This window comes from Cyclopterus lumpus, chromosome 8, assembly GCF_009769545.1.
Source record: "Cyclopterus lumpus isolate fCycLum1 chromosome 8, fCycLum1.pri, whole genome shotgun sequence".
Classification (NCBI taxonomy): Eukaryota; Metazoa; Chordata; class Actinopteri; order Perciformes; family Cyclopteridae; genus Cyclopterus; species Cyclopterus lumpus.
The window spans coordinates 723,893-795,981 of record NC_046973.1 but is presented as its reverse complement, the minus strand read 5'-3'; the positions used below and the strand labels follow the sequence as shown (position 1 = coordinate 795,981).

The window sequence follows — 72,089 nt, the reverse complement described above, 5'->3', positions numbered from 1 at the left end:
TTAATCTGATTTCTGAGGTGAAATAATCCTCAATAATCCGGATGAAGGGCTAGTTCACATACAGATTTGAATCAGACAGTAGCCAATCAGAACGCGTGCTGCCCGCTTGTTCCTCCAGATAGAGTAAACAAACCGGATAAAGTAAACAAACCGGGGGGGGCTTATTATTTACGGCTCAGGGGGGTTTTACACCCAACAAGCCCGGGTTAAACCCGGGTCAGCAGCTTCGTTACTCACAAACTCTACATCTACATTTGTGCATCGCCTTATTGCTGCTCATGAGAGCCGGACACATGCGGGCCGGTCCGGCTGACCTTGGCCCGTTTCTTCTCCTCTCCTCCGGCTTCAGGTTCCGGGCAAAGCGGAGCGTCTCCTCCGGGAGGCCGACATTTGCTTCGGCCCCGAGTGGGAACGAACCAGAGAGGGGGCGAGGGGGGCTGCCCGACCCCACGGGGGGTTGACCGGTAGCATCACGTAAATAACCCGTTGTTTATTTCCGTAGTGCTCCCGGTGCAGCGGGGGACCCCCCCTCCCGTGGTACCTCCGGCTCCTCTCGGAGCCCCGTCTCCTCTGAAAATGGCTTTCGAGCAGCAGAGAGCCATTTTCCCCCGATGCTAACGGCTAGCTGCTCCCTTCAGCCCAGCGGGCTGTTATTAACAGTTAATAACAACTATGAACGCGTATTAACACGTATTACTAACAGGAGTGGCGATTCACCGACAGTAGTAATGATTTATATAGAATAAACACGTTTAATAAAACATAAAGAGTGCAGACACACACAAGCTAACGTTAGCATCAACCCCCCCCCCCCCCACGCGAGGAGAGAAAGGGGGTAAAACGGAAGTACGAAAAACCACAAAACGGTAAACAAAAACAACAAACAACTCCACGCACAACAGGGCGCGCGCCCCAAAGACCCCCACTGAGTACAATAAAGCGCAAATTATAGCACAAGGGGGGGGGCAGCTAGCTAGCCCAGTTAGCACGGCTAGCCCGCAGCTACACAAAGATCTCGGCCCCATTGATGGAAACACGGCGCTGCTCGTCACTCACCCCTCGATCGGCCTCTGTGCCCGCGCGGGAGATCGATGCACCGCGTGGAGGTGTGGAAGATGCACGTTTCACGGATTAAGCATAATTTATTTTTCTCCTCCTCCGGTAGAAACACCGACTTTTTTGGCTCCTGGCTTTCGGCTCTTCCCCCCCTCTCTCTCTCTCTCTCTTTCTCTCTCTCTCTCGCTCTACCGCCGCTTCGACAACACACTTCCTGCCGCTGCGCGCCGCGCGCAAACGGAGCGCGAGCGGCTGCTGCTGCGCGCGCGGCGGCGGCTCCGCGTCATCATGCGCAGAATGGAAAAACACGGGAAACGTTCCAGCTTGTTGTTTTTACCGTCAGTTGGAGGTTCCTGAAGGTTCTTCGTGTGGTTCTACTGTGGGCCCGATAGAGCCCCCTGAGAGGCCAGGTAGAGGCCCCTGAGAGGCCCGGTAGAGCCCCCTGAGAGGCCAGGTAGAGGCCCCTGAGAGGCCCGGTAGAGCCCCCTGAGAGGCCCGGTAGAGCCCCCTGAGAGGCCAGGTAGAGCCCCCTGAGAGGCCAGGTAGAGGCCCCTGAGAGGCCCGGTAGAGCCCCCTGAGAGGCCCGGTAGAGCCCCCTGAGAGGCCAGGTAGAGCCCCCTGAGAGGCCCGGTAGAGCCCCCTGAGAGGCCAGGTAGAGCCCCCTGAGAGGCCAGGTAGAGCCCCCTGAGAGGCCAGGTAGAGGCCCCTGAGAGGCCAGGTAGAGCCCCCTGAGAGGCCCGGTAGAGGCCCCTGAGAGGCCCGGTGTTATATGTTATGTGTTATATGTTATGTGTTATATGTTATAGGTTATGTGTTATAGGTTATAGGTTATGTGTTATATGTTATAGGTTATGTGTTATGTGTTATGTGTTATATGTTATAGGTTATGTGTTATATGTTATAGGTTATGTGTTATATGTTATGTGTTATAGGTTGTGTGTTATAGGTTATGTGTTATGTGTTATAGGTTATGTGTTATATGTTATAGGTTATATGTTATAGGTTATAGGTTATGTGTTATATGTTATAGGTTATGTGTTATATGTTATAGGTTATATGTTATAGGTTATAGGTTATGTGTTATATGTTATAGGTTATAGGTTATGTGTTTTATGTTATATGTTATAGGTTATGTGTTATATGTTATATGTTATATGTTATAGGTTATGTGTTATATGTTATAGGTTATGTGTTATAAGTTATGTGTTATATGTTATGTGTTATATGTTATAGGTTATGTGTTATATGTTATATATTATAGGTTATGTGTTATATGTTATAGGTTATGTGTTGTATGTTATAGGTTATGTGTTATAGGTTGTGTGTTATAGGTTATGTGTTATATGTTATAGGTTATGTGTTATATGTTATATATTTTAGGTTATGTGTTATATGTTATAGGTTATGTGTTATATGTTATAGGTTATGTGTTATATGTTATAGGTTATGTGTTATATGTTATAGGTTATGTGTTATAGGTTATGTGTTATATGTTGTGTGTTATAGGTTATGTGTTATAGGTTATATGTTATGTGTTACATGTTATAGGTTATGTGTTATAAGTTATGTGTTATATGTTATGTGTTATATGTTATAGGTTATGTGTTATATGTTATATATTATAGGTTATGTGTTATATGTTATAGGTTATGTGTTGTATGTTATAGGTTATATGTTATAGGTTGTGTGTTATAGGTTATGTGTTATATGTTATAGGTTATGTGTTATATGTTATATATTATAGGTTATGTGTTATATGTTATAGGTTATGTGTTATATGTTATGTGTTATAGGTTATGTGTTATATGTTATAGGTTATGTGTTATATGTTATGTGTTATATGTTATAGGTTATATGTTATAGGTTATGTGTTATAGGTTATGTGTTATATGTTATAGGTTATGTGTTTTATGTTATAGGTTATATGTTATAGATTATGTGTTATATGTTATAGGTTATGTGTTATATGTTATAGGTTATGTGTTATAGGTTGTGTGTTATATGTTATAGGTTATGTGTTATATGTTATGTGTTATAGGTTATGTGTTATATGTTATAGGTTATGTGTTATATGTTATAGGTTATATGTTATAGATTATGTGTTATATGTTATAGGTTATGTGTTATATGTTATAGGTTATATGTTATAGGTTATGTGTTATAGGGTATGTGTTATATGTTATAGGTTATGTGTTATATGTTATAGGTTATGTGTTATATGTTATAGGTTATGTGTTATAGGTTATGTGTTATATGTTATAGGTTATATGTTATGTGTTATATGTTATAGGTTATGTGTTATATGTTATAGGTTATGTGTTATATGTTATAGGTTATATGTTATAGGTTATGTATTATATGTTATAGGTTATGTGTTATAGGTTATCAGTTATATGTTATATGTTATATGTTATGTGTTATAGGTTATGTGTTATATGTTAGAGGTTATATGTTATAGGTTATATGTTATAGGTTATGTGTTATATGTTATAAGTTATGTGTTATAGGTTATGTGTTATATGTTATAGGTTATATGTTATAGGTTATGTGTTATATGTTATAGGTTATGTGTTATAGGTTATGTGTTATATGTTATAGGTTATATGTTATAGGTTATGTGTTATAGGTTATGTGTTATATGTTATAGGTTATGTGTTATAGGTTATGTGTTATATGTTATAGGTTATATGTTATAGGTTATATGTTATGTGTTATGTGTTATAGGTTATGTGTTATATGTTATAGGTTATGTGTTTTATGTTATAGGTTATATGTTATAGATTATGTGTTATATGTTATAGGTTATGTGTTATATGTTATAGGTTATGTGTTATAGGTTGTGTGTTATATGTTATAGGTTATGTGTTATATGTTATGTGTTATAGGTTATGTGTTATATGTTATAGGTTATGTGTTATATGTTATAGGTTATGTGTTATAGATTATGTGTTATATGTTATAGGTTATGTGTTATATGTTATAGGTTATGTGTTATAGGTTATGTGTTATATGTTATAGGTTATGTGTTATAGGTTATGTGTTATATGTTATAGGTTATATGTTATAGGTTATGTGTTATATGTTATAGGTTATGTGTTATATGTTATAGGTTATGTGTTATATGTTATAGGTTATGTGTTATAGGTTATGTGTTATATGTTATAGGTTATAGGTTATGTGTTATATGTTATAGGTTATGTGTTATATGTTATAGGTTATGTGTTATATGTTATAGGTTATATGTTATAGGTTATGTATTATATGTTATAGGTTATGTGTTATAGGTTATGTGTTATATGTTATATGTTATAGGTTATGTGTTATATGTTATAGGTTATGTGTTATATGTTATAGGTTATGTGTTATAAGTTATAGGTTATGTGTTATATGTTATAGGTTATGTGTTATAGGTTATGTGTTATATGTTATAGGTTATATGTTATGTGTTATATGTTATAGGTTATGTGTTATATGTTATAGGTTATGTGTTATATGTTATATGTTATAGGTTATATGTTATAGGTTATGTATTATATGTTATAGGTTATGTGTTATAGGTTATGTGTTATATGTTATATGTTATAGGTTATGTGTTATAGGTTATGTGTTATATGTTATAGGTTATATGTTATAGGTTATGTGTTATATGTTATAAGTTATGTGTTATAGTTTATTCGTTATATGTTATAGGTTATATGTTATAGGTTATGTGTTATATGTTATAGGTTATGTGTTATAGGTTATGTGTTATATGTTATAGGTTATATGTTATAGGTTATGTGTTATAGGTTATGTGTTATATGTTATAGGTTATGTGTTATAGGTTATGTGTTATATGTTATAGGTTATATGTTATGTGTTATATGTTATAGGTTATGTGTTATATGTTATAGGTTATGTGTTATATGTTATATGTTATAGGTTATATGTTATAGGTTATGTATTATATGTTATAGGTTATGTGTTATAGGTTATGTGTTATATGTTATATGTTATAGGTTATGTGTTATAGGTTATGTGTTATATGTTATAGGTTATATGTTATAGGTTATGTGTTATATGTTATAAGTTATGTGTTATAGGTTATGTGTTATATGTTATAGGTTATATGTTATAGGTTATGTGTTATATGTTATAGGTTATGTGTTATAGGTTATGTGTTATATGTTATAGGTTATATGTTATAGGTTATGTGTTATAGGTTATGTGTTATATGTTATAGGTTATGTGTTATATGTTATAGGTTATGTGTTATAGGTTATGTGTTATATGTTATAGGTTATATGTTATAGGTTATGTGTTATAGGTTATGTGTTATATGTTATAGGTTATGTGTTATAGGTTATGTGTTATATGTTATAGGTTATATGTTATGTGTTATATGTTATAGGTTATGTGTTATATGTTATAGGTTATGTGTTATATGTTATATGTTATAGGTTATATGTTATAGGTTATGTATTATATGTTATAGGTTATGTGTTATAGGTTATGTGTTATATGTTATATGTTATAGGTTATGTGTTATAGGTTATGTGTTATATGTTATAGGTTATATGTTATAGGTTATGTGTTATATGTTATAAGTTATGTGTTATAGGTTATGTGTTATATGTTATAGGTTATATGTTATAGGTTATGTGTTATATGTTATAGGTTATGTGTTATAGGTTATGTGTTATATGTTATAGGTTATATGTTATAGGTTATGTGTTATAGGTTATGTGTTATATGTTATAGGTTATGTGTTATAGGTTATATGTTATGTGTTATATGTTATAGGTTATGTGTTATAGGTTATGTGTTATATGTTATAGGTTATATGTTATAGGTTATATGTTATGTGTTATGTGTTATGTGTTATATGTTATGTGTTATAGGTTATGTGTTATATGTTATAGGTTATGTGTTATAGGTTATGTGTTATATGTTATAGGTTATATGTTATGTGTTATATGTTATAGGTTATGTGTTATATGTTATAGGTTATGTGTTATATGTTATAGGTTATGTGTTATAGGTTGTGTGTTATATGTTATAGGTTATGTGTTATATGTTATGTGTTATAGGTTATGTGTTATATGTTATAGGTTATGTGTTATATGTTATAGGTTATATGTTATAGATTATGTGTTATATGTTATAGGTTATGTGTTATATGTTATAGGTTATATGTTATAGGTTATGTGTTATATGTTATAGGTTATGTGTTATAGGTTATGTGTTATATGTTATAGGTTATATGTTATAGGTTATGTGTTATATGTTATAGGTTATGTGTTATATGTTATAGGTTATGTGTTATAGGTTATGTGTTATATGTTATAGGTTATATGTTATGTGTTATATGTTATAGGTTATGTGTTATATGTTATAGGTTATGTGTTATATGTTATAGGTTATATGTTATAGGTTATGTATTATATGTAATAGGTTATGTGTTATAGGTTATGTGTTATATGTTATATGTTATAGGTTATGTGTTATAGGTTATGTGTTATATGTTATAGGTTATGTGTTATAAGTTATGTGTTATATGTTATAGGTTATGTGTCATAGGTTATGTGTTATATGTTATAGGTTATGTGTTATATGTTATAGGTTATGTGTTATAGGTTATGTGTTATATGTTATAGGTTATATGTTATGTGTTATATGTTATAGGTTATGTGTTATATGTTATAGGTTATGTGTTATATGTTATAGGTTATATGTTATAGGTTATGTATTATATGTTATAGGTTATGTGTTATAGGTTATGTGTTATATGTTATATGTTATAGGTTATGTGTTATAGGTTATGTGTTATATGTTATAGGTTATGTGTTATAAGTTATGTGTTATATGTTATAGGTTATGTGTCATAGGTTATGTGTTATATGTTATAGGTTATGTGTTATATGTTATGTGTTATATGTTATAGGTTATATGTTATAGGTTATGTGTTATATGTTATAGGTTATGTGTTATATGTTATGTGTTATATGTTATAGGTTATATGTTATAGGTTATGTGTTATATGTTATAGGTTATGTGTTATATGTTATGTGTTATATGCTATAGGTTATATGTTATAGGTTATGTGTTATATGTTATAGGTTATGTGTTATAGGTTATAGATTATGTCTTATATGTTATAGGTTATGTTTTATATGTTATAGGTTATATGTTATAGGTTATGTGTTATATGTTATAGGTTATGTGTTATATGTTATAGGTTATATGTTATATGTTATAGGTTATATGTTATATGTTATGTGTTATATGGTATAGATTATGTGTTATAGGTTATGTATTATATGTTATAGGTTATGTGTTATAGGTTATGTGTTATATGTTATAGGTTATGTGTTATATGTTATAGGTTATGTGTTATAGGTTATGTGTTATATGTTATAGGTTATGTGTTATATGTTATGTGTTATATGTTATAGGTTATGTGTTATAGGTTATGTATTATATGTTATAGGTTATGTGTTATAGGTTATGTGTTATATTTTATAGGTTATGTGTTATATGTTATAGGTTATGTGTTATAGGTTATGTGTTATATGTTATAGGTTATGTGTTATAGGTTATGTGTTATAGGTTATGTGTTATATGTTATAGGTTATGTGTTATATGTTATAGGTTATGTGTTATAGGTTATGTGTTATATGTTATAGGTTATATGTTATGTGTTATATGTTATAGGTTATGTGTTATATGTTATAGGTTATGTGTTATATGTTATAGGTTATATGTTATAGGTTATGTATTATATGTTATAGGTTATGTGTTATAGGTTATGTGTTATATGTTATAGGTTATGTGTTATAGGTTATGTGTTATATTTTATAGGTTATGTGTTATAGGTTATGTGTTATATGTTATGGGTTATGTGTTATAGGTTATGTGTTATATGTTATAGGTTATGTGTTATATGTTATAGGTTATGTGTTATAGGTTATGTGTTATATGTTATAGGTTATGTGTCATAGGTTATGTGTTATATGTTATAGGTTACGTGTTATATGTTATGTGTTATATGTTATAGGTCATATGTTATATGTTATATGTTATAGGTTATGTGTTATATGTTATAGGTTATGTGTTATATGTTATGTGTTATATGTTATAGGTTATATGTTATAGGTTATGTGTTATATGTTATAGGTTATGTGTTATATGTTATAGATTATGTGTTATATGTTATAGGTTATGTGTTATATGTTATAGTTTATATGTTATAGGTTATGTATTATATGTTATAGGTTATGTGTTATAGGTTATGTGTTATATGTTATAGGTTATGTGTTATATGTTATAAGTTATGTGTTATAGTTTATTCGTTATATGTTATAGGTTATATGTTATAGGTTATGTGTTATATGTTATAGGTTATGTGTTATAGGTTATGTGTTATATGTTATAGGTTATATGTTATAGGTTATGTGTTATAGGTTATGTGTTATATGTTATAGGTTATGTGTTATAGGTTATGTGTTATATGTTATAGGTTATATGTTATGTGTTATATGTTATAGGTTATGTGTTATATGTTATAGGTTATGTGTTATATGTTATATGTTATAGGTTATATGTTATAGGTTATGTATTATATGTTATAGGTTATGTGTTATAGGTTATGTGTTATATGTTATATGTTATAGGTTATGTGTTATAGGTTATGTGTTATATGTTATAGGTTATATGTTATAGGTTATGTGTTATATGTTATAAGTTATGTGTTATAGGTTATGTGTTATATGTTATAGGTTATATGTTATAGGTTATGTGTTATATGTTATAGGTTATGTGTTATAGGTTATGTGTTATATGTTATAGGTTATATGTTATAGGTTATGTGTTATATGTTATAGGTTATGTGTTATAGGTTATATGTTATGTGTTATATGTTATAGGTTATGTGTTATAGGTTATGTGTTATATGTTATAGGTTATATGTTATAGGTTATATGTTATGTGTTATGTGTTATGTGTTATATGTTATGTGTTATAGGTTATGTGTTATATGTTATAGGTTATGTGTTATAGGTTATGTGTTATATGTTATAGGTTATATGTTATGTGTTATATGTTATAGGTTATGTGTTATATGTTATAGGTTATGTGTTATATGTTATAGGTTATGTGTTATAGGTTGTGTGTTATATGTTATAGGTTATGTGTTATATGTTATGTGTTATAGGTTATGTGTTATATGTTATAGGTTATGTGTTATATGTTATAGGTTATATGTTATAGATTATGTGTTATATGTTATAGGTTATGTGTTATATGTTATAGGTTATATGTTATAGGTTATGTGTTATATGTTATAGGTTATGTGTTATAGGTTATGTGTTATATGTTATAGGTTATATGTTATAGGTTATGTGTTATATGTTATAGGTTATGTGTTCTATGTTATAGGTTATGTGTTATAGGTTATGTGTTATATGTTATAGGTTATATGTTATGTGTTATATGTTATAGGTTATGTGTTATATGTTATAGGTTATGTGTTATATGTTATAGGTTATATGTTATAGGTTATGTATTATATGTAATAGGTTATGTGTTATAGGTTATGTGTTATATGTTATATGTTATAGGTTATGTGTTATAGGTTATGTGTTATATGTTATAGGTTATGTGTTATAAGTTATGTGTTATATGTTATAGGTTATGTGTCATAGGTTATGTGTTATATGTTATAGGTTATGTGTTATATGTTATAGGTTATGTGTTATAGGTTATGTGTTATATGTTATAGGTTATATGTTATGTGTTATATGTTATAGGTTATGTGTTATATGTTATAGGTTATGTGTTATATGTTATAGGTTATATGTTATAGGTTATGTGTTATATGTTATAGGTTATGTGTTATATGTTATGTGTTATATGTTATATGTTATAGGTTATGTGTTATAGGTTATGTGTTATATGTTATAGGTTATGTGTTATAAGTTATGTGTTATATGTTATAGGTTATGTGTCATAGGTTATGTGTTATATGTTATAGGTTATGTGTTATATGTTATGTGTTATATGTTATAGGTTATATGTTATAGGTTATGTGTTATATGTTATAGGTTATGTGTTATATGTTATGTGTTATATGTTATAGGTTATATGTTATAGGTTATGTGTTATATGTTATAGGTTATGTGTTATATGTTATGTGTTATATGCTATAGGTTATATGTTATAGGTTATGTGTTATATGTTATAGGTTATGTGTTATAGGTTATAGATTATGTCTTATATGTTATAGGTTATGTTTTATATGTTATAGGTTATATGTTATAGGTTATGTGTTATATGTTATAGGTTATGTGTTATATGTTATAGGTTATATGTTATATTTTATAGGTTATATGTTATATGTTATGTGTTATATGGTATAGATTATGTGTTATAGGTTATGTATTATATGTTATAGGTTATGTGTTATAGGTTATGTGTTATATGTTATAGGTTATGTGTTATATGTTATAGGTTATGTGTTATAGGTTATGTGTTATATGTTATAGGTTATGTGTTATATGTTATGTGTTATATGTTATAGGTTATGTGTTATAGGTTATGTATTATATGTTATAGGTTATGTGTTATAGGTTATGTGTTATATGTTATAGGTTATGTGTTATATGTTATAGGTTATGTGTTATAGGTTATGTGTTATATGTTATAGGTTATGTGTTATAGGTTATGTGTTATAGGTTATGTGTTATATGTTATAGGTTATGTGTTATATGTTATAGGTTATGTGTTATAGGTTATGTGTTATATGTTATAGGTTATATGTTATGTGTTATATGTTATAGGTTATGTGTTATATGTTATAGGTTATGTGTTATATGTTATAGGTTATATGTTATAGGTTATGTATTATATGTTATAGGTTATGTGTTATAGGTTATGTGTTATATGTTATAGGTTATGTGTTATAGGTTATGTGTTATATTTTATAGGTTATGTGTTATATGTTATAGGTTATGTGTTATAAGTTATGTGTTATATGTTATAGGTTATGTGTCATAGGTTATGTGTTATATGTTATAGGTTATGTGTTATATGTTATGTGTTATATGTTATAGGTTATATGTTATAGGTTATATGTTATAGGTTATGTGTTATATGTTATAGGTTATGTGTTATATGTTATGTGTTATATGCTATAGGTTATATGTTATAGGTTATGTGTTATATGTTATAGGTTATGTGTTATAGGTTATAGATTATGTGTTATATGTTATAGGTTATGTGTTATATGTTATAGGTTATATGTTATAGGTTATGTGTTATATGTTATAGGTTATATGTTATATGTTATAGGTTATATGTTATATGTTATAGGTTATATGTTATATGTTATGTGTTATATGTTATAGATTATGTGTTATATGTTATAGGTTATGTGTTATATGTTATAGGTTTTATGTTATAGGTTATGTGTTATAGGTTGTGTGTTATATGTTATAGGTTATGTGTTATATGTTATGTGTTATAGGTTATGTGTTATATGTTATAGGTTATGTGTTATATGTTATAGGTTATATGTTATAGATTATGTGTTATATGTTATAGGTTATGTGTTATATGTTATAGGTTATATGTTATAGGTTATGTGTTATATGTTATAGGTTATGTGTTATAGGTTATGTGTTATATGTTATAGGTTATATGTTATAGGTTATGTGTTATATGTTATAGGTTATGTGTTATATGTTATAGGTTATGTGTTATAGGTTATGTGTTATATGTTATAGGTTATATGTTATGTGTTATATGTTATAGGTTATGTGTTATATGTTATAGGTTATGTGTTATATGTTATAGGTTATATGTTATAGGTTATGTATTATATGTTATAGGTTATGTGTTATAGGTTATGTGTTATATGTTATATGTTATAGGTTATGTGTTATAGGTTATGTGTTATATGTTATAGGTTATGTGTTATATGTTATAGGTTATGTGTTATAAGTTATGTATTATATGTTATAAGTTATGTGTTATAGGTTATGTGTTATATGTTATGGGTTATGTGTTATAGGTTATGTGTTATATGTTATAGGTTATGTGTTATATGTTATAGGTTATGTGTTATAGGTTATGTGTTATATGTTATAGGTTATGTGTCATAGGTTATGTGTTATATGTTATAGGTTACGTGTTATATGTTATGTGTTATATGTTATAGGTCATATGTTATATGTTATATGTTATAGGTTATGTGTTATATGTTATAGGTTATGTGTTATATGTTATGTGTTATATGTTATAGGTTATATGTTATAGGTTATGTGTTATATGTTATAGGTTATGTGTTATATGTTATAGATTATGTGTTATATGTTATAGGTTATGTGTTATATGTTATAGGTTATATGTTATAGGTTATGTGTTATATGTTATAGGTTATATGTTATATGTTATAGGTTATATGTTATATGTTATAGGTTATATGTTATATGTTATGTGTTATATGTTATAGATTATGTGTTATATGTTATAGGTTATGTGTTATATGTTATAGGTTTTATGTTATAGGTTATGTGTTATAGGTTGTGTGTTATATGTTATAGGTTATGTGTTATATGTTATGTGTTATAGGTTATGTGTTATATGTTATAGGTTATGTGTTATATGTTATAGGTTATATGTTATAGATTATGTGTTATATGTTATAGGTTATGTGTTATATGTTATATGTTATAGGTTATATGTTATAGGTTATGTGTTATATGTTATAGGTTATGTGTTATAGGTTATAGATTATGTGTTATATGTTATAGGTTATGTGTTATATGTTATAGGTTATATGTTATAGGTTATGTGTTATATGTTATAGGTTATATGTTATATGTTATAGGTTATATGTTATATGTTATAGGTTATATGTTATATGTTATGTGTTATATGTTATAGATTATGTGTTATATGTTATAGGTTATGTGTTATATGTTATAGGTTTTATGTTATAGGTTATGTGTTATAGGTTGTGTGTTATATGTTATAGGTTATGTGTTATATGTTATGTGTTATAGGTTATGTGTTATATGTTATAGGTTATGTGTTATATGTTATAGGTTATATGTTATAGATTATGTGTTATATGTTATAGGTTATGTGTTATATGTTATAGGTTATATGTTATAGGTTATGTGTTATATGTTATAGGTTATGTGTTATAGGTTATGTGTTATATGTTATAGGTTATATGTTATAGGTTATGTGTTATATGTTATAGGTTATGTGTTATATGTTATAGGTTATGTGTTATAGGTTATGTGTTATATGTTATAGGTTATATGTTATGTGTTATATGTTATAGGTTACGTGTTATATGTTATAGGTTATGTGTTATATGTTATAGGTTATATGTTATAGGTTATGTATTATATGTTATAGGTTATGTGTTATAGGTTATGTGTTATATGTTATATGTTATAGGTTATGTGTTATAGGTTATGTGTTATATGTTATAGGTTATGTGTTATATGTTATAGGTTATGTGTTATAAGTTATGTATTATATGTTATAAGTTATGTGTTATAGGTTATGTGTTATATGTTATGGGTTATGTGTTATAGGTTATGTGTTATATGTTATAGGTTATGTGTTATATGTTATAGGTTATGTGTTATAGGTTATGTGTTATATGTTATAGGTTATGTGTCATAGGTTATGTGTTATATGTTATAGGTTACGTGTTATATGTTATGTGTTATATGTTATAGGTCATATGTTATATGTTATATGTTATAGGTTATGTGTTATATGTTATAGGTTATGTGTTATATGTTATGTGTTATATGTTATAGGTTATATGTTATAGGTTATGTGTTATATGTTATAGGTTATGTGTTATATGTTATAGATTATGTGTTATATGTTATAGGTTATGTGTTATATGTTATAGGTTATATGTTATAGGTTATGTGTTATATGTTATAGGTTATATGTTATATGTTATAGGTTATATGTTATATGTTATAGGTTATATGTTATATGTTATGTGTTATATGTTATAGATTATGTGTTATATGTTATAGGTTATGTGTTATATGTTATAGGTTTTATGTTATAGGTTATGTGTTATAGGTTGTGTGTTATATGTTATAGGTTATGTGTTATATGTTATGTGTTATAGGTTATGTGTTATATGTTATAGGTTATGTGTTATATGTTATAGGTTATATGTTATAGATTATGTGTTATATGTTATAGGTTATGTGTTATATGTTATAGGTTATATGTTATAGGTTATGTGTTATATGTTATAGGTTATGTGTTATAGGTTATGTGTTATATGTTATAGGTTATATGTTATAGGTTATGTGTTATATGTTATAGGTTATGTGTTATATGTTATAGGTTATGTGTTATAGGTTATGTGTTATATGTTATAGGTTATATGTTATGTGTTATATGTTATAGGTTATGTGTTATATGTTATAGGTTATGTGTTATATGTTATAGGTTATATGTTATAGGTTATGTATTATATGTTATAGGTTATGTGTTATAGGTTATGTGTTATATGTTATATGTTATAGGTTATGTGTTATAGGTTATGTGTTATATGTTATAGGTTATGTGTTATATGTTATAGGTTATGTGTTATAAGTTATGTATTATATGTTATAAGTTATGTGTTATAGGTTATGTGTTATATGTTATGGGTTATGTGTTATAGGTTATGTGTTATATGTTATAGGTTATGTGTTATATGTTATAGGTTATGTGTTATAGGTTATGTGTTATATGTTATAGGTTATGTGTCATAGGTTATGTGTTATATGTTATAGGTTACGTGTTATATGTTATGTGTTATATGTTATAGGTCATATGTTATATGTTATATGTTATAGGTTATGTGTTATATGTTATAGGTTATGTGTTATATGTTATGTGTTATATGTTATAGGTTATATGTTATAGGTTATGTGTTATATGTTATAGGTTATGTGTTATATGTTATAGATTATGTGTTATATGTTATAGGTTATGTGTTATATGTTATAGTTTATATGTTATAGGTTATGTATTATATGTTATAGGTTATGTGTTATAGGTTATGTGTTATATGTTATAGGTTATGTGTTATATGTTATAGGTTATGTGTTATATGTTATAGGTTATGTGTTATATCTTATGTGTTATATGTTATATGTTATATGTTATAGGTTATATGTTATAGGTTATGTGTTATATGTTATAGGTTATGTGTTATAGGTTATGTGTTATATGTTATAGGTTATATGTTATAGGTTATGTGTTATATGTTATAGGTTATGTGTTATAGGTTATGTGTTATATGTTATAGGTTATATGTTATAGGTTATGTGTTATAGGTTATGTGTTATATGTTATAGGTTATGTGTTATAGGTTATGTGTTATATGTTATAGGTTATATGTTATAGGTTATATGTTATAGGTTATGTGTTATAGGTTATGTGTTATATGTTATAGGTTATGTGTTATAAGTTATGTGTTATATGTTATAGGTTATGTGTTATATGTTATAGGTTATGTGTTATATGTTATGTGTTATAGGTTATGTGTTATATGTTATAGGTTATGTGTTATATGTTATAGGTTGTGTGTTATAGGTTATGTGTTATATGTTATAGGTTATGTGTTATATGTTATATGTTATAGGTTAAGTGTTATAGGTTATGTGTTATATGTTATAGGTTATGTGTTATATGTTATATGTTATAGGTTATGTGTTATAGGTTATGTGTTATATGTTATATGTTATAGGTTATGTGTTATAGGTTATGTGTTATATGTTATAGGTTATGTGTTATATGTTATATGTTATAGGTTATGTGTTATAGGTTATGTGTTATATGTTATAGGTTATGTGTTATATGTTATAGGTTATGTGTTATAGGTTATGTGTTATATGTTATAGGTTGTGTGTTATAGGTTATGTGTTATATGTTATAGGTTATGTGTTATATGTTATAGGTTATGTGTTATATGTTATATGTTATAGGTTATGTGTTATAGGTTATGTGTTATATGTTATAGGTTATGTGTTATATGTTATAGGTTATGTGTTATATGTTATAGGTTGTGTGTTATAGGTTATGTGTTATATGTTATAGGTTATGTGTTATATGTTATAGGTTATGTGTTATATGTTATATGTTATAGGTTATGTGTTATAGGTTATGTGTTATATGTTATAGGTTATGTGTTATATGTTATAGGTTATATGTTATAGGTTATGTGTTATATGTTATAGGTTATGTGTTATATGTTATAGGTTATATGTTATAGGTTATATGTTATATGTTATAGGTTATATGTTATAGGTTATATGTTATATGTTATAGGTTATATGTTATAGGTTATATGTTATATGTTATAGGTTATGTGTTATATGTTATAGGTTATGTGTTATAGGTTATGTGTTATATGTTGTGTTATGTTATGTGTTATAGGTTATGTGTTATATGTTATAGGTTATATGTTATAGGTTATATGTTATATGTTGTAGGTTATGTGTTATATGTTATAGGTTATGTGTTATATGTTATAGGTTATATGTTATAGGTTATGTGTTATATGTTATAGGTTATGTGTTATATGTTATAGGTTATGTGTTATAGGTTATATGTTATAGGTTATGTGTTATATGTTATAGGTTATGTGTTATAGGTTATGTGTTATATGTTATAGGTTATATGTTATAGGTTATGTGTTATAGGTTATGTGTTATATGTTGTGTTATGTTATGTGTTATAGGTTATGTGTTATATGTTATAGGTTATATGTTATAGGTTATAGGTTATATGTTATAGGTTATATGTTATATGTTATAGGTTATGTGTTATATGTTATAGGTTATGTGTTATATGTTATAGGTTATATGTTATAGGTTATAGGTTATATGTTATAGGTTATATTTTATATGTTATAGGTTATGTGTTATAGGTTATGTGTTATATGTTATAGGTTATGTGTTATAGGTTATGTGTTATATGTTGTGTTATGTTATGTGTTATAGGTTGTACATTATGTATTTACATTATTAATACTATTAGAACAAAAATCTCTATATTTGTATTCAAGTATTGAGCAGATTCTATAAACGAAATGTTTATTACGGTGCGTCATTTAAAGTCTCCATATCTTAGTTTGTAATATTTTAAAGTTATTAAATAAATGCAGTACTGAGATGAAGAGAAGGGGAAAGTATCAGAAGATAGAAAGTACTGTGTTAAAGTACAGGTAGCAGTACTTCAACAGGACCTGAGTACTTTTTTTGTGGTTTGTTTTTCTTTCATCATTCAAACGTCACAGAAATAATCATTCATAACTTCCATCATAACCTATATATGTATGTATAGTATATATAACCTTCAATAACGTGTTTCAGTTTGAAGAAAACTGATTAACTTTAAAGAGTGTAGTTTGTTTGAATGATTTATTAAATGATAAATATTGAAGTATTAACATTTTAGGTTTTTTTAATGATTAATTCTCACTATGCATTCGTGATTCATACATTAGAATGTCACTTTCCTCCAAATTAAATGCAATACAAATAAGTCCATCTTGACTATGAACTACGTGTCCCAGAATGCTTCTCGTCAGTACTGACGTCATATTCCCTCGCCTGCGTTCCGCTCGTTTCCTCCTCGCGTCGCTCGGGATTGTTCTGCTCTTCTTACCGACTTTTCTCTCCGGTAGCTCCCGTTCCACAGCCGCGCGGTGTCCGTGAGACCAGCATGGGTCCCGTAGAGGTGAGTTCCGGTTGTTCCGGTGTTTAGTGACCGGTAGAGTCTTTGTTTATTAGCGGAGTGAGTTCTAAACAATAACTCACTCCTGTGTTCATGAAGCTCTTTGTTTGAGGAAAAGAGATTTTAGGCCGAGCTGCGTTCATAATGCTGATGAATGAGTTTCATTATGATTATTAAACTGAATGCGCAGCAGCTTCAACGTGTTGGATATGAAACAACAAGTAAACAAACTCAAAACAACAAGTAAACAAACTCAGACACGTTGTGTGTGGATATGAAAGTAAATAAGATCAAAATAACAAGTATGTTTATTATATTATGTTTATATATAATAAACAACAAGTGTGTTTATTATATATATCATATTTATTATGTTTATTATATATATTATGTTTATTATATATTATGTTTATTATATATTTTATTTTGTTTATGTATATATTTTATATATTATATAAATATTCTATCATATATATATATATATATATATATATATATATATATATATATATATATATATCAGCAAGAGGGCCGCGGGTTCGATTCCCGGTCGGAGCGGTCCTTCTGTGTGGAGTTTGCATGTTCTCCCCGTGGCAGCGTGGGTTCTCTCCGGGCTCTCCGGCTTCCTCCCACAGTCCAAAGACATGCTGCAGGTTAATTGATCTCTAAATGTCCCATAGGTGTGAATGTGAGAGTGAATGGTTGTATGTCCCTACATGTGCCCTCGATGGACTGGCGGCCTGTCCAGGGTGTCCCCTGCCTTCGCCCTATGTCAGCTGGGATAGGCTCCAGCGCCCCGCGACCCTAATGAGGATAAGTGGTATTGAAAATGGATGGATGGATGGATGTTACATATATTCTATGTATATTATATCTTACATATATTCTTATATATAACATATTATATTATGTTTATTATATATTATATATATATAATAAACAACAATTATGTTTATTATATATATTATGTTTATTATAAATATTATTATATATATATATAACAAACAATTATTTTTTATTATATGTATTATATTATGTTTATTATATATATTATATGTTTATTATATATATTATATGTATTATAATATATGTTTATTATATATATTACGTTTATTATATATATTATATAATATAATATGTCCTCCTCTCTTCTCACTCCCTCCATCTCCTGTTGTTGTTGTTGTTGTTGTTGTTGTTGTGCAGCTCCTCCACATGTCGGTCTTCTCCCAGAGCTTTTCCCCCTGCGGTCGGTTCCTAGCAGCTGGAAACAACTACGGAGAGATCGCCGTGTTCAGGTTGGAGACCCTCACAAAGCTCTGCTAGAACAACAACAACAACAACAACAACATCAACAACACTAATAATGATATTCATTGTGTTGCAGTCTGTCTGCAGCCCTGAGCCCAGACGCCACAGCGCTGAGTCAGAAACCGGTTCTCAGGTTCCCAGGTGAGTAACCCAGTCTCTTGTGGCCCTGGTCTCTGCAGCTCATGAGGGCCCCTGGTCTCTAACAGTCTCTTGTGCCCCTGGTCTCTGCAGCTCATGAGGGCCCCTGGTCTCTAACAGTCTCTTGTGCCCCTGGTCTCTGCAGCTCATGAGGGCCCCTGGTCTCTAACAGTCTCTTGTGCCCCTGGTCTCTGCAGCTCATGAGGGCCCCTGGTCTCTAACAGTCTCTTGTGCCCCTGGTCTCTGCAGCTCATGAGGGCCCCTGGTCTCTAACAGTCTCTTGTGGCCCTGGTCTCTGCAGCTCATGAGGGCCCCTGGTCTCTAACAGTCTCTTGTGCCCCTGGTCTCTGCAGCTCATGAGGGCCCCTGGTCTCTAACAGTCTCTTGTGCCCCTGGTCTCTGCAGCTCATGAGGGCCCCTGGTCTCTAACAGTCTCTTGTGGCCCTGGTCTCTGCAGCTCATGAGGGCCCCTGGTCTCTAACAGTCTCTTGTGCCCCTGGTCTCTGCAGCTCATGAGGGCCCCTGGTCTCTAACAGTCTCTTGTGCCCCTGGTCTCTGCAGCTCATGAGGGCCCCTGGTCTCTAACAGTCTCTTGTGGCCCTGGTCTCTGCAGCTCATGAGGGCCCCTGGTCTCTAACAGTCTCTTGTGGCCCTGGTCTCTGCAGCTCATGAGGGCCCCTGGTCTCTAACAGTCTCTTGTGCCCCTGGTCTCTGCAGCTCATGAGGGCCCCTGGTCTCTAACAGTCTCTTGTGCCCCTGGTCTCTGCAGCTCATGAGGGCCCCGTGTACTCGCTGCTCTCCACTGACTGCCAGCTGCTCAGCTCTGGGAACGGAGAGATCAGCTGCTGGAGCTGGAGCGAGCTCATCAAGAAGGTGACGTCTCTTTAAATCTCAGATTATCATGTTTCATTAATGAAAACTTCATGTTTTCATTAATGAAACATGAATTCATGTTTTCATTATTACTTTTTGTTCCCTCAGAACGTGAAATCTTTGTGGACAAAAAGACCAAAGTACAAGTGAGAGACTTCTGTTTTCTATATATTTTCTATATTCTTATATATATATTCTAGTACCGTATTTTCCGCACTATTGGGCGCACTGTCAATGAATGGTCTATTTTCTTTTTTCATATATAACACACCCGACTATAAGGCGCATTAAGCAAAACAAAACAGTCAGTCAAACTTTATTAAACGTGTTCACAATAACTCAACCTTGTTCAGTTGTAACACGTAAAACATTCTGATACCTCTAAATCAGACGTTAGCGTAACTCTGTGGTCTTCTTTCCTTTACAGGTCATCTTCTTGCTTCCTCCACTTCGTACCTTTGATTCATTAATGTTGAATTCTCTGTCAGCGGCTCTATTCTCATGTTCTGCTGCGTGAGCCTTGAGTTTGAAGTCCGCGTCGTAAGCGTGTCTCTTGACAGGAGCCATCGTGGGGTCCTTATACACACACACTGTAATATTATGGCGAAGCACAGTATGAATTACTCCGCGACGCTCCTGACGACGGTAGCTTTAAAGGGGCGTTCACGCCAAACGCGTCTGGATCCCATGAAGTCAACGCAGACGCGTTCGGTTGAAATTCGCCGGACGCGGAATTTGCGATAGACGCGTTTCGCCAGAGTTGAAATATTTCAATTTCCAACGCGAGTTGCAAAACTTTCGCAACTCGCGTTGCCAGCCAATCAGCGTTGAGATGCTCCGCCCGTTGGGCTGCCGCTGCTCTGGTAGCAGCCAATCAGCGTTGAGATGCTCCGCCCGTTGGGCTGCTGCTGCTCTGGTAGCAGCCAATCAGCGTTGAGATGCTCCGCCCGTTGGGCTGCTCTGGTAGCAGCCAATCAGCGTTGAGATGCTCCGCCCGTTGGGCTGCCGCTGCTCTGGTAGCAGCCAATCAGCGTTGAGATGCTCCGCCCGTTGGGCTGCTGCTGCTCTGGTAGCAGCCAATCAGCGTTGAGATGCTCCGCCCGTTGGGCTGCTCTGGTAGCAGCCAATCAGCGTTGAGATGCTCCGCCCGTTGGGCTGCTGCTGCTCTGGTAGCAGCCAATCAGCGTTGAGATGCTCCGCCCGTTGGGCTGCTCTGGTAGCAGCCAATCAGCGTTGAGATGCTCCGCCCTTTGGGCTGCCGCTGCTCTGGTAGCAGCTAATCAGCGTTGAGAAGCTCCGCCCGTTGGGCTGCTGCTGCTCTGGTAGCAGCCAATCAGCGTTGAGATGCTCCGCCCGTTGGGCTGCTCTGGTAGCAGCCAATCAGCGTTGAGATGCTCCGCCCTTTGGGCTGCTGCTGCTCTGGTAGCAGCCAATCAGCGTTGAGATGCTCCGCCCGTTGGGCTGCTCTGGTAGCAGCCAATCAGCGTTGAGATGCTCCGCCCTTTGGGCTGCTGCTGCTCTGGTAGCAGCCAATCAGCGTTGAGATGCTCCGCCCTTTGGGCTGCTGCTGCTCTGGTAGCAGCCAATCAGCGTTGAGATGCTCCGCCCGTTGGGCTGCTCTGGTAGCAGCCAATCAGCGTTGAGATGCTCCGCCCTTTGGGCTGCTGCTGCTCTGGTAGCAGCCAATCAGCGTTGAGATGCTCCGCCCTTTGGGCTGCTGCTGCTCTGGTAGCAGCCAATCAGCGTTGAGATGCTCCGCCCGTTGGGCTGCCGCTGCTCTGGTAGCAGCCAATCAGCGTTGAGATGCTCCGCCCGTTGGGCTGCTGCTGCTCTCGTTGCGCAGGAAGTGGAAGGTATCGAGGCGGAGTCGGTGAAACTCCCCGAGCTGTGTGAGCCTACGGGTGATGTTATGAACCCAGACACCAGGGCGTTAGATGTTCCCACGTTTATGGGATGTCCACAACAAGTATAAAGCAGAACTAGTGGTTATTTCGACCGTGGTGGATGGAGGACTTTATAACTGTTTTTACGGAGACGAGGCACGGAGATAAGCCACGCCCCCTTTTCGCAACTGGTTGCGAAAGACACAAATGAACACAACTTGACTGGTAAACTGACGCGAGTTATAAAGCCGTTTGGTGTGAACGCACCATAATGCTGCATGCGGTGCGGCTTTGTAGTTTACCAAAGTCGTACTAAAACATCTTGACACACAAAACCGCTTCCAGGTCAGTAAACACAGCCAGAATGAATCCATGTGTAAAGCGCTCCGGATTATAAGGCACTGTTGTTTTTTTTGAAAATTAAAGGCTTTTAAGTGCGCCTTATAGTGTGGAAAATACGGTATATATTACATATATTCTTATATATATTATATTACATATGATGCTGCCCTCATGTGCCGTGATACACCAAGTTAGACAAACTCCTTCCTGACATCAGTTGTCTGTTGTCCAGGTTTATTGACGTAAGAGTCAAACTAAAACACACAAAGGGCATAATGAATACAAACAAAATGCTTTCTTGTTAACCTTACACATACACACAATGTAAATATACTGATTCTTCAATGAAATAACTTGCTTTATTTTTAACCGCTACTTTTATGTATTTACTACTGATTTACACATATGTTCCTATAAACTGTATTTTAACATAACTCTTTATTCATATTTATTCTGTCATATGAACAACATTCATAGCGGAGTAGTCATTAACTATGACTCGATGGACTTTGTGCATAAAACTTCTCAAACTAAACATTGTCACAAAAATAATGATCTGCGATCATAAGTAACAATAAAACAAATCAATACCAACGATGCCATCAAGAGGAAAAGATGACTCAACTGAGGCTCTTCCTTCACTTCCTGATTACAAGTTACAAGACATTTCCTGTTTCAAAATAAAACGTAACTTACTGATTTGACAATTGTAACAAAACACATATATTCTTATATATATTATATTATATATTACATATATTCTTATATATATTATATATTCTATGTATATTCTACTCCATCCTCAGGTCCAGTCTGGAGATCCCTGAGATCAACTCCATGTCCATGAACTTCAGAGTGAGACCTTCATGTTTTTATACGTGAATGACACCGAGTACTCCAACAAGTACTCTGTACAGAGTACTGCTACCTGTACAGAGTACTGCTACCTGTACAGGTACAGAGTACTGCTACCTGTACAGAGTACTGCTACCTGTACAGGTACAGAGTACTGCTACCTGTACAGGTACAGAGTACTGCTACCTGTACAGAGTACTGCTACCTGTACAGAGTACTGCTACCTGTACAGGTACAGAGTACTGCTACCTGTACCTGTACAGAGTACTGCTACCTGTACCTGTACAGAGTACTGCTACCTGTACAGGTACAGAGTACTGCTACCTGTACAGGTACAGAGTACTGCTACCTGTACAGAGTACTGCTACCTGTACAGGTACAGAGTACTGCTACCTGTACAGAGTACTGCTACCTGTACAGGTACAGAGTACTGCTACCTGTACAGGTACAGAGTACTGCTACCTGTACAGAGTACTGCTACCTGTACAGGTACAGAGTACTGCTACCTGTACAGAGTACTGCTACCTGTACCTGTACAGAGTACTGCTACCTGTACCTGTACAGAGTACTGCTACCTGTACAGGTACAGAGTACTGCTACCTGTACAGGTACAGAGTACTGCTACCTGTACAGAGTACTGCTACCTGTACAGGTACAGAGTACTGCTACCTGTACAGAGTACTGCTACCTGTACAGAGTACTGCTACCTGTACAGGTACAGAGTACTGCTACCTGTACAGAGTACTGCTACCTGTACAGAGTACTGCTACCTGTACAGGTACAGAGTACTGCTACCTGTACAGAGTACTGCTACCTGTACAGAGTACTGCTACCTGTACCTGTACAGAGTACTGCTACCTGTACAGGTACAGAGTACTGCTACCTGTACAGTGTACTGCTACCTGTACAGTGTACTGCTACCTGTACGATGAAGACAATCTCTTCTTCCTCTCTCAGGACAACAGTCTGGTCTTCGGCGGAGGAGACAACAACGTCCATATCCTGGACCTGGAGCACGGAGTCTTCAAGGTGAGTCAGGTTCACCTGCAAGCCCTGCACCAGGAGACCTGGACCTGAATCTGTGTCTCTGTCCCCAGTCCGTCCTGCAGGGCCACACGGACTACGTCCACTGTGTGAGCGTGAGGGACCGCGAGGCCGAGATCCTGTCGGGGGGCGAGGACGGAGCCGTAAGGATGTGGGGTGAGTGAGGACCGGCGGCCATGTTGGTCTCAGTCTGTGGTTCTATTATAATGTAGTTCTATTATAATGTAGTTCTATAATAATGTAGTTCTATTATAATGTAGTTCTATAATAATGTAGTTCTATAATAATGTAGTTCTATTATAATGTAGTTCTATTATAATGTAGTTCTATTATAATGTAGTTCTATAATAATGTAGTTCTATTATAATGTAGTTCTATAATAATGTAGTTCTATAATAATGTAGTTCTATTATAATGTAGTTCTATTATAATGTAGTTCTATAATGTAGTTCTATTATAATGTAGTTCTATAATGTAGTTCTATTATAATGTAGTTCTATTATAATGTAGTTCTATTATAATGTAGTTCTATAATGTAGTTCTATTATAATGTAGTTCTATAATGTAGTTCTATTATAATGTAGTTCTATAATGTAGTTCTATAATGTAGTTCTATTATAATGTAGTTCTATTATAATGTAGTTCTATTATAATGTAGTTCTATTATAATGTAGTTCTATAATGTAGTTCTATTATAATGTAGTTCTATTATAATGTAGTTCTATAATGTAGTTCTATTATAATGTAGTTCTATAATGTAGTTCTATTATAATGTAGTTCTATAATGTAGTTCTATTATAATGTAGTTCTATAATGTAGTTCTATTATAATGTAGTTCTATAATGTAGTTCTATTATAATGTAGTTCTATAATGTAGTTCTATAATGTAGTTCTATTATAATGTAGTTCTATAATGTAGTTCTATAATGTAGTTCTAACTCTGTGTGCAGACAGCAGGACCGGTCAGTCTGTTCACTGCATCGAGGTCCACAAGTACGAGGTAGAGACTATGATTCCTTCTTACCTTTATTCCTCTTCCACCTCTCCTCCTCTCTTCTCCTTCTTCTCCTCTCCTCCTCCTCTGTTCTTCTCCTCCCCATCTCTCTTCTCCTCTCCCTCCCTCCTCTTCCTCCTCTTCCTCCTCCCCCTCCCTCCTCTCCCTCTTCCTCCTCCTCTCCCTCCCTCCTCTCCCTCCCCCCCCTCCTCCTCCTCTCCCTCCCTCCTCTTCCTCCACCCCCTCCCTCCTCTCCCTCCCTCCCCTCCTCTCCTCCTCTTCCTCCCCCCTTCTCTCCTCCCCCTCCTCTCCTCCTCCCCCTCCTCCTCCTCTTCCTCCTCCCTCTCCTCCTCTTCCTCCCCCCTCCTCTCCTCCTCCTCTTCCTCCTCCTCCTCTCCCCTCCTCCTCTCTCCTCCTCTTCCTCCTCCCTCCCCTCCTCCTCCTCCCTCCTCTCCCCTCCTCCTCCTCTCTCCTCCTCTTCCTCCTCCCTCCCCTCCTCCTCCTCTCCCTCCCTCCTCTTCCTCCTCCCCCTCCTCCTCTTCCTCCCCCCTCCTCTCCTCCTCCTCTTCCTCCTCCTCCTCTCCCCTCCTCCTCTCTCCTCCTCTTCCTCCTCCCTCCCCTCCTCCTCCTCCCTCCTCTCCTCTCCCCTCCTCTCTCCTCCTCTTCCTCCTCCCTCCCCTCCTCCTCCCTCCCCTCCTCCTCTCCCCTCCTCTTCCTCCTCCTCCTCCCTCCCCTCCTCCTCTCCTCCTCCTCTCCCCTCCTCTCTCCTCCTCTTCCTCCTCCTCCTCCCTCCCCTCCTCCTCTCCTCCTCCACTCCTCCCCCTCCTCTCCTCCTCCCCCTCCTCCTCCTCTTCCTCCTCCCCCTCCTCCCTCTCCTCCTCTTCCTCCCCCCTCCTCTCCTCCTCCTCTTCCTCCTCCTCCTCTCCCCTCCTCCTCTCTCCTCCTCTTCCTCCTCCCTCCCCTCCTCCTCCTCCCTCCTCTCCTCTCTCCTCCTCTTCCTCCTCCCTCCCCTCCTCCTCTCCCCTCCTCTTCCTCCTCCTCCTCCCTCCCCTCCTCCTCTCCTCTCCTCTCCCCTCCTCTCTCCTCCTCTTCCTCCTCCCTCCCCTCCTCCTCCTCTCCTCCTCCCTCCCCTCCTCCTCTCCTCCTCTTCCTCCTCTCCTCCCTCCTCCTCCTCTCCTCCTCTCCTCCTCTCCTCCTCCTCTCCTCCCTCCTCTCCTCAAGTCTCCATTGTGTGTTTCAGAGTTGTGCTCGTCCTCAGTTTGGTAAATGGATCAGCTGTTTGACCACCGACTCTGACTGGATGGTAAGAAGTAAACTTATTCATCACATTGATTATGTATTGATCACATATTGATAATGTATGGACCACTTATTGATCACATATTGATAATGTATGGACCACTTATTGATCACATATTGATAATGTATGGACCACTTATTGATCACATATTGATAATGTATGGACCACTTATTGATCACATATTGATAATGTATGGACCACTTATTGATCACATATTGATTATGTATGGACCACTTATTGATCACATATTGATAATGTATGGACCACTTATTGATCACATATTGATAATGTATGGACCACTTATTGATTATGTATTGATTATATATTGATAATGTATGGACCACTTATTGATTATGTATTGATCACATATTGATAATGTATGGACCACATATTGATTATGTATTGATCACATATTGATTATATATTGATCACATATTGATTATATATTGATCACATATTGATTATATATTGATCACATATTGATAATGTATGGACCACATATTGATTATGTATTGATCACTTATTGATTATATATTGATCACATATTGATAATGTATGGACCACATATTGATTATGTATTGATCACATATTGGTAATGTATGGACCACTTATTGATCACATATTGATCATGTATGGACCACTTATTGATCATATATTGATCACATATTGATAATGTATGGACCACTTATTGATTATGTATTGATCACATATTGATCATATATTGATCACATATTGATCATGTATGGACCACATATTGATTATGTATTGATCACATATTGATTATGTATGGACCACTTATTGAATATATATTGATCACATATTGATTATGTATGGACCACATTGATTATGTATTGATCACATATTGATCATGTATGGACCACATATTGATTATGTATTGATCACATATTGATTATGTATGGACCACTTATTGAATATATATTGATCACATATTGATTATGTATGGACCACTTATTGAATATATATTGATCACATATTGATTATGTATGGACCACTTATTGATAATATATTGATCACATATTGGTAATATATTGACCACTTATTGATTATATATTGATCACATATTGGTAATATATTGACCACTTATTGATTATGTATTGATCACATATTGATTATGTATGGACCACTTATTGATTATGTATTGATCACATATTGATTATGTATGGACCACTTATTGATTATATATTGATCATGTATGGACCACTTATTGATTATATATTGATCACATATTGATTATGTATGGACCACTTATTGAATATATATTGATCACATATTGGTAATGTATGGACCACTTATTGATTATGTATTGATCACATATTGATCATATATTGATCACATATTGATCATGTATGGACCACATATTGATTATGTATTGATCACATATTGATTATGTATGGACCACTTATTGATTATATATTGATCACATATTGATTATGTATGGACCACATTGATTATGTATTGATCACATATTGATCATGTATGGACCACATATTGATTATGTATTGATCACATATTGATTATGTATGGACCACTTATTGAATATATATTGATCACATATTGATTATGTATGGACCACTTATTGATAATATATTGATCACATATTGGTAATATATTGACCACTTATTGATTATATATTGATCACATATTGGTAATATATTGACCACTTATTGATTATGTATTGATCACATATTGATTATGTATGGACCACTTATTGATTATGTATTGATCACATATTGATTATGTATGGACCACTTATTGATTATATATTGATCATGTATGGACCACTTATTGATTATATATTGATCACATATTGATTATGTATGGACCACTTATTGAATATATATTGATCACATATTGGTAATGTATGGACCACTTATTGATAATATATTGATCACATATTGGTAATATATTGACCACTTATTGATCACATTGATTATGTATGGACCACTTATTGATCACTTATTGGTAATGTATGGACCACTTATTGATCACATATTGATTATGTATGGACCACTTATTGATTATATATTGATCACATATTGACTATGTATGGACCACTTATTGATTATGTATTGATCACATATTGACTATGTATGGACCACTTATTGACTATGTATTGATCACTTATTGACTATGTATTGATCACATATTGGTTATGTATGGACACTTATTGATCACGTCCTGTCCTCCAGCTGTGTGGTGGAGGTCCGTCTCTGTCTCTATGGCATCTCCGCTCTTTGTCTCCGACCTCCGTCTTCCCTCTGAAGGGCGTCCAGAGACAGACCACCTTCTACCAGGACATGGTGAGGGGAGCTGCCTGTCTGTCTGTCTTCGCTCTGCCTGTCTGTCTGTAAACTCCTCCTCCTCCTCAGATCCTGGCGGTGGGTGAAGGCCCGGCCGTGTCTCACTGTCTGCTGGGTGGAGAAGTGAAAGCTCAGATCCCGTGTACGCCTCAGAGCCTCAACACGCTGCAGCTCAACACCAGCAGCACCGAGCACAGGGTGAGTCCCTGAACGCACCGCGGCCTCCTTCAGCACTGGATCAGGGTTACCATGACAACTGAACTGTTTGTTCCTGTTTGTTAGGTTCTAACGGTCGGAGGCAGCAGCGACCACATCGACGTGTTCACCAACCTGTCGTACAGAACCTTCTCACTCAGCTTCTGATGCTCCGTGCACACACACACACACACACACACACGCACACACACACACACACACACGCACACACACACACACACACACACACGCACACACTCTAAATGAACATTTGTGTGTGACAGTATGAACATCTTTTGTATCATTTATTCTGAAGATAATAAAATATTTTTGTTTTATACAAACTGTTGTTAGTAACGACCCATAAAGCGTCATTGAGGGAAACGGAGTTCCGAATTTTAAAAAGTTGAACTGAAGTTTTTTTTATTATGATAGCAAAAAAAATACATTTATATTTTCACAAGTTTTTCTTTACAACGGCGCTCTTCTTCTGTGGTACAAAGCTGAACTCACATCTCAAACAAACTCATTCCATGTGTGGCGTTCAGGAGCAGAATATATATATCTGGACAGACGGCGGTCGGGTTTCCCTTTGTTTCAAACCAACCAAGAGTTTATTTTATATACAAGCTGCTCACCCACAATGCATCTGGAGTAACGTCCTCACCTGATGAGGCATTCAGGGACTGAGATGAGCGTGGGGAACAACAGCCGCTTGTAATTTATGACCAAGTTCAAGGAAACCCGTCAGATCGGACGCAGAGAGACGGTGGGCGGGGCTTCAGGCGGCCGACAGACAGGCCTGGCGGACGCTCTGGGCCCAGGTGTTGAGCAGCTCCGTCACCGAGTGCTTGTCAGGAAGCTGCAGCAGTTTGGACGTCATGTTCCTGTGGACCGACTGCAGGAACCCGTTTGCACCTGGTGGAGGAGGCGGGTCATCAATCAACATGTGATCAACCATCAGTAACACACTTCCTGTCTGAAAATCTCACTGCACCAGATTTCATTCATTGCTCATGAGATTTCATGTGGTCTGGTGGTCTCACCGTACTGGTCCTTGTCGTCGGCCAAGTATGGACTCCGATCAGGATAATCGGCCGGAACACTGAGCTGTAGGGGGGGAACACTGGGAAGGTTCTTGTCATCTGCGAACAGAACCAACAGAACCGGGTCAGAACATCCTGACGGAGTCAAATGTAGCGCGTGTACTGGTTCCAGTGGTCTAGCGTGTGTACTGGTTCCAGTGGTCTAGCGCGTGTACTGGTTCCAGTGGTCTAGCGCGTGTCCTGGTTCCAGTGGTCTAGCGCGTGTACTGGTTCCAGTGGTCTAGCGCGTGTACTGGTTCCAGTGGTCTAGCGCGTGTACTGGTTCCAGTGGTCTAGCGCGTGTCCTGGTTCCAGTGGTCTAGCGCGTGTCCTGGTTCCAGTGGTCTAGCGCGTGTCCTGGTTCCAGTGGTCTAGCGCGTGTACTGGTTCCAGTGGTCTAGCGCGTGTACTGGTTCCAGTGGTCTAGCGCGTGTACTGGTTCCAGTGGTCTAGCGCGTGTACTGGTTCCAGTGGTCTAGCGCGTGTCCTGGTTCCAGTGGTCTAGCGCGTGTCCTGGTTCCAGTGGTCTAGCGCGTGTACTGGTTCCAGTGGTCTAGCGCGTGTACTGGTTCCAGTGGTCTAGCGCGTGTACTGGTTCCAGTGGTCTAGCGCGTGTCCTGGTTCCAGTGGTCTAGCGCGTGTCCTGGTTCCAGTGGTCTAGCGCGTGTACTGGTTCCAGTGGTCTAGCGCGTGTACTGGTTCCAGTGGTCTAGCGCGTGTACTGGTTCCAGTGGTCTAGCGCGTGTACTGGTTCCAGTGGTCTAGCGCGTGTACTGGTTCCAGTGGTCTAGCGCGTGTACTGGTTCCAGTGGTCTAGCGCGTGTACTGGTTCCAGTGGTCTAGCGCGTGTACTGGTTCCAGTGGTCTAGCGCGTGTACTGGTTCCAGTGGTCTAGCGCGTGTCCTGGTTCCAGTGGTCTAGCGCGTGTCCTGGTTCCAGTGGTCTAGCGCGTGTACTGGTTCCAGTGGTCTAGCGCGTGTACTGGTTCCAGTGGTCTAGCGCGTGTACTGGTTCCAGTGGTCTAGCGCGTGTACTGGTTCCAGTGGTCTAGCGCGTGTACTGGTTCCAGTGGTCTAGCGCGTGTCCTGGTTCCAGTGGTCTAGCGCGTGTCCTGGTTCCAGTGGTCTAGCGCGTGTACTGGTTCCAGTGGTCTAGCGCGTGTACTGGTTCCAGTGGTCTAGCGCGTGTCCTGGTTCCAGTGGTCTAGCGCGTGTCCTGGTTCCAGTGGTCTAGCGCGTGTACTGGTTCCAGTGGTCTAGCGCGTGTACTGGTTCCAGTGGTCTAGCGCGTGTACTGGTTCCAGTGGTCTAGCGCGTGTACTGGTTCCAGTGGTCTAGCGCGTGTACTGGTTCCAGTGGTCTAGCGCGTGTACTGGTTCCAGTGGTCTAGCGCGTGTACTGGTTCCAGTGGTCTAGCGCGTGTACTGGTTCCAGTGGTCTAGCGCGTGTACTGGTCCTGGTCTTTACCCAGTTTGCAGACCAGGTGCACGGTGCCGTTGTTGCTGCAGAACGAGGGGTCCAGGTTGACCAGGAACTTGCCGTCCAGGCGGGCCACCTCTCCCTGCAGGATGTTGGGGATGGTCTGCCGCTCGTCTTCCTCGTGCTTCCTCTTCCTCACGGAGACGTTGGGCCCCCTGAGAACAACAACAACAACGACGATGACTTGTATGTCTTTAACGGCTCCTTCCTGTTTCAGAGGCCGTTTGTGAAGAGAACCTTTATTTGTGTAATTAAATCGCTGACCCACGTGGACGACATTTTGATTTAAGTAAGTCCCCATCGGCCCTGGTGTTACATTATAATACATCACATCATATTATAATACAGGTAGATGAAATCAAGCATTCTGATTGGTTGGGAGTGAGTCACGGGGTGTCTTCAGCCATAATGTCCTGTTTACATTAATCTGAGGTTCCATATCAGTGGAACTCAAAAGGCCGTTAGTTTCATTTCAAGCTTCACAGAAACATGTTTGATGAACTTTGATACTTTAATGATGGGTAGAAGAAGAGGAGCTTCAGGTGGACGTCATGCTGCCGTAGATAAGAAAGACATTGAGACCTATGAAATGTTGTGCAACGAAGCGGGCAATTAACTGCTTCACCAACTGGTGCGGGGAGAGAGAGCTGGGGGAACCGTAGACCTGAAGACCATAACCAGAGAAGACCTGAAGACCATAACAAAAGAAGAGATGAATGAAATGCTGCAGGATTTCTATGGCCATGGAGAGGGTGACCACTACGGGGTCAGCAGTTACGGCTACCTGCGTTCGGGACTGAACAGATACAACGATCCACGTTGATCCACATTGACTCGGTGCTGGTGTTTGATGAAGGACTGCGCGTTCACGGCCGCAAACAATGACGACAGGGACACGACAAAACAAATCATCATGGATCCATACCAGCCTGCGATCTAGCCACGATAAAGGCCTCACTGGATCCGACCAGAGGGTCTAGTTAGAAAAGTCTGGTTCGATATCCAACTGCACTTTGGACGACGAGGGAAGGAGGGTAACCGCCAGCATGACATTCAATGAGGAGACCAAGAAGCATAAAGATCCACGGGAGCCAAGGACAGTGGGCGTGGCTCCATGTATTCTCTTCCAGGAACCCCCGCTGTCCTGGATCTGTCACTCCTACCCCGACACACCCAGAGAAGATGAGTAGGAGCACATCTGTAGGTCTCGGCTTTAGGAGGATAATCTTTACGCGCTTTAGCCAGCCAACCCTAACACGCATTAATAATAATGATCGCAGGTACAGAATGGTGCCAATGGGTGTACATTATCTCGGAACAATATTGCCCAAGCTATGCAAGTGGGCGGGCACAAACATCTACACCAATCACTAATGCTGTTTGGAAGCAAGAGAAATCAAGTCAGTGAGTGGACGTGAACCCCAAAGTTTCTTCAAAGCTACGGGCACCAAATCTAAATGAAAGACAGCGTTGGAGTGATAAGAATAATTAAAGCTGCAAGCAGCGATGTGCGGGTCCTCGTTCCTCCTCCACGTCGGGGTGCTGGCCGGACGCCGGCTCAAGCGGTCCGGGAATGTCTGCGACCGTCGGAGTGAGCGTCTGCGAGTTAGCCGTGTTTTCCTGCACGGAGCAAAGCTGGAAATTATACTGTACTGCAAACAGTCCACCACTTGCTGTATCCACCGTATGGCCCGAGACAACATGCATCAACATAATACATTTAAAGGGGATCTGATCAATGGCCTTCATCAGGAGTTTAGTAACGTATAGTGGTAAGAAATACACAAAAAATAATAAAGAAATCACACAAACTGACTTCCGGTACCGTTTAGAGCATGGTTCCAAGAGACCTTCTTTTCAGTTGACATGTTTTACATATGCCTACCAAGTTTCATTAATGTAGGTGAAGCGTAGCACCGGGGCTGCTTAAATTAATGTTTGTAGGGGGCGCTATCGAGCCATATTGCCATTCTGAAGCATTAAAATCGTATCAGGTAACTACATCTTTGACTTTAAATGTGTGTGCTAAGTTTAGTTATGTTTGGAGCATGTTACATTGGTTTATTCGGTCACGGCGAAGGATCAGACCTCACCGCCCTTCAACGAGTCCATACAATCTTCACAGTGAAGCATTATCAAGGTCTTAAGTCTATTCTAAAAACATTCTGAGAGGGATCTGATTAATCTGTGAGGAGAAGGGTAAAAGAGTAGAAAACATGTAACCTACTGTTGCCACTAGGTGGCGCTATGACTAGAATGCAAAATTATCATATGGATGTCTTCAGGGTCAGTGTGTCATGACATATGAGAAATATGGAGCAGATTACATAATGTATTAAAACAACTTACATTTTTATGGTGAATGGTGTTCTTTGCCGTTTAAAACAAAGTTTTATATTTTTTAAATCCTTTGATAACTTTTCACTACTAACTGCCCGACTTTGGAATGAATCAGGTTTAATCTCTTGGAGGAGTTCGCTGTTTTACAACTCCCCAAAACGTGAAGAAAAGGTTAAAAATGTGCCACTAGGTGGCGCTATGACTAGAATGCAAAATTATCATATGGATGTCTACAGGGTCAGTATGTCAGAAATATGAGAAATATGGAGCAGATTAGATCATGTATGGCCGAGTTAAAACAACTTACATTTTCATGGTGAATGGCGGTTCTTTGAAATAGAACCCTACGCACATAGTTTTGAATTTTTAAAATCCTTTTATAACTTGTCATGGCTAAGGTCTCTAGAACACACTGCCCGATTTTGTAATTAATCGGGTTTAAGCTCTAGGAGGAGTTCGCAGTTTTACAACACCCAAAAAAGTGGAAAAAAACGCAAAAAATGGCGATATTGAGCGATTGACTGCAGCGCCCCCTAATCTTCAAATATTATGACAAAATTAGGGAACGTTAAGGGACTCAATGTGGACATATGCTAGCGATTTGGTATGGATAGGCCAAGTCATTTGGAAGTTATTTGTCTTTAAATATGAGGCCGAACCCCTTAAAATGCAATGAGATATCAACAAGCTTTTGATAACTGTTCATGACATTGAAGCAATAATGAACCACAGAAATGTTCGTAAAGATCGGACCCAGCGTTTAGGAGAAAATGGAGAAAACGTGTTTTTTACAAAATTCAAAATGACGGAAAATCTAAGTTGGCGCATTTTATGGCCACCATGAACTTTTTTGTAGAGCAGGTCCAAGTGGACAGGTGTACAACATTTCAAGTCAATTGGTCATTGTTAGCAAAAAGCGTAGGCTTTTTTGCCTCAAGGGGGCGCTATAGAGACATTTCTTTATACCCAAAGGCGAGACCTCTAAAATATCACATTTTTCACCAGTCCTGATATGTAAGTCAAATTTAACAACTTTTGGGATATGATAAAGGCCCCAAAAACACTTTCATTGCTAGAGAAGAAGAAGAATTCCACGAAAAACAAAAGGTTCCTCTACGACGAAGTCGTCACGACGACCCTAATGATGATAATATCCTTCTGGAGAAGGCACTTCACCACCGAGCCACCGGCAAAGAGAGAGAGTGGTCAGAAGTGATGTCATCAGAGACGAAGGGGAGATGATGCACAAGTAATGGAGATATCCAAAACAACATGAACAAACGTAATGTTTAAATTAAATATTATTGTTTTGCAAGTGTATTGCATTGCCATTTTTGTTATTTTAATGGTAACTTTTATAAAATGAGCAATGTGAATGAATGAGATCTAGCTAGGCCAGCGGTCGCCAACCCGTCGCTCTCCAAAATAAAATGAAAATAAGTTTAGAAACACATTGTTCCTCATTCTCGAACATTTTCTGAAGTGTCTTGTGAAATGTTTTCTAACGGACTTCAGAAGGATCTCTGATCGCCTGATTCATGAACGCCTGTAAATGGGTTCTTCCACAGCGGAAGTGTTCTCAGCTGTTCTCCCGATGAGGGGAACGTAGTCCTGGTGCTGCAGGTGTAATAAAAAGCCTCAAGTTGTGAAGTCTGGACAGTCTGTTCCTCTCAATAGGGAGATGTTTCTGTCACCAAGGCAGAGGTCAGAGGTCAGGGATCTCGGGCTTAAAAAGGTTGATGACCACTGAGCTAGGCTAACAAACGTGATGTTCCCAACGCTGTTTGTCTGTTGCATAGCAACAGACCCACACACAGGGACTATTTTCTCTCGGCTACTGAAATGCGATACCTAACGTTTGGTGGCTACAACTATTTCATGCTGAAAGGCAGCTTAATATTTACTTACTATTTATAATGTCGCTCGCAACCGTATTATAAAAGCAATAAGGTCCTCGAGGCAGGACTGTATCGTCAATAATGTCCTGCTCAAGGGTTTAACAACAACAACAACAACCTTGAACCGGACATTATTGACGATACAGTCCTGCCTCGAGGACCAGGACCAGAACCTGGACCAGAGCCTGGACCAGGACCTGGACCAGGACCTGTGCCGTGAGAAGAGGTCGTATTCTCCTGATGTTGTTCAGCATGTACCTACAGGAGCGTGTTGTTGTGGTAATGTTGTCAGTCAGGGAGAGTTGACTGACAGGTGTCACTCCGAGGTTCCTGGCAGTCGGAGTCGGAACCAGCACTGAGTTGTTGAAGGTGATAGTCAGGTCGTGGGTGGGAGAGCCTTTTACTGGTTGTCAGGTCCAGAGAGTAAGAGATGAAGAAGTGGTCAGAGACAGGAAGTGGAGTTACAGTGAGGTTAGCTGTGGAGCAGTTTCTGGTGAAAATATAGTCAAGGTGGTGTCCAGCTTTGTGAGTAGGGGAAGGACTGAGAGAGAGAGCAAAGGAAGACAGGAAGAGTAGCAGGTCACATGACTTCTCTGTCTGGATGGTAAAGTCACCCAGAAGGATGAGCGGGGGGCCATTTTCTGGGAAGTTTGATAGGAGGACGTCTAGTTCTTCCAAGAAGTCTCCCAAGGAACCAGGAGGACGGTAGAGAACAACAATGGTTAGATGAACCGGATGAGTAACCGTCACTGCATGAAACTCAAAAGACAGTGGGGTACATAATGGAAAAACCCCATTTGGGGGAGATGAGTAGACCTGAACCACCACCCCGACCAGAGGGTCTGGGTGTGTGGCAGAAGGAGAGGAGAGAGCAGCAAGGGTAGATGTTGTCTGGTGTGATCCAGGTCTCTGAGAGCCAGGAAGTCCAGCGATTGCTCAATAGCAAAACCAGAGATGAAGTCTGCCTTGAGGTTAGCTGACTGGCAGTTCCAGAGGCCCCCTGTGACGAGGTGCTGGGTCTGTGTGGAGCGGGTGTACGTACGTAATAGGGGGGCCGTGGATGGCGGTCATGGCGGGGGCGAAGGTCCGGTACAGGGAATGGTTGAAGACCGGGGAGCGGATGTTGGCCATGACGGCGTCCAGCAACGGCTGACACAAGTACTGCTGCTTGTTGGGCACCTGGGGGGGCGGGGGGGTCGGCTAGAAACGACAGAGACAAAAGGTTAGAATCACTGCATCCCATAATAAGGTTATAAACACGGCATTCCACAATAACAGAAGTTATAAACACCACATCCCATAATAAGAGGTTATAAACACCACATCCCACGATAAGAGGTTATAAACACCACATCCCATAATAACAGAGGTTATAAACACCACATCCCATAATAAGAGGTTATGAACACCACATCCCATAATAACAGAGGTTATAAACACCACATCCCATAATAACAGAGGTTATAAACACCACATCCCATAATAACAGAGGTTATAAACACCACATCCCATAATAAGAGGTTATAAAAGCCACATCCCATAATAAGAGGTTATAAACACCACATCCCACGATAAGAGGTTATAAACACCACATCCCATAATAACAGAGGTTATAAACACCACATCCCATAATAACAGAGGTTATAAACACCACATCCCATAATAAGAGGTTATAAACACCATATCCCACGATAAGAGGTTATAAACACCACATCCCATAATAACAGAAGTTATAAACACCACATCCCATAATAACAGAGGTTATAAAAGCCACATCCCATAATAACAGAGGTTATGAACACCACATCCCATAATAACAGAGGTTATAAACACCACGTCCCATAATAACAGAGGTTATAAACACCACATCCCATAATAACAGAGGTTATAAAAGCCACATCCCATAATAAGAGGTTATGAACAACACATCCCATAATAATAGAGGTTATAAACACCACATCCCATAATAAGAGGTTATAAACACCTCATCCCATGATAAGAAGTTATAAACACCTCATCCCATGATAACAGAAGTTATAAACACCACATCCCATAATAACAGAAGTTATAAACACCTCATCCCATGATAACAGAAGTTATAAACACCACATCCCATAATAACAGAGGTTATAAACACCACATCCCATAATAACAGAGGTTATAAACACCACATCCCATAATAACAGAAGTTATAAACACCACATCCCATAATAACAGAGGTTATAAACACCACATCCCATAATAACAGAAGTTATAAACACCACATCCCATAATAACAGAGGTTATAAACACCACATCCCATAATAACAGAGGTTATAAACACCACATCCCATAATAACAGAAGTTATAAACATCACATCCCATAATAACAGAGGTTATAAACACCACATCCCATAATAACAGAAGTTATAAACATCACATCCCATAATAACAGAAGTTATAAACACCACATCCCATAATAACAGAAGTTATAAACATCACATCCCATAATAACAGAAGTTATAAACACCACATCCCATAATAACAGAGGTTCTAACATGAAACTCACCACGGCCATGTCGTTCTTCAGCTTTTCCAGAGCTATTTCACACTTCTGAAGCGTCTTCAGGGGACACCTAAAGGTCAGAGATCAGAGAGGACAGACAGGTGAGACAGGTCAGAGGAGGACAGACCGGTCCGAGGACAGACAGAGGACAACACAGGACAGACAGACGAGGACAGACAGGTCAGAAGACAGATAGGACAGAGGACAGTCAGAAGACAGACAGGTCAGAGGAGGACAGACCGGTCCGAGGACAGACAGAGGACAACACAGGACAGACAGACGAGGACAGACAGGTCAGAAGAGGACAGACCGGTCCGAGGACAGACAGAGGACAACACAGGACAGACAGACGAGGACAGACAGGTCAGAAGACAGATAGGACAGAGGACAGTCAGAAGACAGACAGGACAGACCGGTCCGAGGACAGACAGAGGACAACACAGGACAGACAGACGAGGACAGACAGGTCAGAAGACAGACAGGACAGAGGACAGTCAGAGGACAGACAGGTCAGAGGAGGACAGACCGGTCCGAGGACAGACAGAGGACAACACAGGACAGACAGACGAGGACAGACAGGTTAGAAGACAGACAGGACAGAGGACAGTCAGAGGACAGACAGGTCAGAGGAGGACAGACCGGTCCGAGGACAGACAGAGGACAACACAGGACAGACAGACGAGGACAGACAGGTCAGAAGACAGACAGTACAGAGGACAGTCAGAGGACAGACAGGTCAGAGGAGGACAGACAGGTCAGAGGAGGACAGACTGGTCCGAGGACAGACAGACGACAACACAGGACAGACAGACAGACAGACGAGGACAGACAGAGGAGAGACAGGTCAGAGGAGGACAGACCGGTCAGAGGACAGACAGAGGACAAACAGGTCAGAGGACAGACAGACAGAGGACAGACAGGTCAGAGGACAGACAGACAGAGGACAGACAGGTCAGAGGACAGACAGACAGAGGACAGACAGGTCAGAGGACAGACAGACAGAGGACAGACAGGTCAGAGGACAGACAGACAGAGGACAGACAGGTCAGAGGACAGACAGGTCAAAGGACAGACAGAGGACAGACAGGTCAAAGGACAGACAGAGGACAGACAGGTCAAAGGACAGACAGGTCAGAGGACAGACAGGTCAGAGGACAGACAGAGGACAGACAGGTCAGAGGACAGACAGACAGAGGACAGACAGACAGAGGACAGACAGGTCAGAGGACAGACAGGTCAAAGGACAGACAGAGGACAGACAGGTCAGAGGACAGACAGGTCAAAGGACAGACAGAGGACAGACAGGTCAGAGGACAGACAGGTCAAAGGACAGACAGAGGACAGACAGGTCAGAGAACAAACAGGTCAAAGGACAGACAGAGGACAGACAGACAGAGGACAGACAGGTCAGAGGACAGACAGAGGACAGACAGGTCAGAAGACAGACAGACAGAGGACGGACAGACAGAGGACAGACAGACAGAGGACGGACAGAGAACAAACAGGTCAGAGGACAGACAGAGGACAGACAGGTCAAAGGACAGACAGGTCAGAGGACAAACAGGTCAGAGGACAGACAGACAGAGGACAGACAGAGGACAGACAGACAGAGGACGGACAGAGAACAAACAGGTCAGAGGACAGACAGAGGACAGACAGGTCAGAGGACAGACAGAGGACAGACAGGTCAGAGGACAGACAGGTCAGAGGACAGACAGGTCAGAAGACAGACAGACAGAGGACGGACAGAGAACAAACAGGTCAGAGGACAGACAGAGGACAGACAGACAGAGGACAGACAGGTCAGAAGACAGACAGAGGACGGACAGACAGAAGACAGACAGAGGACAGACAGGTCAGAAGACAGACAGAGGACGGACAGACAGAAGACAGACAGAGGACAGACAGGTCAGAAGACAGACAGACAGAGGACAAACAGGTCAGAGGACAGACAGAGGACGGACAGACAGAGGACAGACAGGTCAGAAGACAGACAGACAGAGGACAAACAGGTCAGAGGACAGACAGAGGACGGACAGACAGAAGACAGACAGACAGAGGACAAACAGGTCAGAGGACAGACAGAGGACGGACAGACAGAGGACAGACAGAGGACAGACAGAGGACGGACAGACAGAGGACAGACAGAGGACAGACAGGTCAGAAGACAGACAGACAGAGGACAAACAGGTCAGAGGACAGACAGAGGACGGACAGACAGAAGACAGACAGACAGAGGACAAACAGGTCAGAGGACAGACAGAGGACGGACAGACAGAGGACAGACAGGTCAGAAGACAGACAGACAGAGGACAGACAGACAGAGGACAGACAGACAGAGGACAGACAGGTCAGAAGACAGACAGACAGAGGACAAACAGGTCAGAGGACAGACAGACAGAAGACAGACAGAGGACCTGGTGTTTGGGTCCGTCAGGATGTTCAACAGACTCTTCATCTTGCTCAGGTCTTTCTTCCGGTCTGTAACAAACACAACCTGAAGTTATTGATCAGGCCGACCAATATCTGACCAATCAATCACAAATATGAATACATGTTGTCCTGATTGGTCACATGACTCAAAAAACAGCTGCTGATTAACTGCTGACTTAACTAATCGATTGATTGATGAATAGATTACTGGATGACTGGATGAATGGATGACTGGATTAGTGGATTACTGGATGAATGGATTACTGGATTAATGGATGAATGGATTAATGGATGAATGGATTAATGGATGAATGGATGAATGGATGAATGGATTAGTGGATGAATGGATGAATGGATTAGTGGATTACTGGATGAATGGATTACTGGATTAGTGGATTACTGGATGAATGGATTACTGGATGAATGGATTACTGGATGAATGGATTACTGGATTAGTGGATTACTGGATTAGTGGATTACTGGATTAGTGGATTACTGGATGAATGGATTACTGGATGAATGGATGAATGGATTACTGGATGAATGGATGAATGGATTAGTGGATGAATGGATTAGTGGATGAATGGATTACTGGATGAATGGATTACTGGATGAATGGATTACTGGATGAATGGATTAATGGATGAATGGATTAATGGATGAATGGATTACTGGATTACTGGATGAATGGATTAGTGGATTACTGGATGAATGGATTACTGGATTAGTGGATTACTGGATGAATGGATTACTGGATGAATGGATTACTGGATGAATGGATTACTGGATTAGTGGATTACTGGATTAGTGGATTACTGGATGAATGGATTACTGGATGAATGGATGAATGGATTACTGGATGAATGGATTAGTGGATGAATGGATTACTGGATGAATGGATTACTGGATTAGTGGATTACTGGATTAGTGGATTACTGGATGAATGGATTACTGGATTAGTGGATTACTGGATGAATGGATTACTGGATGAATGGATTACTGGATGAATGGATTACTGGATGAATGGATTACTGGATGAATGGATTACTGGATGAATGGATGAATGGATTAATGGATGAATGGATTAATGGATGAATGGATGAATGGATTACTGGATGAATGGATTAGTGGATTACTGGATGAATGGATTACTGGATTAGTGGATTACTGGATGAATGGATTACTGGATGAGTGGATTACTGGATTAGTGGATTACTGGATTAGTGGATTACTGGATTAGTGGATTACTGGATGAATGGATTACTGGATGAATGGATGAATGGATTACTGGATGAATGGATTAGTGGATGAATGGATTACTGGATGAATGGATTACTGGATGAATGGATTAGTGGATTACTGGATTAGTGGATTACTGGATGAATGGATTACTGGATGAATGGATGAATGGATGAATGGATTAGTGGATTAGTGGATGACTGGATTACTGGATTAGTGGATTACTGGATGAATGGATTAGTGGATTAGTGGATTACTGGATTAGTGGATTACTGGATGACTGGATTAGTGGATGACTGGATTAGTGGATGACTGGATTAGTGGATTACTGGATGAATGGATTACTGGATGAATGGATTACTGGATTAGTGGATTACTGGATGACTGGATTACTGGATTAGTGGATTACTGGATGAATGGATTAGTGGATGAATGGATGAATGGATTAGTGGATGACTGGATTAGTGGATGACTGGATGAATGGATTAGTGGCTGAATGATTAGTGGATGACTGGATTACTGGATGAATGGATTAGTGGATGACTGGATTAGTGGATGACTGGATGAATGGATTAGTGGCTGAATGAATTAGTGGATAAATTAATTAGTGGATGAATGGATTAGTGGATTATTGAATTAGTGGATGAATGGATTAGTGGATGAATGGATTAGTGGATGAATGGATTAGTGGATTAATGAATTAGTGGATGAATGGATTAGTGGATTGATGAATTAGTGGATGAATGGATTAGTGGATTAATTAATTAGTGGATGAATGGATTATTGAATTAGTGGATGAATGAATTAGTGGATACATTAATTAGTGGATGAATGGATTAGTGGATTAATTAATTAGTGGATGAATGGATTATTGAATTAGTGGATGAATGAATTAGTGGATACATTAATTAGTGGATTATTGAATTAGTGGATGAATGAATTAGTGGATTAGTGGATGAATGAATTAGTGGATTAATGGATTAGTGGATTATTGAATTAGTGGATGAATGAATTAGTGGATTAGTGGATGAATGTATTAGTGGATTAATGGATTAGTGGATGAATGAATTATTGGATGAATGGATTATTGAATTAGTGGATGAATGAATTAGTGGATTAATGGATGAATGAATTATTGGATGAATGGATTAGTGGATTAATGGATGAATGTATTAGTGGATTAATGGATAAGTGGATGAATATATTAGTGAATGAATGGATTAGTGGATGAATATATTAGTGAATGAATGGATTAGTGGATGAATATATTAGTGGATTAATGGATTAGTGGATTAATGGATAAGTGGATGAATATATTAGTGAATGAATGGATTAGTGGATGAATATATTAGTGGATTAATGGATTAGTGGATGAATATATTAGTGGATTAATTAGTGTTCTGAGCGCTGACCTTCGTTCTTATCGATCTTATTGATCATCCTGCGCAGAGGCTCGATGTATTTAGAGAGCTGTTTGAGTTTCTCCATGTACTGCTGGTCCTCCAGAGACGTGGATCCAGCTGGACTCATCACTGAGCCCGGGTTACCTGGAGGACATGAGAGGACATGAGGGGACATGAGGACATGAGGGGACATGAGGGGACATGAGGGGGACATGGAGGACATGAGGGGGACATGAGGGGGACATGAGGGGACATGAGGGGGACATGAGGGGACATGAGGGGGACATGAGAGGACATGAGGGGACATGAGAGGGACATGAGAGGGACATGAGGGGACATGAGGACATGAGGGGACATGAGGGGACATGAGGGGGACATGGAGGACATGAGAGGGACATGAGGGGGACATGAGGGGGACATGAGGGGGACATGAGGGGGACATGAGGGGGACATGAGGGGGACATGAGAGGACATGAGGGGACATGAGAGGGACATGAGAGGGACATGAGAGGACATGAGGGGACATGAGAGGGACATGAGGGGACATGAGGGGGACATGAGGGGGACATGGGGGGGACATGAGGGGGACATGGAGGACATGAGAGGGACATGAGGGGGACATGGAGGACATGAGAGGGACATGAGGGGGACATGAGGGGACATGGGGGGGACATGAGGGGGACATGAGGGGGACATGGAGGACATGAGAGGGACATGAGGGGGACATGAGGGGGACATGGAGGACATGAGAGGGACATGAGGGGGACATGAGGGGACATGAGAGGGACATGAGGGGACATGAGAGGGACATGAGGGGACATGAGAGGGACATGAGGGGACATGAGGGGGACATGAGGGGGACATGAGGGGGACATGGAGGACATGAGAGGGACATGAGGGGGACATGAGGGGACATGAGAGGGACATGAGGGGACATGAGGGGACATGAGGGGACATGAGGGGGACATGAGGGGGACATGAGGGGACATGAGAGGGACATGAGAGGACATGAGGGGACATGAGAGGACATGAGGGGACATGAGAGGACATGAGGGGACATGAGGGGACATGAGAGGACATGAGAGGACATGAGGGGACATGAGAGGACATGAGAGGACATGAGGGGACATGAGAGGACATGAGAGGACATGAGAGGACATGAGAGGACATGAGGGGACAGAGACATTCAAGACGTTGAACAGTGGCATTAACAACATGTACCCAGGAGACATCCTGCAATTACAATCCCATCACATCTCTCAAGACTAAATTAATTAAAAACACGGTATTTCTTCTGAACACCTGCGCTTCGGTGTACCTGGAGTGTTGAGCGGTCCGGGGGAGGGGACCCCATAGTTCAGGGGGGTCCGGGCGTTGGCGGGGCTCTGTGAGGGCTGGGGGGACGGGCTGGGCTGGAAACCTCCCGGAGACGGAGTGGGACCAGAGCTGGAGACAGGAAGCATTTTAGAGACAAGCTTCACATCCAAATAAAAGCCAGAACATCCTGAGAACATATAATCTACAATATTATAGAGTTATGTTCCATCAGTCTGTATTTATATAAAGAAGAAGGAGGTTTCATTGTGAGCCCCTGTGGACACCTCATTGTACCTGGCTGAGTTGGGCTGTGAATTGGGGGGTTGAGGTGACGGCTGAGGAGGGGGAGGCATCGACAGCGGGGTTTGCACCTGCCCAGGTGAGGGCGATGACATCATTTGATGTTGCTGCGCCTGTGGAGGAAAGTGATTAGGAGAGAGGAGACGTCCGAGGCCAGAGGACTCATGTTGGCCCAATGCTATTTTTATTATTGACGACTATTTGCAAATCCATTTGTCAAACGACCCAACTCTGAGAACCTTTTGTAAATACCTGCTGTGATATTGTCTGTCCTCCCGCAGCAGCTGCTGCGACTGCAGCAGCTGCTGCAGCAGCGGCTGCTGCAGCGTTTTGAGGAGGCATGGAGGGGTTCAGGGCTCGAGGCATCCGGGCTGGAATCTGCATCCCAGGACGGACCAACTTCAGAGGACACACACATACATGTTTGTCTATACTTGTGAGGACCCTGATAGCCGCTCACCATCACAAACCCACTGATGTACTGCACCTGATGATGAACCCTGAGGCTAGACCAGAATTGTAATCTCTACAGAGTGTCCTGGGTCTACTCCGGGGCCTCCGACCAGTTGGACGTGACTAAATAACCTCTAAAAAAGGGCCGTAGAGGAGGATCCTGATCAGATGTTGGACCTCCTCCGCTGGTCCCTTTAGACCTGAAAAAGCAGCATCTCTACTCTGAGCTCCCTCTGGATGCCTGAGCTGCTCCCTGAGCCCAGACTCCTTCCTTCTCCAACAGAACGGTCCCGTACGCCTTCATCACTGCTAGAGCTGAACCTTCTGTCCATCTTACGCATGATTTTACCCTCATCGGTGAACAAGACCCCGACAGGCTCACTGTTAACCGGAGGAACAATACACCTTTTTCCAGCAGAGAACCATGAATTCAGACTCGGGGTACTGACTCATCCCGACCGCTTCACCCTTTACAAATCTTCCCAATGCTGCTGAAGGACACAGTCCCAAGGATCCAACAGAACCAAATGATCTGCAAAAAGCAAAGACTCAATTATGAGGTCCCCAAACCGCAATACCCCTCCTCCCCTGGGGCTTGAGACCCTGTCCATGAAAATCCCAAAGACCACCCACCCTGGTAATGGCCAACAGCCACTGGAAACATGTCTGATTCAGAGTACCCTGTATTCCTGCAATACCTCCCCACAAGACTCCCAAGGGCCTTCTCCAAGTCCACAAAACATATGTTGACTGGGTGGGCAAACTCCCAGGACCACTCCAACAGACCAACAAGGGTAACAAGCTGGTCCACTGGCCCAGGAGAGGAAACCACATTGCTCCTCCTGGATCTGAGGTTTGACAATCAGTCGGAGCCTCCTTTCCAGCACCTTAGATGAGCAGTCTGATAATCAGTGCAAACTAAATGTGAACCACCACCCTGGTTTGCCTCTCTACGGGCACGGTCCTGGACCTCCACACAACACTGCAGAGGCAAAGACAGCCCAACAGTGTCAAGAGCTTTCAGCATCTCAAGGTGACTCTCATCCACCCATGGCTCTTAGCTGCAGAGGAGCTTTTTGAATACCTCAACCAAACTCTGCCAGGGTGATGGATGGGTCTTCCCACAGTCTTCAAACTCTGCCTCCTTCACGGAGGACTTGCGTGTTGAGTTCAGGAGGTCCTCAAAGTGTTCTTTCCACCGCTCCGCAATATCCCAGTCCGGGTTTGATGTTCCCTACTGATCACAGGCTGAGCAGAGCCCTGCTTTCCCATTCTGGGTTGACTAACGCTTCATCAGAACTTCCTTGAGGGCAACTGGAAGTCCTTCTTCACGGTCTCTTCTTGCTTTGGCAACCCCCTCAGCTGCAGCCCTTCTGACCAACGGGTACCTGTTTTTACTGGTGACCCTGGGCAGTCATACCCAAAAGGCCTCTTTCTTCACCGCTGGTGTCCACCAGCAGGTTCATAGGTTGCCTCAGACGAGCACCAATGACCTTCTGACAACGGGACGTTGAACGTACCCCTCTCCGATTCCATTTGCCCAGATCAGGAAAACAGGCTGTGACGTCTAAGCTCTCGAACTTTTTCTCAAACCTCTGTGAGTTTTAAACCCCTCAGTGGGTCCACGAGTGTGAAAGAGATCAAAGTGAACATACTGGTGTTTTCTTTCAGAATTATTTACACATAAAGCATCTGGTGCGGTCTCACCTGTCCAGGTACAGTGGCGGCAGCTGCGTTGTGCTGCGCCTGAGCTGCGGCTTGCTGGGCCTGTTGCTGCTGTTGCAAGGCTGCACGGGCCTGCTTTCTCACACACACACACACACACACACACACACACACACACACACACGCACACGCACACACGCACACAGAGAGTGTTGGGGTTAAGCAAGACTACTGTAACACGGATATCAGCTGCAGTGAGTATGATATGATAAAATACAGAGTTAATCAGTTACTGAGCAGCATATGAGAATAATAATAATAATTAAAGCTGGCGATTGCTTATACCACTACCCCACCAACTAAGCCCAAGACATTGTCTAAAACTTGTCATTTTATTTTTTAATAGGTGTTCCTATGACAATTGCTAATGTTTCTTCTTGTACATGTGTTCAGGTCTTGACTGGCATCATGCATGATTATCTTTGGACAGATCGGTTTAGTTATAGCAACAGTCTCATAACAAAACACAGGAAGTGGGATTTTATTGGAGTCAAGTGAGAAGCCGTGAACAGTCAGTTTTTCTGAATAATCATCTTCAAGGCCTTCAGATCATCCTGGAAAGAAGATTGAAGTCGATCTGATCTTTTTTGTGGGAGATAACGTTAAATGTATAACGGCGAAAAGTGACAAAAACAAGCGAAAAATGGCCAGATTCGGCCAATTATTGTAGCGCCTCCTAGTGTTCAAATCGCACCAGATTGTTTTTGCATGTTAAGGGATGCAATGTGCACATATGCTGAACATTGAGTGATTAAAAAACGGTTGACATATGGGTCAGCTGGCTCTGATGATCTGATTGATTTGTGTATGATTTGGACCAAGCATGTAGTTAAGAAAGTCAATGATGTGTTTTTCACAAAATTCAAAATGGAGGAAAGTCTAAGTAGGCGGAGCTTAGTGGTCTGAGAGGGTTTCTGTAGAGCAGGTGGACATGTGTGAACAAGTCAATCGGACATTCTGGGTGAGGGGCGTCGCCGGTCAAACTTTGAGGGGGCGCTAGAGAGCAACTATGAATTTAAAAAATGTTTTCTCCTTTATCAAAAGTCTATTTTCACAAAGACTGACAAGCTTGACACATTTTAGCACTTTTCGTGGCCAATGTACAAAAATAAAGATCAGAAGAATAAGAATCCTAGCAAATTCAATAAGGTCGGACTGACCTAGTCAGTCGCTCGGACCCTAATAATTCTGGCTCGGCTCACCTGGAAGGCCTGGATCTTGAGCTGGTGCTGCTGCTGACTGAGTGAGTTGATGGGGACGTGCTGAGTGGACGTCATCTGTCCAGCCAGTGATGGAGGCACCATGCCAGGCTGCTGCTGCTGAGGGTGTGGAGGTATCTGACCCGGCTGAGGCTGAGCCTGGGCCTGCTGTTGCTGAACCATGTGCTGGATGGACTGAGCCTGGGCTTGGGCTTGAGCCTGAGCCTGGGCTTGAGCCTGAGCCTGAGCCTGGGCTTGAGCCTGAGCCTGAGCCTGAGCCTGAGCCTGAGCCTGAGCCTGAGCCTGAGCTTGGGCATGCTGCTGCTGGAGCTGGAGCTGCACCATCTGCTGCTGCTGAATCCTGGTCTGGTGCATCTGCTCACAGTGCGTGAAGGAAAGGAATCGGGTTGTCACGATACAAACATTAGAACTTCAATACCTGCCATGAATATCACAATACTTACGATATCACAAATACGATACTGGTATATTTAACTCTAACAGTAATAAATAAAACATCTGTATGGTTCCCTTTTTACCAGCTTGTTCCACAAATGGCATTAATATTAGTATTAGCCTACAGCAAGATATTAATGACAACGACATGGTGCCCTCATAGCATTGATTATACACAGCTCTGTACCTGACCAGATGACTACATAGTTCCTTCATAAGTATGAGCAATTGTATAGTTACATAATGTTACAGGTGTGTGTTTGAGGTGAACAAAAAACTAAATCTATGTGGGATGGGTACATTAAAGATGGACACATAATTAAATTCTTCCTTTTATTGAGAAACAATGAAAAACATGCCACCACATACTGTACACCAATACACACATGCAATTACAAAGAGACAGCCAGTCCACGCCGTCGTGAATACTCACACATGTTGATGCACTTATTACAACTATTTACACACCAACAGCAACACTAACATAGTAAATTAACTGATATGTATTTCGTATTTTTGATATGTTCCCGTTCTGGCGATGATGTGCATGGTCGCAGTTCTTTTGCCCGTTGAAGGTTCATGTGAACATGCTCTTCACTCAGCCTGGAACGCCTAGGACTAAAGATGAGGCCCGGTGTGCTCAACACAGCTGGTGGCACCAGTACTGTCTGGCAAAACAAGCACGAGTTGGCAGAGTGGATCTTCCACCAAGTCAAAGGATCTTCAGTGGCACTTATGTCTTTCATGTGTTTGTACTGCAGGAATTCACTCATCAGTTGGTCAGCTGGTTGCAAGGGGTCACGAGCCTCTTCTGCTCCCTTCTTTTCCAAAGTGATGGTTGACAGCAGACTTTTTAGATCACTTTTCCTTTCTTTTGTCCCTCCTTGACCTCCCTCTTGCTGCTGATGCTGCTCCACTGAGGCTTCATGACATTCCTTCACTTCCTCCATTTCAACAAAAGTGTCCTTGAACCTGGGATACAGATATGTTGCTGTATTAAGGGCAATGGTCAGCTTTGTGGCTTCATATCTTGAGGCAAAGTCAGATTTTTTGGGTCTTTCATGTCACCTGCAATGACGCATTTCAGACAGCGTGGGTACCTTTTCTCCACTTAGCGCATCAGTTAGGTCACTTATTGGGTCAAGTAGCTCTCCATCAGATGCCACTCCTTTCTGCTTTCTGCCAAAACAGCACGGACAGCTTGTTGCTGTTGACAGAATCGGTCCACCATCTCAAAAGGTAGAACTCCACCGGGTGGGCTCATCATGAATTAAGATCTTCCGTTTGTCTTTCAGGCTCCTTTGCATTTTATTTGACCTGGAAAATGCAGACAAGCTTGTCCGAAGCCCGGACAAGCTTGTTTTAATGTTGTCCAGGACTACAGCCTTGCCCACTGCCAAATGTACATTATGCCCAAAACAGGGTATCCAAGTGTCATTTTTTCAAATGCCTTTTTTGTAGTCGGAGGCATTATCAGTAGTTACACCAGCCATCTTTGACATCTCCAATCCCCATCTCCTCCAGCGCTTCATGGATGGACTGTGCAGTACGGTCTGAATACAAAGGAGTACATCCTAAACACCAGGACTGCGTTCCCCAGGTTTCTGTTACGTACTGGTAGTCATGTCGGCATCAACTGCCCTGCTTGTCCAGAGGTCAGTGGTGAGAGCAAAACAAGGCTGGCATTGAAGTTGAGCCTGAATAACCTGATTGGTCTCATTGTAGATCTGTGGAATTTCATTGTCCATGAAATATCATATTTTCTGTCCAACAAGATTCCTAGATCCAGTTTTTTCGACTGTATATTGGCACCTGATCAGATGAACTCAGCCACTGCTCTGTTTAACCTCTTTGCATCTTTTGAGCCTCTTTCATATTTCCTCTGTGTGCATTTCTGGGGTACTTATCAGGCTGGAAAAGTAACCAAATTTGGGTTTTAAAAGATTGCTCTCTAGCGCCCCCTCAAAGTTTGACCGGCGACGCCCCTTAATATTTTATCTTAATTCGTGGAATAATTATTTTTCCTTAACTAAAAATAAAAATAATTAAAGCGGGTCCTCGCTCATCTGCGTACCTGATACGGTCGCGTCGAAGGAGAAGACATTGTCTACAACTTGTAATTTTATTTTTTAGTAGGTGTTCCTATGACAATTTTGAATGTTTCTTCATGTAAATGTGTTCAGGCCTTGCCCGGCATCATGCATGATTATTTTTGGAAGTATTGGATCAATTAAAGCAACAGTCTGTGAAATGTGGTGGAAAGTCACAATCTTTCTAACTAATCATCTTTAAGGCCTACAGATCATCCTGGAAACAAGATTGAAGTCGATCGTTTGTGGGAGATAACCGTAAATGTATAACGGCGAAAAGTGACAAAAACAAGCGAAAAACGCCCAAAACACCCAAGTTCAGCAAATAATTGTAGCGCCCCCTAGTGTTCAAATCGCACAAGATTTGTTTTGCATGTTACAGGATGCAATGTGCACATATGCTGCAAGTTCTGAGTGATAAGTCCCAATTAGGGTTGTCACGATACCAAATTCTAACTTCGATACTATACCTGCCATAAATATCACGATACTTACGATGCAATACCACAAATACGATACTGGTATATTTATCTATAATAGTAATAAATAAAACATCTGTATGGTTCCCTTTTTACCAGCTTGTTCCTGCCCAGCTTTTTCAACACTTAACAAATGGCATTAATAATAGTATTAGCCTACAGCAAGATATTAATGAAAACACGTGTGCATTGTGACCTCATGATCACATAGACTCAGGTTGAACTAGCCTAAGGCTACAGTGTTAGGCTGTATGTGGGTGAGCTTAAGGTGTGCACCATGTTTATAATCACATGTGCTTACCTGTCGTTCTTTGAACTCTTTGAAAAGTTCCGGGTGTCTGTCTGAAAGGTGCTTTAATGTTTGACGTGCTGCTCCCTGGTCTGAGTGGCTTTGAAACACGTTTTGCAGACGGGTTAAAAGCTCTTGACTAACCAGCAGAGTGTGTGTGTTTCCAGATTTTGCTTCTGGCATCTTTTATTCCCAAAAAGTCTCAAAAGCTCCAGCACGTGACGCCATGTTGTCTCCTGGGCAGCTCCGCCCCCTTTGCAGTCAACGCGCTTGGCAGCTCCGCCCCCTTTGCAGTCAACGCGCTTGGCAGCTCCGCCCCCTTTGCAGTCAACGCGCTTGGCAGCTCCGCCGCCTTTGCAGTCAACGCGCTTGGCAGCCCCGCCCCCTTTGCAGCTCCGCCCCCTTTGCAGTCAACGCGCTGGGCAGCATTAAAGGAGCGGAGCAGTACGTGCGCTCTGATCGCGCGCTATTTTAATAAAGTATCGATTCTAAAAATATGCAAAACCGTATCGTTTTGAACGTACTGGTACCGCGGTACCTTTTTAGTATCGGTACACCGTGCAACCCTAGTCCCAATAGTGTTGAAGTTAACAAGACACGCCCCTAAGAGGTTCATTGGGCCATAGATCCTTACCACAATGAGATATCAAAAAACGGTTGACATATTCTACGTGATCTGGCTTCAATTATGATGGATAGAAATTTTTGTATGATTCGGACCCAGCGTGTAGGACAAATGGCCAATTATGTTCTGTTTTTTTAGTATGCTTCATACCTGGTTCTGCTGCTGCTGGTTCTGCTGCTGCTGCTGGCTCTGGTGCTGCTGCTGCTGAAGTTGCTGGTTCTGGTGGTGCTGCTGTTGCTGTTGCTGCTGCTGCTGCTGCTGCTGCTGCTGCATCCGCAGCTGCTGCTGCACCTGGAACTGCTGCTGGATGGCGTTCTGCTGCTGCTGCTGCTGCTGCTGCTGCTGCATGGCGTTCTGCTGCTGCTGGGCCTGCTGGAACTGCTGGAACTGGATGGATTGCTGCTGCTGTTGCTGCACCATCTGCTGCATCGGCATCTGTCCCGGACCCCCTACTGCAGAGGGAGCGAGAAGATGATGAAGGACCTGGTCGGCTAGGAACTAGTGTGAGGAGAGGTCTGGAGCCAAAGCGGAGACTGAAGGTAAGAAGGCTCAGTTTAGAGGCTTCCAGCGGTGTGCTTTCACAGTGAACACACACACACACACACACACACACCACATGAAGGAAAACACTCACTGGCTTGCGGGTTTCCAGCCACCCCAGCCATGGCATGCTGGCCTATCTGCATCTGCCCCATGGCCCCCATGCCACCCACTGGAGCACCGGTGGGGCGAGGCCCCATGCCAATGGCGCCGGGGCCCCCTCCAACCCCTGTCAGGTTAGTCAGGGCATTCATGGGATCTAACAGAAAGGTAAACAACAGATCATGTTATTCAGCTCCGACATGCAGGGCAGAAACCATGAACACCAAAAGGAAAACCTAAAGAGAAAGGTACCCAAACCCAGAAAAAGTCCACTTACCTGGACCTCCGAGTGTCTTCTTGTCTGTCAATAAGACACAAGTTATTAGTAACTAACACTCTTGATTCCTTTCTGACATCAATAACGGAGTTATTCAATGAGTGTTAACCCTCTGAACCCAAAAGCTGTAGCTATTGTCACATTTTCATCTTTCCCACGGCCCTTGAACACATCAAAAAGTAGCCAAAAACTAAGTTTAAAATTGTGATATTTCATCAACATTTTATTCTACGCGTCTCATTTAAAATCTCTCCTCAAATAAACCGTTCACTATAATCATTAAATTCTGAGCACCTCAGTGAAACTATGACATCATGATTGATTCACCTGTGACCAACAGTCAAGTTCTGTCAGAGAAACTCTGACAGAACTTCAGGAAGTGAGGAGAGTAGATAAAATAAAGTCTTTTTTGTTGTGATTTGAGTCATAATAACTGTTATTCTGCACTAACGACATGTTCAAGTACTCTGCTTCTAGTCCTGATGGTTGTGTTTAGAGGAACAGGACTTTTCTTTTGCAGAGGAAAACAAGGTCATAGTGAGTAAAATGTGACAAACGCCCCAAAGCTGCTTCGTGGTTCAGAGGGTGAAAGTCAAACACACATTGGGGTCAGATACTCACGGATGTCTCTGAAGTGAATGATCAGCCTCGCTACCAGAGATAAATACTCCTCCTGGAAGAACAAGTGAGGTCCGTTACAACACGTGAACAGGAGGATTATTATTATTATTATTGTTGTTATAGAACGTACTCTGGATTTGGCTTTGACGTAAACGTGGTTCTCCATGTCATTGCTGGACTTGGTGTGTGCGGTTCCTGCCTTCCTCATGGCCTCTTCACTGGAGGGAAGCACGCGAATCAATAACAAAGTAATAACTAATAATTCACCACAGTCACCTTCTCTATTCTAGTGTTACTTTACTGGATATAAATAATGTCTTCAATGACATTAAGGTTATAAAAGACTGTTATTGAGCAACTTATAAAATATATTTCAGTTTGTAGCTTGTAAAATCCAATTTGTTTCTGCTTTTTTAAGACTTCTAGGAAAGTAAGTTGGACTGTTGGTCAGCGAAAACAAGCAGTTTAAATATGTACTACTCGGGATCAAACAGATAATACATCAGGGAAATAAAGTTGCTGTCCTGATGATCTGTATACGTAAACTTAAAACATAATAAAATACATCTTTATGTTGAACATGTGAAAGATATTGCACTAAATATTGTGAATAATAAAAACCAGGATGTCTCTAACGTGCAGCAGTTAAAGAAGTAAACATAACATCGTCATCATGCCGTTTGATTGACATGATGGAAACACGATGTTTGTATTTTTACGAAGTAAACAAATAAAGAGTTAACTCCCTGAATGAACTCATCCACTTAACGTTAGCAGCTAAAATGCTAATAATAAAATACCATGGACAATACATTTGTTAAGAACGTTTGCGCCGAATTAAAGACTGGCGCAAATCTTTCCGAAAATGTTTCCTTCGGGTTGGTAGACTTGTGTTAAGTTTCCCTTTCGACGAGTCGGTTTTAATTTCACCGTTTTTTAAAGCAGCGTCTGACGTGACGCGCTTTCCTGTGGAGCTAGCGTTAGCTTAGCTTTAGCTTAGCTCAGCTCAGTGGGCTAACTCAACACAAATTGACATTTTAACCAAAAACGCAGCACAGAAAATAAATATCTCACATCTGAGCGACGACTTTCTGTCGGAACTGCGGGCTCCTCCAGTCGCTGTCCGGCCCGGGCACTTCCATGACCGAAATAATATATTAATGGAGGCTATTCACTTGAAGAGTTTAATGTTTTCCCTCTGCTCTTCCTCCTTCCGCTCACAGCAAAATGGCGGCGGCTGTGTTTTCATCTCCACTAAAACTCAGTACCGCCGCGTTCTGGAGGGACCGAGGAACTGTTGTACTAATACTACATGTTGTACTAATACTACATGTTGTACTAATACTACATGTTGTACTAATACTACACTGGTGTACTAATACTACATGTTGTACTAATACTACATGTTGTACTAATACTACATGTTGTACTAATACTACATGTTGTACTAATACTACACTGGTGTACTAATACTACATGTTGTACTAATACTACACTGGTGTACTAATACTACATGTTGTACTAATACTACATGTTGTACTAATACTACATGTTGTACTAATACTACATGTTGTACTAATACTACATGTTGTACTAATACTACATGTTGTACTAATACTACATGTTGTACTAATACTACACTGGTGTACTAATACTACATGTTGTACTAATACTACACTGGTGTACTAATACTACACTGTTGTACTAATACTACATGTTGTACTAATACTAATACTACATGTTGTACTAATACTACATGTTGTACTAATACTACATGTTGTACTAATACTACACTGGTGTACTAATACTACATGTTGTACTAATACTACATGTTGTACTAATACTACATGTTGTACTAATACTACATGTTGTACTAATACTACATGTTGTACTAATACTACACTGGTGTACTAATACTACATGTTGTACTAATACTACACTGGTGTACTAATACTACACTGTTGTACTAATACTACATGTTGTACTAATACTACACTAGTGTACTAATACTACACTGTTGTACTAATACTACATGTTGTACTAATACTACACTGGTGTACTAATACTACATGTTGTACTAATACTACACTGGTGTACTAATACTACATGTTGTACTAATACTACACTGGTGTACTAATACTACATGTTGTACTAATACTACACTGGTGTACTAATACTACATGTTGTACTAATACTACACTGGTGTACTAATACTACATGTTGTACTAATACTACACTGGTGTACTAATACTACATGTTGTACTAATACTACACTGTTGTACTAATACTACATGTTGTACTAATACTACACTGGTGTACTAATACTACACTGTTGGACTAATACTACATGTTGTACTAATACTACACTGGTGTACTAATACTACATGTTGTACTAATACTACACTGGTGTACTAATACTACATGTTGTACTAATACTACACTGGTGTACTAATACTACATGTTGTACTAATACTACATGTTGTACTAATACTACACTGGTGTACTAATACTACATGTTGTACTAATACTACACTGGTGTACTAATACTACATGTTGTACTAATACTACACTGTTGTACTAATACTACACTGGTGTACTAATACTACATGTTGTACTAATACTACACTGGTGTACTAATACTACATGTTGTACTAATACTACATGTTGTACTAATACTACATGTTGTACTAATACTACACTGGTGTACTAATACTACACTGGTGTACTAATACTACATGTTGTACTAATACTACACTGGTGTACTAATACTACACTGTTGTACTAATACTACACTGGTGTACTAATACTACATGTTGTACTAATACTACATGTTGTACTAATACTACATGTTGTACTAATACTACACTGGTGTACTAATACTACACTGTTGTACTAATACTACATGTTGTACTAATACTACACTGGTGTACTAATACTACACTGTTGTACTAATACTACATGTTGTACTAATACTACACTGGTGTACTAATACTACATGTTGTACTAATACTACATGTTGTACTAATACTACACTGGTGTACTAATACTACATGTTGTACTAATACTACACTGGTGTACTAATACTACACTGGTGTACTAATACTACATGTTGTACTAATACTACACTGGTGTACTAATACTACACTGGTGTACTAATACTACATGTTGTACTAATACTACACTGGTGTACTAATACTACATGTTGTACTAATACTACATGTTGTACTAATACTACACTGGTGTACTAATACTACATGTTGTACTAATACTACATGTTGTACTAATACTACACTGGTGTACTAATACTACACTGGTGTACTAATACTACATGTTGTACTAATACTACACTGGTGTACTAATACTACATGTTGTACTAATACTACATGTTGTACTAATACTACACTGGTGTACTAATACTACATGTTGTACTAATACTACACTGGTGTACTAATACTACACTGGTGTACTAATACTACACTGGTGTACTAATACTACACTGGTGTACTAATACTACATGTTGTACTAATACTACACTGGTGTACTAATACTACATGTTGTACTAATACTACACTGGTGTACTAATACTACATGTTGTACTAATACTACATGTTGTACTAATACTACACTGGTGTACTAATACTACACTGTTGTACTAATACTACATGTTGTACTAATACTACACTGGTGTACTAATACTACATGTTGTACTAATACTACATGTTGTACTAATACTACACTGGTGTACTAATACTACACGTTGTACTAATACTACATGTTGTACTAATACTACACTGGTGTACTAATACTACACTGTTGTACTAATACTACATGTTGTACTAATACTACATGTTGTACTAATACTACACTGGTGTACTAATACTACATGTTGTACTAATACTACACTGGTGTACTAATACTACATGTTGTACTAATACTACACTGGTGTACTAATACTACATGTTGTACTAATACTACACTGGTGTACTAATACTACATGTTGTACTAATACTACATGTTGTACTAATACTACACTGGTGTACTAATACTACATGTTGTACTAATACTACACTGGTGTACTAATACTACATGTTGTACTAATACTACACTGTTGTACTAATACTACATGTTGTACTAATACTACACTGGTGTACTAATACTACATGTTGTACTAATACTACACTGGTGTACTAATACTACATGTTGTACTAATACTACACTGGTGTACTAATACTACATGTTGTACTAATACTACACTGGTGTACTAATACTACACTGGTGTACTAATACTACATGTTGTACTAATACTACACTGGTGTACTAATACTACATGTTGTACTAATACTACATGTTGTACTAATACTACATGTTGTACTAATACTACACTGGTGTACTAATACTACATGTTGTACTAATACTACATGTTGTACTAATACTACACTGGTGTACTAATACTACACTGTTGTACTAATACTACATGTTGTACTAATACTACACTGGTGTACTAATACTACATGTTGTACTAATACTACATGTTGTACTAATACTACACTGGTGTACTAATACTACACTGGTGTACTAATACTACATGTTGTACTAATACTACACTGGTGTACTAATACTACACTGGTGTACTAATACTACACTGGTGTACTAATACTACATGTTGTACTAATACTACATGTTGTACTAATACTACACTGGTGTACTAATACTACATGTTGTACTAATACTACACTGGTGTACTAATACTACACTGGTGTACTAATACTACATGTTGTACTAATACTACACTGGTGTACTAATACTACACTGGTGTACTAATACTACATGTTGTACTAATACTACATGTTGTACTAATACTACATGTTGTACTAATACTACACTGGTGTACTAATACTACATGTTGTACTAATACTACATGTTGTACTAATACTACACTGGTGTACTAATACTACATGTTGTACTAATACTACACTGGTGTACTAATACTACACTGGTGTACTAATACTACACTGGTGTACTAATACTACATGTTGTACTAATACTACATGTTGTACTAATACTACACTGGTGTACTAATACTACATGTTGTACTAATACTACACTGTTGTACTAATACTACATGTTGTACTAATACTACACTGGTGTACTAATACTACATGTTGTACTAATACTACATGTTGTACTAATACTACACTGGTGTACTAATACTACATGTTGTACTAATACTACACTGGTGTACTAATACTACACTGGTGTACTAATACTACATGTTGTACTAATACTACACTGGTGTACTAATACTACACTGGTGTACTAATACTACATGTTGTACTAATACTACACTGGTGTACTAATACTACATGTTGTACTAATACTACACTGGTGTACTAATACTACACTGGTGTACTAATACTACATGTTGTACTAATACTACACTGGTGTACTAATACTACACTGGTGTACTAATACTACATGTTGTACTAATACTACACTGGTGTACTAATACGACATGTTGTACTAATACTACACTGGTGTACTAATACTACATGTTGTACTAATACTACATGTTGTACTAATACTACACTGGTGTACTAATACTACACTGTTGTACTAATACTACACTGGTGTACTAATACTACACTGTTGTACTAATACTACATGTTGTACTAATACTACATGTTGTACTAATACTACACTGGTGTACTAATACTACACGTTGTACTAATACTACATGTTGTACTAATACTACACTGGTGTACTAATACTACACTGTTGTACTAATACTACATGTTGTACTAATACTACATGTTGTACTAATACTACACTGGTGTACTAATACTACATGTTGTACTAATACTACATGTTGTACTAATACTACACTGGTGTACTAATACTACATGTTGTACTAATACTACACTGGTGTACTAATACTACATGTTGTACTAATACTACATGTTGTACTAATACTACACTGGTGTACTAATACTACATGTTGTACTAATACTACACTGGTGTACTAATACTACATGTTGTACTAATACTACATGTTGTACTAATACTACACTGGTGTACTAATACTACATGTTGTACTAATACTACACTGGTGTACTAATACTACATGTTGTACTAATACTACATGTTGTACTAATACTACACTGGTGTACTAATACTACATGTTGTACTAATACTACACTGGTGTACTAATACTACATGTTGTACTAATACTACACTGTTGTACTAATACTACATGTTGTACTAATACTACACTGGTGTACTAATACTACATGTTGTACTAATACTACACTGGTGTACTAATACTACATGTTGTACTAATACTACACTGGTGTACTAATACTACATGTTGTACTAATACTACACTGGTGTACTAATACTACATGTTGTACTAATACTACACTGTTGTACTAATACTACATGTTGTACTAATACTACACTGGTGTACTAATACTACATGTTGTACTAATACTACACTGTTGTACTAATACTACATCTTGTACTAATACTACATGTTGTACTAATACTACACTGTTATACTAATACTACACTGTGTAAGTACTAATACTACACTGGTGTACTAATACTACACTGTTGTACTACTATACTAATACTACACTGTTGTACTAATACTACACTGTTGTACTAATACTACACTGTGTAAGTACTAATACTACACTGGTGTACTAATACTACACTGTTGTATTACTGTACTAATACTACACTGTTGTACTAATACTACACTGTTGTAATACTACACTGTTGTACTAATACTACACTGTTGTACTAATACTACACTGTTGTACTAATACTACACTGTTGTACTAATACTACACTGTTATACTAATACTACACTGTTGTAATACTACACTGTTGTACTAATACTACACTGTTATACTAATACTACACTGTGTAAGTACTAATACTACACTGTTGTACTAATACTACATGTTGTACTAATACTACATGTTGTACTAATACTACACTGGTGTACTAATACTACACTGTTGTACTAATACTACACTGTTGTACTACTGGTGTACTAATACTACACCTTGGACCTCAGGTAAAACCCTCACTGACCCTCTGCAGTGTGCTTACCAGCCTCGTGTGGGAGTGGACGACGCCTTCATCTACCTGCTCAGCGAGCTCCGTCCACCTGGAAGGAACCGGTTTCTCAGAGAGTCACTTTGACTTCTCCATCCAACACCATCCAACCACTGCTGCTGAGGGAGAAGCTGAGAGTGGTGGAGGTCCACCATCCACCGTCTCCTGGACCACCGACTACCTCACAGAGAGCCGTGTGCTCTCTGGGATGGTGGAGATGTTCCACCAGTCTGTTGGACCAGTGCTCTGAGATGTTGGAGATGTTCCACCAGTCTGTTGGACCAGTGCTCTGAGATGGTGGAGATGTTCCACCAGTCTGTTGGACCAGTGCTCTGAGATGTTGGAGATGTTCCACCAGTCTGGTGGACCAGTGCTCTGAGATGGTGGAGATGTTCCACCAGTCTGTTGGACCAGTGCTCTGAGATGGTGGAGATGTTCCACCAGTCTGTTGGACCAGTGCTCTGAGATGTTGGAGATGTTCCACCAGTCTGGTGGACCAGTGCTCTGAGATGGTGGAGATGTTCCACCAGTCTGTTGGACCAGTGCTCTGAGATGTTGGAGATGTTCCACCAGTCTGGTGGACCAGTGCTCTGAGATGGTGGAGATGTTCCACCAGTCTGTTGGACCAGTGCTCTGAGATGGTGGAGATGTTCCACCAGTCTGGTGGACCAGTGCTCTGAGATGTTGGAGATGTTCCACCAGTCTGTTGGGGGCGTCCCGCCGGGTTAGGCGGCGTCCCGCCGGGTTAGGGGGCGTCCCGCCGGGTTAGGGGGCCAGGTTAGGGGGCGTCCCGCCGGGTTAGGGGGCGTCCCGCCGGGTTAGGCGGCGTACCGCCGGGTTAGGGGGCGTCCCGCCGGGTTAGGCGGCGTCCCGCCGGGTTAGGGGGCGTCCCGCCGGGTTAGGCGGTGTACCGCCGGGTTAGGGGGCGTCCCGCCGGGTTAGGGCGCGTACCGCCGGGATAGGGGGCGTCCCGCCGGGTTAGGGCGCGTACCGCCGGGATAGGGGGCGTCCCGCCGGGTTAGGGCGCGTACCGCCGGGTTAGGGGGCGTACCGCCGGGTTAGGGGGCGTCCCGCCGGGTTAGGGGGCCAGGTTAGGGGGCGTCCCGCCGGGTTAGGGGGCGTCCCGCCGGGTTAGGCGGCGTCCCGCCGGGTTAGGCGGCGTCCCGCCGGGTTAGGGGGCGTCCCGCCGGGTTAGGCGGTGTACCGCTGGGTTAGGGGGCGTCCCGCCGGGTTAGGCGGCGTACCGCCGGGTTAGGGGGCGTACCGCCGGGTTAGGCGGCGTCCCGCCGGGTTAGGCGGCGTCCCGCCGGGTTAGGGGGCGTACCGCCGGGATAGGGGGCGTACCGCCGGGTTAGCCGGCGTCCCGCTGGACCCCCGACTGACGCGAATGAGCGAGGACCCGTTCATCGCTGCTCGCAGCTTTAATTATTATTATTATTATTATTATTATTATTATATGTTAAGAACCTCTACTGAGACATGGTCCTCTTTATTATTTATTATAATTACATTGTGGTACATTGTTGTACATTGTTGTACAGTGTGGTACATTGTTGTACAGTGTGGTACATTGCGGTAGTGTGGTACATTGCTGTACAGTGTGATACATTGCTGTACAGTGTGGTACATTGCGGTAGTGTGGTACATTGTAGTACAGTGTGGTACATTGCTGTACAGTGTGGTACATTGCTGTACAGTGTGGTACATTGCGGTAGTGTGGTACATTGTAGTACAGTGTGGTACATTGTTGTACAGTGTGGTACATTGCGGTACAGTGTGGTACATTGTTGTACAGTGTGGTACATTGCGGTAGTGTGGTACATTGCCGTACAGTGTGGTACATTGCGGTAGTGTGGTACATTGTTGTACAGTGTGGTACATTGCGGTACAGTGTGGTACATTGTTGTACAGTGTGGTACATTGCGGTAGTGTGGTACATTGCCGTACAGTGTGGTACATTGCGGTAGTGTGGTACATTGTAGTACAGTGTGGTACATTGCGGTAGTGTGGTACATTGCAGTACAGTGTGGTACATTGTAGTACAGTGTGGTACATTGTTGTACAGTGTGGTACATTGCGGTAGTGTGGTACATTGTAGTACAGTGTGGTACATTGTTGTACAGTGTGGTACATTGCGGTAGTGTGGTACATTGTAGTACAGTGTGGTACATTGCGGTAGTGTGGTACATTGCAGTACAGTGTGGTACATTGTAGTACAGTGTGGTACATTGTTGTACAGTGTGGTACATTGCGGTAGTGTGGTACATTGCTGTACAGTGTGGTACATTGCGGTAGTGTGGTACATTGCAGTACAGTGTGGTACATTGTGGTTCTATGAGGATCAGGATCTCGTGGTTCTATGAAGAACTGTAAAAACAGTACATTTAATAAAGTTCTCACCTGTTTATTCATTTGATTATTTATGAACCGATTTCAGCCTTTTCTGATTCACTTCTTATTTTATTCATTAGATAAACAAATATATTGATTTGTGAATTTATTTCAATTTGTATCAATTGACAAACAAGTGTGTTGTTTGAACATAACCTGTTCCCTTTAGTTATTCATTAAATATATATTTGGTCACTGAGGAAATGATCGGTTTTTATTTAAGTATATTTGTTTTACACAAAGTAAAAAATCATCTATAATATTGTCTTATGATTATTGTTGCAGCTGGAATCTTCAGACAGGAAACAGTGACTCCTGCTGACCACGGCTTTACAAAATAAAAGCCTCAATATAAGAATTCACAGTTCTTTCTAGGTGTAAAACATTTATTTTGTAAAAACAAAAAGTTCACGTGATGAGAAAATGAGAAGAGGAGCAGTCTGTCACACCAGAGGGGCAGTCTGTCACACCAGAGGGGGAGTCTGTCACACCAGAGGGGGAGTCTGTCACTCCAGAGGGGGAGTCTATCACAGAGGAGCAGTCTGTCACAGAGGAGCAGTCTGTCACAGAGGGGCAGTCTGTCACAGAGGAGCAGTCTGTCACACCAGAGGGGAAGTCTGTTACTCCAGAGGGGGAGTCTATCACAGAGGAGCAGTCTGTCACAGAGGAGCAGTCTGTCACAGAGGGGCAGTCTGTCACAGAGGAGCAGTCTGTCACACCAGAGGGGAAGTCTGTCACTCCAGAGGGGAAGTCTGTCACACCAGAGGGGAAGTCTGTCACACCAGAGGGGAAGTCTATCACACCAGAGGGGCAGTCTATCACACCAGAGGGGCAGTCTGTCACAGAGGAGCAGTCTGTCACAGAGGGGCAGTCTGTCACAGAGGAGCAGTCTGTCACACCAGAGGGGAAGTCTGTCACTCCAGAGGGGAAGTCTGTCACACCAGAGGGGCAGTCTGTCACACCAGAGGGGAAGTCTATCACACCAGAGGGGCAGTCTCTCACACCAGAGGGGCAGTCTGTCACTCCAGAGGAGCAGTCTGTCACACCAGAGGAGCAGTCTGTCACACCAGAGGGGCAGTCTGTCACAGAGGAGCAGTCTGTCACAGAGGGGCAGTCTGTCACAGAGGAGCAGTCTGTCACAGAGGAGCAGTCTGTCACAGAGGGGCAGTCTGTCACAGAGGAGCAGTCTGTCACACCAGAGGGGCAGTCTATCACACCAGAGGGGCAGTCTCTCACACCAGAGGAGCAGTCTGTCACAGAGGAGCAGTCTGTCACAGAGGAGCAGTCTGTCACACCAGAGGGGCAGTCTATCACACCAGAGGGGCAGTCTGTCACAGAGGAGCAGTCTGTCACACCAGAGAGGCAGTCTGTCACACCAGAGGGGCAGTCTGTCACAGAGGAGCAGTCTGTCACACCAGAGGGGCAGCCTGTCACACCAGAGGGGTAGTCTGTCACAGAGGAGCAGTCTGTCACACCAGAGGGGCAGTCTATCACACCAGAGGGGCAGCCTGTCACACCAGAGGGGCAGTCTGTCACAGAGGAGCAGTCTGTCACACCAGAGGGGCAGTCTGTCACACCAGAGGGGCAGTCTATCACACCAGAGGGGCAGTCTGTCACAGAGGAGCAGTCTGTCACAGCAGAGGGGCAGTCTGTCACAGAGGAGCAGTCTGTCACACCAGAGGGGCAGTCTGTCACAGAGGAGCAGTCTGTCACACCAGAGGGGCAGTCTGTCACACCAGAGGGGCAGTCTTTCACTCCAGAGGGGCAGTCTGTCACACCAGAGGGGCAGTCTGTCACACCAGAGGGGCAGTCTGTCACACCAGAGGGGCAGTCTGTCACACCAGAGGAGCAGTCTATCACACCAGAGGGGCAGTCTGTCACAGAGGAGCAGTCTGTCACACCAGAGGGCAGTCTGTCACACCAGAGGGGCAGTCTGTCACACCAGAGGGGCAGTCTTTCACTCCAGAGGGGCAGTCTTTCACTCCAGAGGGGCAGTCTTTCACTCCAGAGGGCTGCTGCTGAGGAACACCAACCAGTCAGTGAGACTGGGATCAGATCTGAGAGGCTGAGAGAGACAGACATGTTTATGAGTCACTATAAAATCATTCATTCACATATATGTGTATGTACGTACATATATATATATACATATATGTGTATACATATATAAATATATATGTATACATATATATGTATGTATACATATATATATATATATATATATATATATATATATATATACACACACATATATATATATAAATATATAAATACACACATACATGAGGTACTATTATCAGTACTACTGGTAATTAATTGTTTTAATTTGACATGAATCCTCATTATTCTGCAGGACTTTCGGTATTCCTTGATACTTGTACACTGTGGTACTCCAAGGTGGGTTCTTTACCTTCAGCCCAGATGTGTCCAGAGGTCGTCCATCTCTGAGCGCCGACAGCAGCCGGGCTGGGCCGGCGCTCGGGTAACCGTCCTCCACCTGCAGGGTGAAGACCAGCAGAGCCGACTTCAGGAAGACGAGGCGCCGCTGAGCCGGACGCCAGTCGATGGCGAAGCTGAGGAGACACGGGGGTCAGAGGTCAACAAGAGATGAAGAACAACTTTCTGTGTTCTGTTTTCTCATCCGCTGGTGGCAAATGCATTCTGGGATATTGGCTGTCCCAAGAACACATAAGTCACATCCTGGCATTTTGACCGAGCTTGGCGAGATGCAGACTTTTGAATTGGAAGAGTACCTGGGCTGCGACTGATGACGCACACAGGTACCCTAGGACACAGGTACACAGGTACCCTAGTACACAGGTAACCTAGTACACACGTACCCTAGTACACAGGTACCCTAGTACACACGTACCCAAGTAAACAGGTACCCTAGTACACACGTACCCTAGTAAACAGGAACCCTAGTACACACGTACCCTAGTACACACGTACCCAAGTAAACAGGTACCCTAGTACACAGGTACCCTAGTACACAGGTAACCTAGTACACACGTACCCTAGTACACAGGTACCCTAGTACACACGTACCCAAGTAAACAGGTACCCTAGTACACAGGTACCCTAGTACACAGGTAACCTAGTACACACGTACCCTAGTACACAGGTACCCTAGTACACACGTACCCAAGTAAACAGGTACCCTAGTACACACGTACCCTAGTAAACAGGAACCCTAGTACACACGTACCCTAGTACACACGTACCCTAGTACACAGGTACCCTAGTAAACAGGTACCCTAGTAAACAGGAACCCTAGTACACACGTACCCTAGTACACACGTACCCTAGTACACAGGTACCCTAGTAAACAGGTACCCTAGTACACACGTACCCTAGTACACACGTACCCTAGTACACAGGTACCCTAGTACACACGTACCCTAGTAAACAGGTACCCTAGTACACAGGTACCCTAGTACACAGGTAACCTAGTACACACGTACCCTAGTACACAGGTACCCTAGTACACACGTACCCTAGTAAACAGGTACCCTAGTACACACGTACCCTAGTACACACGTACCCTAGTACACAGATACCCTAGTACACACGTACCCTAGTAAACAGGTACCCTAGTACACACGTACCCTAGTACACAGGTACCCTAGTACACACGTACCCTAGTAAACAGGTACCCTAGTACACACGTACCCTAGTACACAGGTACCCTAGTACACACGTACCCTAGTAAACAGGTACCCTAGTACACACGTACCCTAGTACACAGGTACCCTAGTAAACAGGTACCCTAGTACACACGTACCCTAGTACACAGGTACCCTAGTACACACGTACCCTAGTAAACAGGTACCCTAGTACACACGTACCCTAGTAAACAGGTACCCTAGTACACACGTACCCTAGTAAACAGGTACCCTAGTACACACGTACCCTAGTACACAGGTAACCTAGTAAACAGGTAACCTAGTACACACGTACCCTAGTACACAGGTACCCTAGTACACACGTACCCTAGTAAACAGGTACCCTAGTACACACGTACCCTAGTAAACAGGTAACCTAGTACACACGTACCCTAGTAAACAGGTAACCTAGTAAACAGGTAACCTAGTACACACGTACCCTAGTACACAGGTACCCTAGTACACACGTACCCTAGTAAACAGGTACCCTAGTACACACGTACCCTAGTAAACAGGTACCCTAGTAAACAGGTAACCTAGTACACACATACCCTAGTACACAGGTACCCTAGTACACACGTACCCTAGTAAACAGGTAACCTAGTACACACATACCCTAGTACACAGGTACCCTAGTACACACGTACCCTAGTAAACAGGTACCCTAGTACACACGTACCCTAGTACACAGGTACCCTAGTACACACATACCCTAATACACACATACCCTAATACACATGTACCCTATTCATTGTCAATTCAATTCAATTCAATTCAGTTTATTTTGTACAGCCCAATATCACAAATCACAAACTCCCCTCAGAGGGCTTTACAATCTGTACACATACGACATCCCTGACCTTTGACCTCACATCGGATCAGGAAAAACTCCCCAAAAATAACCTTTGACAGGGAAAAAAGGGAAGAAACCTTCAGGAGAGCAACAGAGGAGGATCCCTCTCCCCGGATGGACAGATGAATAGATGTCATGTGACCAGATGAACAGAGTTACAGAGTTACATAAACACATTACATGAATATGACAATGTATGAATGGAACTCCAATCCATGAAACAGAAGGAGGTAGAGAGGAGGGGGGGCGGGGCATCAGCAGGGCCAATGGGAGGCCGGCTCACCAGCATCAGACACCTCCAGGTCCAATGGACCCTCTGAGACGTGAAGTCACAACGACTCCGGGGAGGAAGCAGAGTTAATAAGGTGCAATGGAGAGATGTAAATTCATCCATAAGGAGAGAGAGAAGATGAGATAGGGGTTCAGTGTATCCTAAAACATCCCCCAGCAGCCTATAAGCCTATAGCAGCATATCAAGGGGCTGGACCAGGGCAAACCTGATTCAGCCCTAACTATAAGGGCTATCAAAGAGGAAAGTCTTAAGTCTATTCTTGAATGAGGTGACTGTGTCTGCCTCCTGGACTGAAAGTGGAAGCTGGTTCCATAAAAGAGGAGCTTGATAACTGAAGGCTCTGGCTCCCATCCTACTTTTTAGGACTCTAGGAACCACAAGTAGCCCCGCATTTAGTGATCAGCTCTCTAGTGGGGCAATATGGTACTACAAGCTCCTTAAGATATGATGGTGCATCACCAATCAAGGCTTTGTAGGTGAGGAGAAGAATTTTAAATGTGATTCTTGATTTTACAGGGAGCCAGTGCAGAGCAGCTAATACAGGAGTCATGTGATCTCTTTTCTTAGTTTTTGTGAGTACACGAGCTGCAGCATTCTGGATCAACTGGAGGGACTTAAGAGACTTATTAGAGCAGCCTGATAATAAGGAGTTGCAGTAATCTAGTCTGGAAGTAACAAACGCGTGAACCAGCTTTTCTGCATCTTTTTGAGACAAGATGTGCCTGATTTTTTAAATGTTACGTAGATGAAAAAATGCAATCCTTGAGATTTGCTTAACGTGGAGTTAAAGGACAAGTCTCGGTCAAAGATAACTAGATATTCTTTACAGTGGTGTTGGATGCCAGGGCAATGCCGTCTACAGAAACCACATCACCAGATAATTGATCTCTGAGGTGTTCAGGGCCAGTAAAATAACTTCAGTTTTGTCTGAGTTTAACATCAGGAAGTTGCAGGTCATCCATGTTTTTATGTCTTTAAGACATTCTTGAATTTTAGCGATCTGGTTGGTCTCCTCTGGTTTGATCGATAGATATAATTGAGTATCGTCTGCATAGCAATGAAAGTTTATGCAGTGTTTCCTGATAATATTGCCCAAAGGAAGCATATATAAGGTAAATAAAATTGGTCCAAGCACAGAACCTTGTGGAACTCCGTGATTAACGTTGGTGGTCATTGAGGCTTCATCGTTTACAAATACAAACTGAGATCGATCTGATAAATAGGATTTAAACCAACTTAGTGCGGTACCTGAAATGCCAATCAACTGATCCAGTCTCTGTAATAGGATGTCATGATCAATGGTGTTGAACGCAGCACTAAGGTCTAACAAGACCAGTACGGAGATGAGTCCTTTATCAGCACTAAGGTCTAATAATACCAGTACAGAGATGAGTCCTTTATCAGCACTAAGGTCTAACAAGACCAGTACAGAGATGAGTCCATTATCAGCACTAAGGTCTAACAAGACCAGTACAGAGATGAGTCCTTTATCAGCACTAAGGTCTAACAAGACCAGTACAGAGATGAGTCCTTTATCAGCACTAAGGTCTAACAAGACCAGTACAGAGATGAGTCCTTTATCAGCACTAAGGTCTAACAAGACCAGTACAGAGATGAGTCCTTTATCAGCACTAAGATCTAATAATACCAGTACAGAGGTGAGTCCTTTATCAGCACTAAGGTCTAACAAGACCAGTACAGAGATGAGTCCTTTATCAGCACTAAGATCTAATAATACCAGTACAGAGGTGAGTCCTTTATCAGCACTAAGATCTAATAATACCAGTACAGAGGTGAGTCCTTTATCAGCACTAAGGTCTAATAATACCAGTACAGAGGTGAGTCCTTTATCAGCACTAAGATCTAATAATACCAGTACAGAGGTGAGTCCTTTATCAGCACTAAGGTCTAACAAGACCAGTACAGAGATGAGTCCTTTATCAGCACTAAGATCTAATAATACCAGTACGGAGATGAGTCCTTTATCAGCACTAAGGTCTAACAAGACCAGTACAGAGATGAGTCCTTTATCAGCACTAAGATCTAATAATACCAGTACAGAGATGAGTCCTTTATCAGCACTAAGGTCTAACAAGACCAGTACAGAGATGAGTCCTTTATCAGCACTAAGATCTGATAATACCAGTACGGAGATGAGTCCTTTATCAGCACTAAGGTCTAATAATACCAGTACAGAGATGAGTCCTTTATCAGCACTAAGATCTAATAATACCAGTACGGAGATGAGTCCTTTATCAGCACTAAGGTCTAACAAGACCAGTACAGAGATGAGTCCTTTATCAGCACTAAGGTCTAACAAGACCAGTACAGAGATGAGTCCTTTATCAGCACTAAGGTCTAACAAGACCAGTACAGAGATGAGTCCTTTATCAGCACTAAGGTCTAATAATACCAGTACAGAGATGAGTCCTTTATCAGCACTAAGGTCTAACAAGACCAGTACGGAGATGAGTCCTATATCAGCACTAAGATCTAACAAGACCAGTACAGAGATGAGCCCTTTATCTGATGCATTAGGAGGATTAAAGGCAACACGTCTTGAATCAGCCTTGTTGGGATGGGGTCCAAGAGACAGGTAGACGGTTTAGAAGTAGAAACCGTTGAGGACAATTGGTCTAGGTTAATGGGAGAAAAGCTATCCAAATATACACCAGGGCATATAGCCGTTTCCAAGGCAACGCCACTTGAGGACAGATCGGCAGTAGTTGAGGGCAAGAGAGCATCAATCTTGCCTCTAATAGTTCAAATCTTTTCATTGATGAAGTTCATGAAGTCATTACTACTGAGGTCTATAGGAATACACGGCTCCACAGAGCTGTGACTCTCTGTCAGCCTGGCTACAGTGATAAAGAGAACCCTGGGGTTGTTCTTATTTTTCTCTATTACTGATGAGTAATAGGCTGTTCTGGCATTGCGGAGAGCCTTTTTATATGTTTTAAGACTGTCTCTCCAAACTAAGAGTGATTCTTCCAGATTGGTGGAACGCTTTGGTGAAGTTTGCTTTAGGTCGCGGGTCTGAGGGTTCTACCAGGGAGCAAACCTCCTTTGCCTCACTGTCTTCTTCTTCAGAGGGGCTATCAAGTCTAGTGTCATTCTCAGTGAGCCTGTAGCACTATCGACAAGATGATCAATCTGGGACGGACTAAAGTTAGCACAGGAGTCCTCCGTCACATTGAGACGTGGTATTGAATCAAATGCAGAAGGAATCGCTTTTTTAAATGTAGCTACAGCACTGTCAGTTAGACATCTGGTGTAGAAACTTTTGACTAACGGTGTACACTCCGGGAGTATAAACTCAAAAGTTATGAGGTAATGGTCTGACAGAAGAGGGTTCTGTGGGAAGACCTCCAAATGCTCAATGTCAATGCCATATGTTAGAACAAGGTCGAGGGTGTGGCCAAAGCAGTGAGTGGGTTTCTGTACTCTGACAGAAGCCAATCGAGTCCAACAATGAGATAAATGCAGTACTAAGGCAATCATTATCAATATCCACATGAATATTAATATCTCCTACAATAATCACCTTATCAGTTTTAAGGACTAAACTTGATAAACACTCTGAAAATTCAGATATAAATTCTGAATATGGACCTGGTGGCCGGTACAGTATAACAAATATAATTGGCTGTAATGTTTTCCAGGTTGGATGTGAAAGACTAAGAACAAGGCTTTCAAATGAGTTTATAATAGGCTTGAGTCAAAGATCGCTGCTACTCCACCTCCTCGGCCGGTGCCTCGAGGAATGTGAGTATTAATATGACTTGGAGGAGTTGATTCATTTAGGCTG

At 40.2% G+C, this 72,089-nt stretch overlaps 4 protein-coding genes across 12 annotated transcripts in view; 1 reads left to right on the top strand and 3 right to left on the bottom strand.

The window, feature by feature from the left end:
• The window catches only part of si:dkey-89b17.4 (zinc finger protein 646), a 14,388-nt gene extending 13,064 nt beyond the window's left edge, over nucleotides 1-1,324 (bottom strand). For all 4 annotated transcript variants that reach the window (XM_034538856.1, XM_034538857.1, XM_034538858.1 and 1 more), the window contains exon 1: nucleotides 1,057-1,324. The gene's annotated coding sequence lies outside the window, so the exon portion shown is untranslated. The remainder of the gene's footprint in view (nucleotides 1-1,056) is intronic.
• A 16,348-nt stretch (nucleotides 1,325-17,672) lies between these two features.
• Nucleotides 17,673-29,408, top strand: thoc6 (THO complex 6). 2 transcript variants are annotated; one of them, XM_034538896.1, is made up of 13 exons: nucleotides 17,673-17,814; nucleotides 19,015-19,106; nucleotides 19,196-19,260; nucleotides 20,027-20,130; nucleotides 20,239-20,270; nucleotides 23,162-23,210; nucleotides 24,168-24,239; nucleotides 24,308-24,410; nucleotides 25,205-25,254; nucleotides 26,489-26,551; nucleotides 28,759-28,869; nucleotides 28,939-29,067; nucleotides 29,152-29,408. In XM_034538896.1, exons 1-13 carry the CDS (start codon nucleotides 17,800-17,802, stop codon nucleotides 29,230-29,232), a joined length of 966 nt encoding a protein of 321 aa, XP_034394787.1. In that variant the 5' UTR covers nucleotides 17,673-17,799; the 3' UTR covers nucleotides 29,233-29,408. The 2 variants fall into 2 exon arrangements, with proteins under 2 accessions (XP_034394787.1, XP_034394786.1); XM_034538895.1 differs by having other exon boundaries at nucleotides 17,674-17,814; nucleotides 20,239-20,276.
• Nucleotides 29,359-55,198, bottom strand: med15 (mediator complex subunit 15). 5 transcript variants are annotated; one of them, XM_034538871.1, is made up of 18 exons: nucleotides 55,033-55,198; nucleotides 54,089-54,176; nucleotides 53,959-54,010; nucleotides 53,338-53,361; nucleotides 53,053-53,217; nucleotides 52,569-52,870; nucleotides 48,483-48,854; nucleotides 47,263-47,352; nucleotides 45,355-45,480; nucleotides 45,097-45,215; nucleotides 44,804-44,931; nucleotides 43,495-43,629; nucleotides 40,828-40,891; nucleotides 38,414-38,480; nucleotides 36,908-37,065; nucleotides 31,616-31,782; nucleotides 30,111-30,209; nucleotides 29,359-29,982 (listed from the first exon to the last, which is right to left on the bottom strand). In XM_034538871.1, exons 1-18 carry the CDS (start codon nucleotides 55,098-55,100, stop codon nucleotides 29,846-29,848), a joined length of 2,361 nt encoding a protein of 786 aa, XP_034394762.1. In that variant the 5' UTR covers nucleotides 55,101-55,198; the 3' UTR covers nucleotides 29,359-29,845. The 5 variants fall into 5 exon arrangements, with proteins under 5 accessions (XP_034394762.1, XP_034394759.1, XP_034394761.1 ...); XM_034538868.1 differs by having other exon boundaries at nucleotides 29,464-29,982; nucleotides 45,355-45,501; nucleotides 47,263-47,355; XM_034538870.1 differs by having other exon boundaries at nucleotides 29,464-29,982; nucleotides 47,263-47,355.
• An 8,641-nt stretch (nucleotides 55,199-63,839) lies between these two features.
• si:dkey-225f5.4 overlaps nucleotides 63,840-72,089 on the bottom strand; it is a 16,824-nt gene continuing 8,574 nt past the window's right edge. Inside the window, exons 8-9 of the mRNA XM_034538889.1 lie at nucleotides 65,882-66,044; nucleotides 63,840-65,536 (exon numbers count right to left, since the gene is read on the bottom strand). Of these exons, the coding sequence (XP_034394780.1) occupies nucleotides 65,471-65,536; nucleotides 65,882-66,044 (229 nt within the window). The 3' untranslated portion in view covers nucleotides 63,840-65,470. The remainder of the gene's footprint in view (nucleotides 65,537-65,881; nucleotides 66,045-72,089) is intronic.

Excerpts from the sequence above, each read along its gene's own strand:
- thoc6 (XM_034538895.1), top strand. Across the intron at positions 23,211-24,167 it reads CCATGTCCATGAACTTCAGA|GACAACAGTCTGGTCTTCGG; the intron begins GTGAGACCTTCA and ends TTCCTCTCTCAG. Across the intron at positions 25,255-26,488 it reads TCGAGGTCCACAAGTACGAG|AGTTGTGCTCGTCCTCAGTT; the intron begins GTAGAGACTATG and ends TGTGTGTTTCAG.
- med15 (XM_034538868.1), bottom strand. The coding sequence starts at position 55,100 with ATGGAAGTGCCCGGGCCGGACAGCGACTGGAGGAGCCCGCAGTTCCGA. Across the intron at positions 53,218-53,337 it reads GAAGACACTCGGAGGTCCAG|ATCCCATGAATGCCCTGACT; the intron begins GTAAGTGGACTT and ends CCTTTCTGTTAG. Across the intron at positions 52,871-53,052 it reads GGCTGGAAACCCGCAAGCCA|TAGGGGGTCCGGGACAGATG; the intron begins GTGAGTGTTTTC and ends CTCCCTCTGCAG.